The 72,089-nt window shown below is 36.3% G+C and overlaps 2 protein-coding genes across 3 annotated transcripts; one reads left to right on the forward strand and one right to left on the reverse strand.

Annotated features, from left to right (window-relative positions):
* Positions 1 to 12,191: 12,191 nt before the first annotated feature.
* On the forward strand, positions 12,192 to 21,550 carry LOC136218494 (uncharacterized). 2 transcript variants are annotated; one of them, XM_066005390.1, is made up of 6 exons: positions 12,192 to 12,318; positions 12,520 to 13,179; positions 14,348 to 16,008; positions 20,027 to 20,212; positions 20,333 to 20,510; positions 20,614 to 21,550. In XM_066005390.1, the coding sequence occupies exons 2-6, from the start codon at positions 12,534 to 12,536 to the stop codon at positions 21,375 to 21,377; spliced, it is 3,435 nt and encodes a 1,144-aa protein (XP_065861462.1). In that variant the 5' UTR covers positions 12,192 to 12,318; positions 12,520 to 12,533; the 3' UTR covers positions 21,378 to 21,550. The 2 variants fall into 2 exon arrangements, with proteins under 2 accessions (XP_065861462.1, XP_065861461.1); XM_066005389.1 differs by lacking the exon at positions 12,192 to 12,318 and adding an exon at positions 12,345 to 12,405.
* A 30,690-nt stretch (positions 21,551 to 52,240) lies between these two features.
* On the reverse strand, positions 52,241 to 55,871 carry LOC136218495 (nascent polypeptide-associated complex subunit alpha-like protein 2). The gene is made up of 4 exons (XM_066005391.1): positions 55,663 to 55,871; positions 55,497 to 55,587; positions 53,005 to 53,123; positions 52,241 to 52,918 (listed from the first exon to the last, which is right to left on the reverse strand). Exons 1-4 carry the CDS (start codon positions 55,756 to 55,758, stop codon positions 52,568 to 52,570), a joined length of 657 nt encoding a protein of 218 aa, XP_065861463.1. The 5' UTR covers positions 55,759 to 55,871; the 3' UTR covers positions 52,241 to 52,567.
* Positions 55,872 to 72,089: the final 16,218 nt, after the last annotated feature.

The raw sequence follows: 72,089 nt of genomic DNA on the forward strand, positions 1-72,089 counted from the left end.
TCCCCATCGCGGATCATATCCGCGACGTTGGGCGGTATTGCTGCCAAAGGGCAGCAATTGCCGCCCAACAATTAAGTTAGAGTTTGAGTCCAACTCTCTTAAAGAGTTGGACCCAACTCTGATGATTGTAATTCGCACAGCATTGTGCTGTGCGAATTACATATAATTTTTTTTAATTAAAATTAGAGGAAATTAGAAGGAAAAGCATATATAGTAAAGAATTTACAATTAAGACAAATTTTATTTCTAAGTTTGTTAAGAAGTTATTGAAAACCGATTGATTTGGAGGTAGTTGAAAAGGAGGAGAAATTCAGAAAAAGCCCTTTTCTTCATGATATTTCTAGAATAAAAATGGTGAATATGATATAGTAAAAGTAAAAGTTACCAATTTGATTAAATTAGAAATATTATTAGGATTATGATGGTTATGTAAAAAGCCCTTAAAATTAAAACCTGTTTCCGAAAACCTTTTCAATTTAAAACAAAACTATCGTTTTTCTTTTAATTATATATATATATATATATATATATATATTATAAAACCATTTTATATTTATATATATAACATTTTCTAAATATATATCAATAATTAATCGATTCTAACCGTTTCTTTTAAATCGTTTATCAAAATCAAAATTTTCAAAGATTAATCAAATTAATTCTTTTAACGATGCAAACGGTTAAATCCTTAATCCACAAAACACATATATCACATATACAAACCTTGTTTTAATCAACCGTTTAATTTTACAAACACCTTTGTTAATTAACCGAATCATAAAACATCTTAATCTCATCTTAACCGTTTATCTTTAGATTAATTAACTAAATCAAATTTATTAATTAACCTAATAATAAATCTATTCAATCTGATTGAAAAACCCTTTTATTTATATATATGAAATAACAGATTAACATAGGCTCTAATACCAATGAAGGAAAATAGACAAGCCTAGGCGCAACGGAATAATAAAATTTTATCTATTTTATCTATTTCCCTTTTCCAAGATCTGTTAATTATTATTTCATATAAAGAGGGATAGAATGAAATACCTTTTCTGAAGAACTATCTACAGTTGCAAACGAAGTGCCCACAACTCTTAATCCGTGTATCACGAACAACAAAAGAAACAACACAGAAAAGAAAGACGATTAGTAATCAACCTTAATAAATAGCAATCGCAATGATTGCCTCTAACAGAATCGATACGAGATCAAAGAGAGAGTAAGAAAGATTGTAATTAGCCGAGACGGAGACGGAACAGTTCCTCTTCCTCTAGTAATGTGTGTTTTGAAATTTAGGGGTTACAGTGTCTATTTATAGACATCTCAAAACCCTAACCCCAGTTGTGTTAGGTAATTAAATAATTAGAATCTTATTCGGAATAGGATTACTAATTAGATAATTAAATAAACACGTTATTATTATCTAAATAATAACTAATTATATCTAGATAATATTACTAATCAAATTAATAATTTAATTATTGTTAGGGATAATTAATTAGAGTTTCAATCACATTAAAATCTCTAATTAATATTATCAGATAATCCTTTAATTTAATTTATAATCATAATCTAATTATAATTATTAAATCAAATTAATTATCCCTAATTAACTAATAAATTTCGGCCCATGCAGTGTGTCCCGCTAATTACAATTTCGTCCTCTGGTTCCAAGTCCCATATGCGATCCATTAGGTTCCTCACTGCCACTAGCCGTATATATCCTTTGAAATTAATTCATCCTGATTAATCCCAACATATATATAACGGAATACCGTCGCGAGCTGTTACTAGCAGAACCTATGATATTCCCCCAGAGCAATTAAGGAGTCAGGTTGATAACTGACGTTAACCTTTCAACATTAGGTGCAGTATAATACGATCCTTCATCAACTATATCCTGTTGGTCAATTCCTTATAACCATGGAACGTGTCAAGGTTACATATAGCGAAGAGTCTGTTTTACTTGTACAGGTTGAATTCACTCTGAAAGATAAGTTAAGTGAAATTTCTATTTCTACTCTTAACTCTATCACCTTGCAAGGATTTCAGTTAATTCACCACAAGCGGCCATTTGGATATATCTCCCATTTATCAGGAGTGACGAATGCTCAATCTGACATTATCTAACAACAGGTGTTTTGCCTGAGGAAAAGAACGAGAAGATTCGAGTTTTGCGCAAAGCGGGAAGATACTCGGTGATAGAAGGAGTTTTGTACCGAATGTCTTTCGACAGGCCATGGTTGAAATGCATAGGCTTTGAGGAGGGAGGCTATATTCTACAAGAAATTCATGCGGGTCTATGTGGTGCTCATGAGGGGAGAGACGCTTTGGCCAAAAAGGCTCAATTACAAGGTTTTTTCTGGCCAAAGATGGTAAAAGATGCAGAGGAGTTTGTGAAGAAGTGTTCAATATATCAATCTTTCGCCCCCATTATTCAATCCCTTACGACTATGTTAAGGGTTATCCAGCCAGCTTGGCCATTTGCAACATGGGGAATCGATATCGTGGGTGCTTTTCCAACTACACGAGGTCAAAAGAAGGTTTTGATTGTGGCGGTTGATCATTTTTCTAAGTGGGTGGAGGCTGAAGCCGTCGCTATAATTTCTTCGGCTCATACCATTACTTTTATGGAGAAAATGGTTATATACCGTTTTGGGATTCCACATACAATCATCACAAATAACGGCAAACAGTCTGATTGTAGAGCTTTCTGTATGTTCTGTGCAAATTTGGGCATCAAACTTTGGTTTTCTTCGGTTGCCCATCCTCAAACAAATGGGATGATCGAAGTAACAAACATAAAAATTGTTCAAGGGTTGAAGAAAAGACTGGCAAAGGAAAAGGGGTCCTGGGTGGATCAATTGCAACATGTCCTATGAGCATATAGAACCACCCATAAGGCCGCTACTGGTGAAACTCTGTTTTCTCTTACATATGGAGTTGAGGCCTTCGTCCCAGTGGAAATAGGTTCTTCTAACCCAAAAGCAATGTACTTTTCCATTGATGGAAATGAGGAAGCAACTACATACAAGAATCGTGTCAAAACTAGCTATGATAAACGAGTGAGGCTAAGGCAGTTTTATACCGGAGATTTGGTCATGCGGAATGCTGATGCTTCACAATCTAAAGTTGATAGGGGCAAGCTGGGAAGGAACTGGGAAGGACCTTTCCAAATTCACGAATGCATAAGCACTCATGCACACTATTTCCCCCACAATTACGCGGGAACTAATTGAAAGGGATCAACGTAGAAAAAGTACCAAATAGCGGAAGAGCTGGAGAACACTTCTCAATCAGAGCCATCCGCAAGAAACAGAGCAGGCTGACCAAAAACGACAGAGAAAGTAGAGTTTAGTTGAGCAGCAAGATGCCCCACGAACCAAAGCTGATAGAACTCGAAAGCATAAAGAATGTGGGGCAAGAACATGGGCAAGTGGAGTACGTGGATAGGTGAAGTTCATGGACAGTTCACAAGGAGATAGAGCTTGTCGCACAAAGGGAACTAGCTGCAAGAACGTGGGTTAGTGGAACAGAAACGTGGGCACGATAGTTACCAGCACTAACAAGCCATCATATTTAAAGAAGAGAAAAAGCAAGAAAAGGGATCCAACTCAAACGAATTCAACAAAATGAAATCAAATCAAACCAAATCCTAATGGAATTCAAACAATTCTCACATTACGAACTCTAGCTATTTTGTAGCCTTAGTTTGTTCATTCGAATTTAACTTTCAACTTGTAAGCTCTAGCTCTAGTCTCTCAGTTTTTATCAACAAAGCCACTCAATACAATACAAGCAATCACTACTAGAAAATGTCTGATTGCTGACGAAATTTCGTCAGTATTCCTTCCGTCAACAGGATTGACGGATTTTTTGACGGAATAAAATTTCCATCAAAATATTCAGGCGGGAACATTCCCTCCAGTGATTCTGACGTTATATTTTGACGGAAAATATTCCGTCAGATTTATTGACAGAATTGTTGATGGAATGCAATTCCGTCAAGACTTTTTGACGCAATATCTTAGTGTAGTCATAATCAGTTTTCTAGATTCTATTACGAACTTTAAGCACTTTTGTGTCCTTTAAGCTTTTTACACTTTCGTTTAATTAGAAGTTAGATCTTAGCTCTTAGGTCATTTTGTAGTTTTTTGACAAAGCTATTGGTACGAGCGTAATCCGATCCAATCCACATAAGAAAGGCACCAAACAATTTTGGCATGCTCGGTGGGACACTGCTGAGATGGCACCTAGAAAGTTGGTTCTAAAAAAAGATTTTACATATATTATGATTTAATATTTTTAAATTCGACGAAATATTTAGATTCTTTTATCAAACTCATACAAAATAACTTTTGAAAGCTTTTTTTTTTACATTTATTCATATGTTTGTGATCTGTTACTAATGAGTGATAAAATAACGTACATACGAAATGTAGATGATTTAATGAATATTTATCAAATTAACCCATATACCAATATTACATATAAATTTGCTCTTATTGTCTATATTAAAGATAAAATTATACACTGTAGATGTTAAAGTAAATTTTTTTTTTGAAGCAAGTAGAATTTCTATAAAGTATGAATATTGATGGTATTTTTAGCAATGTTTGATAGACTGGTTTAATCAACATGTAGAAAACGGGTATAAACTGCGATAAACCGGTTCACACCGAGTTGATATTAAAAAAATTTAATTATTATGTACAAAAAAATTAAACTCTCTTTTACGTATAAAAAATTAAAAATTAAATTTTTGCAAAAGAAGGCTGGACCAAGAGAGCCCATTTCAATGTGGCATTCGCGTAAAGGCTTGTAAAGGTTATTTACTTATAAACTAGTTAAGATTCTAATTTCTTTCCTATATAGGATGAGAATGCTTAGTTTCTTTTTATTTTCTTCCAAACTATTTCAAGTGCTTCACTTTAAGTGACAATTTCTCATTCATCACTTGTCCGTTTTGAGTTTATAATATATCGTTAAAAAGATCGCATGGCGTAGAATATGTTGATATATTTCAAGTTATTCTAAACTCTATTTATATGTTGACATATTTCAAGTTTTTTTGACAACCAATGAAGCATATATTAAGAATCAAGAAGAAGCATATTACAAATAAAATCAGGGGGTACAGAAAACCACTCACCCCGATGTAAAGGTAAAATACTACTTCTAGCTAACAAATGAGCAACAGAGTTTGAAGAACGACAGACAAATCGAATAGAGCAATTAAAAAGCTCGTTCAATGAAAAATGACAATCATTGGCTAAGACGTTAAAAGGAGATGAAACCTCTAACGGGCGGGCCATAGACTGTACCACGATCAAAGAATCTGATTCAATGATTACATCCTTCCATCCGCGGTCTTTGATCCAACTGAGAGCTTCACGGACCGATAGCGCTTCAATGAATGATGCATCTTGATAATTCTGCAAGATACCATTTTTAGCTGCAGCAAATCGGCCCAACTCATCCCGAACGATACACCCAAACCCAGCCACATTCTCGTTCACAAATGACGCACCATCCACATTTAGTTTTTGAAAGCCTGTTGGAGGACGCTGCCACACCGTCGGGCTTGGCACAGCCAAACAGCCTGAAGGAGAAACCGATGCTTGCGCTTTCCTCCATGCCTGTAGAAAGAAACCGGCCGAATGGTACATGATCGAGGCGTGTGAATCCTTTCGATTCCACACAATGTCGTTTCTATAGCACCAAATAATCCACCATAAAACCACTACAAGCTCAACAAGCTCCACCGGTTTAGAGAAGATCCAGTCCCAATAATAAAAAATGTTATGAAATTGGGTTCCCACATCCCCAATAGGCGAGAGAGTCCAAATAGCTCGAGCCATAGAACATTTGAGAAAAATATGATAAGAATCTTCCACCGCCCCATGACAGAGCTCATATAAATCTGAGATAGGAACCCTCCGGGCTTTCACCGTGACTTTAGAAGGGAAACAGCTAGCAAGAACCCGCCAAAGAAGGTTCTTAACTTTAGGGGGCACTTTAAGATTCCAAACTTTATTCCAAACTGGAGAATCAATGAACCAATTTGTTCCAAATCCAGCCATAAGCTTTCGGTACCCACTTTTAACAGTATAGTTGCCCCGACGGTCATCCTTCCAGTACCACCCATCATGATCAATCCGATTAGATAAGGGGATACGAAGAATAAGTTCTACATCCCAAGGGACAAAAATGCCCGAAACTAACCCAACATCCCATGACCGCCGACCCTCCTCCATAAGATCAACCGCCACTTCCACCCCTAAACCATCCAATTTTTCACTTTCAATATATGGAAAATGATCGTCAGGGAGCCACGGGTCATCCCAAATCCGAACCTCACCACCCGCCCCTACAAACCTGCGAATACCTGACTTTAACAACTCTTGAGCACCCATAATACTACGCCAGATAAAACTAGGCCCAACAGATAACGATGCATCAAGAAAAGAGCTATTCGGATAATAAAGAGCTTTAAAAACTCGTGCCACAAGAGACTCAGGATTTGAGCTAAGTCGCCAACCTTGTTTAGCCAGTAAAGCTAAGTTGAAATTATGCAACTTTCTGAACCCCATTCCACCAAATTTTTTAGGGCAGCACAGCTTATCCCACGATTTCCAGTGTAAACTACCTTTACCTGAATTATCCGATCCCCACCAAAAAGAATTCATCAACTTCTCTAGATCATCACAGATATTCATCGGAAATAGGAAGAGACTCATAGCATAGGTAGGAAGCACCTGCACAACAGATTTGATCATAATCTCCTTTCTTGCTCTTGATAGAAACCTGGCTTTCCAACTCTTTAATCTAGACCGCACCATGTCCTCAGCAAAGCCAAAAACCTGTGACCTATTCCTTCCTATCACCGAAGGTAGACCCAAATACTTATCCGGGAGGGCTACAGTGGAAACCCCCAAGATATTACTAGTTTCTGCACACCCACCATCTGGGCAGTTTCGACTGAAAGATATAGAAGATTTTGATAAATTTATTTTCTGTCCAGAAGCACACTCATAGTCATTTAGAGCTTGTTTAATTGCTGAAGCTTCTGATCGATTGGCTCCAAAGAAGAAGTAACTATCATCAGAGAAGAACAGATGAGAGATTGCTGGCGCTTGGTCCGCAACAACACAACCTTGGATCCGACCCTCTGACTCCAGCCGAGATAAGTAGAGAGAGAGACCCTCCGCACAGATAATAAAAAGATATGGTGACAGCGGATCCCCTTGACGGAGTCCCATTTGTGGAACAATAGGGCCCACTACATGCTTCCCATGGACAACCCTATATTTAACCTTTGTAACGCACTGCATTAATAGGTTAACAAAGCTTGATGGGAAACCAAGTTTCAATAACATCTCCTGAAGAAATTTCCATTCCACCCTGTCATATGCTTTAGACATATCAAGCTTAAGAGCAGCCATACCACTTGAAACCCTTCTAGTCCTCTGATGGAGATAATGATTCACCTCAAATGCCAGCATAACATTATCAGTGATTAGTCTGCCAGGGATAAAGGCACTCTGGGATGGAGATATAAGAACATGAAGGACTTTCTTTAACCGATTAGCTAAGACTTTAGAAACAATTTTGTAGATCACATTACAAAGAGCTATCGGTCTTAAGTCAGAAACCATCTCAGGTTTTGATTTCTTAGGGATTAATACAATATTAGTTTCATGAATCTCATCAGGAACACTCCAGAATTTAACCATAACAAACAAGCTTCAGTAACATGACCTCCTACTACATCCCAAAATTTCTGATAAAAACCGGGGTTAAAACCATCAGGACCAGGGCTTTTGTCAGGGTGCATTGAAAACAAGGCTTCTTTAATTTCCACAGCATTAAAATCACCACAGAGCATATCACAATTTTCCACAGACACCTTCGGCTCCACATTTTCAATAATAGGACCCAAAACACAACTATTTGAGGTAAAAAGCTGTGAAAAGTAAGAGAGAATAACAGAATCCAAACCTGCACCCCAGCTGCGCCATTCTCCATCTGCATCACGAAGCCTCTCAAAGCTATTCTTTTTCCTCCTATTATTAGCAGCTGCATGAAAAAAATTTTGAATTCATATCACCGCCAGCCAACCACAATTTTTTTGCTCTTTGCTTCCAATACAATTCCTGTTGGTACATGATATTTTCCAGCTTTTCCCGAGCTTCAATGAGTAACACCTGATCTGCCCCGTCGACGCGATTCTGCAGCCTTTTAATCTCAGCTCGACAGTCTACAAGTTTGGAAGAAAACCGACTGCGCAGCTCGGTTCCCCACTGATATAGCGCCTGCCCACACTGCTCCAGCCGAACCAAAATGTCAGCCGAGCCATTCACATTCCAGGAGCTTACAATCCGATCACGGCAATCAGGTTCTTGAGTCCAAGAAGCTTCGAATCGGAACCGGCGAACAAACACCCCTTCACTAGAGGTCGGACATAGCACAAGAGCTGAATGGTCAGAGGCCGAAGCTTCCTTATTAATAACTTTGGCCGAAGGAAACAATTGAAACCAATTGGACGATGCTAATCCCCGATCTAACTTCTCTTCAACAAAATTATGATAGCCTCTGCTCTTTTCCCAAGTAAACGCATGCCCAACCATAAGGACCTCGAACAGATTACATTGCTCAATCACATCAGAAAAACAATTAATTAAATTAGGTGGATGTTTGCGACCACCACTCTTCTCACTCTGTAAAGCCATGCCATTAAAGTCTCCAATAATTACCCAAGGCAAAGAGTGATTACTACACAGATCCCGGATCATCTCCCAAGAAGCTGATCTTCTAGAGCGCTCAGGAAAACCATAAAAACCGGTTAATCGATACTCCGGCAAACCCAGTAAAGAGACTTTGACATCAATAAAATTTCTAGAAGCACGTAGCAAACTGACTGAACCATTAATTTTCCAAAGTAAAGCCAACCCCCCACCTTGGTTAATAGGATCAATGAAAAAGAGACTAGAATAAGAAAGACTACGCTTTATTACCTCTACTTTCTCGTGGTTGCATTTCACCTCCATCAGAAAAATAAAGTCGGGCTTGAACCTAGCAACTAAGTTTTTTAACATACGAACTGTTCGAGGGTTGCCCATACCTCGACAGTTCCAACTTAACGTACTCATTCTCCTTGGCGGGTCTGGTCTCCAGAGCCCGCCTGCTGTAAGTTTTTTGAACCAGTCACCATTGGTGTTGTATCCACCACCATACCAGAGGTTTTATTCTCAAGAACCTCCTCTTTTCTTCTCCTTTTTGTCTCTATTACAACAAGGCTATCATTCTTATCTCCTTGCTTTGAGACAATCCCTTTATTATTTTCAAACAAGGAAACAGTATTCATCACTGTCTTTGTTCCAACTCCTTGTTTCATAATCCCTCCAATAGGACTTTTCCGGGCCGCAATAATTTCCATCGGACGAGCAGTTTCAGGCGGCTTTGTCAAGAGCCACTTCGACTGCGGTGGGGGGCTGCAGTCTGCGGGGCAGAGCATGTAATTCGACCGAGAATGGCCGTATGACAGTAGCCGGATCAGGCACATCAAGCAATTTCAGACAAAATCTCTCAGCATGCCCTAAACAACCACAGAAGAAACAGAATATAGGCAGGCGTTCATATTTGAACGTAATGGTTTGCAGAGTCTCACCCGCTCTGCCGATAGGCATGGAAGCACACAAGCTTTTCCGAACATCAAGAGAAACCCTAACCCTCATATATGATCTGCCGACGCCATTGAAGTTGTTCAGATCCGATTCAACGAAACTCCCTAAAGTATTGCCAATCAATATAGCCACCCTCTCTGACATATTTCAAGTTATTCTAAACTCTATTTATCAGTTATATATTTAAGTCTCAAGTTGAAAAAAAATAACAAACCAAAAGTCATTTATAATTTGTTTTAGATATATATATATATAATTTATAAAAATAATTTTAAGATAATTATATATATTTAATATATATAATTATTATTTATTTATTACATCATCTGGTCCGACCAATCTAAACCATCAAGTCCGATCAAATGACCAGTGACCCAATTATAATCGGGTTTGATAAGCTTCAAGAGAGGAGAGTTTAGCAGTTCAACAGTGTCTACGGCAGTATGAAGCTGCCTCGGGGCAAAAAGTGAACTTTTCCAAATCATCGATATCATTAAGTAGAAACTGCAGTGCTGACTTACGCTCCACATTGAGCTCTCTCTTTGGGATTCCATTAGGACTGGGCACGACTAAATACTTAGGACTCCCGGTTTTGATAGGAAGGAATAAATCACAGATCTTTCAGTACATAGCAGACAGAGTTAGAGCCAGAGTTACTAGCTGGAAATCGAAGTTACTATCTTGGGCCGGTAAAGAGGTACTTTTGAAATCTATTATTCAAGCTTTGCCATCATATGCAATGAGTCTATTCCTCCTTCCCCAGTTATTATGTTCAGAGCTAGAGAGGATGATGAACTCCTTCTGGTGGGGTTCGTCTAATTCAGATGGAAGAGGCCTGCACTGGAAATCATGGGATAAGCTGTGTGTTCCGAAGTGTGATGGAGGAATGGGGTTCCGAAAGCTTCATCTTGTCAATTTAGCTCTACTGGCTAAACAAGCGTGGAGGCTTCTAACCAATCCTGAATCACTAGTTGCTCGAGTGTACAAAGCTAAATATTATCCGTCCTCTTCTTTCCTGGAAGCGGAATTGGGTAATAAGCCTAGCTTTATTTGGAGGAGTATTCATGCGGCACAATCTCTGATAGCCTCAGGTGCAAGGCGGGTTGTAGGTACAGGCGAATCTATTAATATCTGGGAAGACCCATGGCTTCCAGATCCGGACAATCCTTTTGTTGTCAGTACTCATCTCTCGGATCTTGACAGTGCAACGGTAGAAAGCCTCCGGCAGGATACAGGTGAATGGGATGAAGAGTTAATAAGTGGTATTTTTGTAGACAGAGATGCAAACCTCATCCGGAATATCCCATTATGTATGCGTTCAGTCTCGGACTCGTGGGAATGGTCATTAGGCAAGCGAGGTAGATTTTGTGTCAAAAGCTCATACCGACGCCTTTAGAATGATCAATTTGGCTCTAGCCTGACAGCGGAAGCAAATGAAGTAAACTGGGGATCAGTCTGGGCTCTTAAAGTACCACAAAAAGTGAAGAACATGTTGTGGCGGACTCTGGCTGGTTGCCTCCCATCACTAAAAGCGCTGACGGCCCGTATGGTTCCAATTAACAATTGCTGCCTGATGTGTGAAGAAGCGGAGGAGGATGAGTTTCACGCCCTAATTTCATGTAGACATGCTCGACATCTGTGGGGACTGACGCGTCTCTCTGCACTCGGTAATAGGTGTACAACGTTTAAGAATTTTTGGGCAGAATTGCTAGAGCATCATTCGGATGAAGCAGATAGTACAACGATCTGTTGTTGGTTTCTGTGGATTAATCGGAACAATAAAGTGTGGAACCACCGGGTAATGATGCCGACTGCCCTCTTTGCGTCTGCTATGCAATTCTTTACAAGCTGGAAGGCTGCATAAATTCAGCGGCAAGGAGCTGGAAGTCCGACGCCGGTCTGTGGTCAGAAATGGTGTAAACCGCCCCCTGGTATGTCTAAATTAAATATTGATGGGTTTGTCTTTTCTAGCTTGGGGATCGCAAGATATAGGTTTGTGTTGCGGGATAGCGCAGGCGATTTTCAGGCGGCGGGTAATGGAGTGATTCACTGTAATCTGGACCCCTTGCTGGTTGAGGCGATCTCATGTCGTGAGGCATTGAGTTGGCTTAAAGATTCCGATAAGCAAAATGTGTTAATTGAATCGGATTCCCAACTACTAGTGTATGCTATCCAGCGAAAAATTAGTGGCAATTCGACTATCGACCTCATAATTGAAGACTGCAAACACCTAATCAACGAAATTGCTAATGTGTCTATTTCATTTATTCGTAAAACAGCTAATTGTGCTGCTTATTCTTTAGCTCGTGCAATTACAAGTGTCACTGTTAGGAAGGTCTGGCTTTCAGAGCCTCCCCCATGTGTATGTTCTGCTCTTGCTTCTGATTCTTAATAAGACTTCTTTCATTTGTCAAAAAAAAAAAAAAAAAAAAAAAAAAAATCAAATCGGGTTTGATAATTGATTTTTAGAGTTAAAAAAAAAAAAAAAATCTTTGGTGCCATTCAACGTAAAAATGACGAAATATAGAGAGAGATACGACTTCCCCTTGGGCCCTTCATCTGAAGTTGAAGAGAGATACGACTCTGCTTTGTCTTTCCTCAATTCCTTCGCATTACACTCCTTAAGGTAACTTCCCCTTCTTTATTTTTTGTTTTTCTCTCTTTTCGTTTTCCTGTTCCATGCTTTGGATTATTTTCTGTATTTGGTTCTCATGTATGCACTGAATTCCGCTTGGTCATTTTCATTTTTCTAATATTGTTTTTAATTTTCTTTTTATTTTAATTATGTTGAATTTGATATGATTGTCTCTGGGCTATGTGCTGTTAGTTCCAATTGATGAGATGATGATGATGGGTCACGGTTCTAATGGTTATGGTGGGTCTTCACCTTCTTCCTCTTCTAATTTATCGGCTTTAGCTCCTCCTTTTACAGTCGATCGGTCTATACCAAAATCGGGTTCTAACTCGCTTGTTGATTTGACTGAAACAACTTATGGTCTTACCTTCAATCACTTGTTGCATAATTGGCTTGGCCCTCAGCCTCCTAATTCCAGGCCTGATTGCTTTTCCAGCACAAAGATGGAATTTGATTCAGTGCCTTCTTCAAACGCATATAGATATTCTTCCTCCATTGAACATGTGTCTCCTTTGAACCCTCTTGTTTCAGCCTCAACTGACACTGATTTATATGGGCAGAATTCATACAACCTTCTCGAAGCTAAACCCTATTACCCTTCCTATGTTTCAAATGCAATTGGCAATTGTAGCCCCTTGGACATCCCACGTAATTCTGGTTATGATCTATTGTCTACATCTAAAGTTCCTACAACCAATAATTCTGTGCATGAGGATTATACTCAAAGTTTTTCGGGACTGGAGCATTCGGCCCACTGGTCTGGCTTGTGGGAGGGGCTCACAGATTGGCAGCAAGCTCGACCTTCACAACTTGATGAGAGTTTCTACTCCAAGGAGAATTATTTTAATCAAGGTATTTTTCCTTGTTGATATTTTTATTATTGAGAGTCCGAATTAGAAGTTTCAGTTTGCTATATTTTAACACTCACGCTTTAGAAACTAAATCCTTCCTTGTGTTCCTTTTTCTTGCTAAATCGTGAAGCTTTTAATGATGTTAATCTTTTAATAGATGATTATGTTTCTTTCTTATAGGCAATATATAAGGTTCTTTTTTATTTATTTATTCTATGTGATTGCTTCTAGTGATCCATTTAGGTCTTGCACACTCATCGCCTGTTGTTTGCATAATTGCATTTATGTATTGTAATGAATGCATGTTCGGGAGTTTTTCTGTATTTGACACTAATTGACTGTAAGTTTTTTATTTGTGGGGTTATTCTAGATTTTTTCTTTTGATTAGGAACTACTTTAGCTTCCTATTGTTTTACTTACGGCATCCTAATTTAATATTTTCCAACATTGGAAACGGCCAACAAAGGCACAACACAAGAGTTTAGGTACTTAGTTAGACAGGCATAAAAAGGAACCACGAGAGAACTATGAAAGAAGAATTGAAATTTTAGCTATAGGGCTATTACTTTATAGTTATGCAAGTTCCTTGCTACTCATATGATATGTAGATTCAAGTTCTAGTTAATTCTTGTCAGCATATATATTCAGGGATCTGAAATGGAGTGAAGTTTTCATTTTGGAGATGTATATTATTTCTATATTTAACATTTAATTGTGATTGAAGGTAATGTTACAAAGTCCTAGAGTTTTCTTGGTTAGTCAACAGAATTGTAATCACATGGTTATAAATATGAAGTCAAAAGTTCAAAGGGGGATATGTGATTTTGTTTTACTTTTTGTGTTGAATTTCTAATGTTGTTCAATCATTCTTCCAGTCATCCTCTTTGATTAATTCACTCTAAGCTAAGTATGTTCTTGCTGAGCAGGAGCTGTATCTTATGGCAAGACATGTATAAATTCTCTTTAGTCTATATATTCTTGAGAATCATTTTTAATAGTGACAAGATGCAAAATTTAATCAACTGCTACCTGATAAACTCTTTTTCCTTCTCAATCTGTAACTTTGGGGAGTTGGGATTGCCTAATGTTCTGAGATGTTGCTTGACTTTTTCCCTTATTCAGGAGAATTACTTTTTTGTTGGTATTTTCTTTGTCAATACTATTTGCAGGGTTGTATGCATCTGAGGGAATGGCTGACTTTGAAGAAGCTTCTCATAGCATTGATGCTTCTGTTATGGAAAAGGATACTGAGTCTGGGTTCAGGGGACAGAGAGATTACAAAAGTCTTCTAGGTGAAATTCCCAAGTTTGTATCATCTGTTTGTCCAACATCTACAAGCCCAGTATCTACTCTACTAGTTCCAGAAACTTGCCCTCCAGTAGAGTCCCTTAAACCTGTCAATTCTTGGAGCCATCAGATGCAATATGGTGCTTCATATGAACAATGCTTGAGAAAGCATGATGCTACTCCAAGTGATATATCATCAGTCATAAATTCTTCCCCTGCAATTTTCATTGGACCACTAGCACAAGATACGAGTTTGTTTAGAAACATAAATGGTACCAGTGACGGAGATAATAAAGCTTTTACTAGCAATAGTACCTGTTTTGTCATGGAGCCACATCCATGTATAAGCTCCAATCTCAACATTTCCAGTAATGGAGATCATAGAGTGTCTGCTAGCAATGGTCTTTCAGTTTTTCTGGAGCCAGATCCATCTATGAGCTCCAAGGGCAGTGTTTGCTGTGATGCTAGCCAGGCCAGCTTCCGGCATGAGCAAAATGAGCAGGCCATTCCAGGATTCTGCTTAGCAAAAAATAAAGAACTTTCAAGAAATGAGACTCTTCCCATGGATTCTTTGGATCAAGTTTATGGGAAAAAATCTAGAATCCAAGTTCCCCATGGAAGTCCAGATAACTCCAGTATAGCTGGTGATAAAAATGAAGGGATCAATTCTGTAAAAAACTACTCAGAAAACGTTGATCATTACAATCCTGCTGTGGACTCACCATGCTGGAGAGGTGCTCCTGTTTCTCATTTTTCTAAGTGTGAAATTTCTGAGTCTTTCAATCCACAAAGTATTAAGAAAGTAGGAGCTTGCAGTGGTCCAAACCTTCAAGCTCATCCAATTTCCAATCTTAGCGGAAGTGGTGCTGAAAATATATCTCCTGAGAAAACAAGTAAAAAGTTGATGCGGCAGGAAAGTTGGAGCGGGGGAAGTTGTTTATCTCCTTCTTTAAAGACACTTAAAGATGATAATATGCTACTTAGAGAAGGAATTGGCGATGCTGCCAAAGCTGGACCCTGTTATACAAAACCTATCTGTTTTACTGGTGTTAAAATTGCTGATAATTCCCTTTCTAAGAAATTGTTTTATGATCCTGATAGTAAACTCCCTCACAATGAGCGACAGAGCTGTGAAGGTGATAAATGGACTCCTGAGGAAAGATGTGCAGAGAGGATTAGGGTTACTAATCTTGGAATGAATGTCAATGATCCTGATGACTTTTCATCTCAAGTGCCATTCCATGCTATAGAACATGTATTATGTTCACCACCCTCTACGGATTATGCTCCATCCAAGTTCATTGAATCACATGGGGGAGAATCAACACAAAAGATGTATGTCAGCACCCTGATTGATACCATGCAGAACTTGTCAGAATTGCTTGTATTTCATTTATCAAATGATGCATGTGAACTGAAAAAAGATGATTATGAGGCTCTCAAAGATGTGATCCATAATCTTGATTTGTGTATTTATAAAACTGTGGAGAGATCTGAAAGAGTTACTTCTCAAGTCCTTGGACATTCATCTAAGCATCAGGAGGTAAATTTTCATTTATTCAAAGCCATCTCGTTATGCTGTTTCCCTGCCGAGGCTTTCTTCTTTGGTGAACAGGGATGTGTTATGTGTTGTGAAACAAAACCATTAATGCTAACAATATCTGAATTTTTTTTTTCCAGTTCCTAGACCTTTTTGTTTTCAACTTAACACATCATAGGGAGAAAGGTGCAATTATTTATTTTTATACTTTCTGATGACCTTAAGTGTTTTCATATAAAAGTAGTTTTATTTGTCTCCACATTTTCATGGTTAGTTATTTAGATGAGCCTGTATATTAAGTGAGTACAAGTTAAAATTTTCTTCCATCCTTTGCTTGTTTCGGAGCTGTTTTGGCAAGGCTTACTAAATCCACCATGTCGCAACATGTGTGGCTTGCCTGGTTTACTCTCAGATTAAACTGAAAACTAAGGCTCCTTATGCACTTAGTTACAGAGAGTCCATTGCCACCCTGCTCAGCCATCTATGTCTTAATCTGATTCTTCTCTGAACAGTCCAGAAACAGGGTGTGGACAGACAGTTCAGCAGAAATAGGGCTGCTGGAGCTGCAATATACCAATGGACTTTATTGATAGTAGTAGTAAATAGAGTTATAGGTTATTAAGAAAAGTTGATGAAGCTTATGAGTCTTTGTTGTAAATCATTATCTATTTTTCAAATCTACCAAAGAAAGTTCACTTCTATAAAAGTACATGACAATAAAAGAAGAGATTGGGTAAAGGGCAGGAGAAGGAGTGTGGGTGTGTCAATTGAAGAATACATAATCCTTTTAAAGAATATTAACATAGATTCCAAGTATTTTTTTCTTTATTTGTTTTCAATTGAAACACATTCCTTTTTGAAGAAAAAGAATGCTCTTGATTGTAAGTTTAGTTTATTGTTTAGACGCTCAACTAGAGAAACAGAAAACTTTCAAAAGGTTTAGACAGTCAAAATGTTACTTTCCCTTTCATAGAGGAAAAGTTACAGGCTCCTTGATTTACAATGTGATACTTTTCTATTCTTTAGCATATTGTATCATAACACATGATGGAAATATAGTAACAAAAGCAAGCATAGGATTAATGAGTACAAACGAAGCTAACAGAAAAATAGTTTGACCCTTTGAAATGAGAGGGAGCCTTAGAAATGTAAAATTCGAAATCCACTGTTCAAGATGAGTTTATCCTTGATGTGTGGGGTAAAGACTTAAAGTTGTATTAGAACTATCATAGTTAATGGCGACGCCATGGCACAAGGCTCAAGGTTGTGCGCCTTAGCACCCCCTAAGGCGAACGATGTTGCTTTGGCAACACAAGGCGCGCCTTTTGTGTCACAGGTTATCTTTTTAGGGTTTTATATTGATTACCCACATGTTCAATCTCCATTGTTGGATTAGACACATACATCTAGTGTCCCAAAATAAACAAAAACAAAAGGAAAGGAAACAGACTTTCAAACGGAACAATAAAGGGCGGCCCGGTTGCACTACGCGTCCCCGCTAGGCGAGGGTCCGGGGAGGGGTCCCACCACAAGGGTGTACTAGGGGCAAGCGTTCCCCTGCCAATTTATTTGGCAAGAGGCCGCTCCTAAGACTCGAACCCGTGACCTCTTGGTCACACGACAACAACGTTTACCGTTGCACCAAGGCTCGCCCTCTTCAAACGGAACAATACAACAACAACAACAACAAAGCCTTAGTCCCGAAATGATTCGGGGTCGGCTAACATGAACCATCATATAAAACCGTGAAATCAAGTCGTGTCAGCAACACAAATTCGCTCCCTCCACTCCGTCCTATCCACTACCATATTTTCCTCAATTCCCATTAAACTCATATCACTCTCGATCACCCTCCTCCAAGTTTGCTTAGGTCTTCCCCTACCCCTCACCACTACATCCCTTTGCCACTCTTCGGTTCTCCTAACCGGCGCATCAAGCGCTCTACGTCTCACATGGCCAAACCACCTTAGTCGGTTTTCTCTCATTTTATTCTCAATAGATGTGACCCCTACTTTTGTCCTAATTATTTCATTACTCACCCGATTCTTTCTCGTATGACCACACATCCATCTCAACATACGCATCTCCGCCACCGACATCTTATGGATGTGGCAGTGTTTCACTGCCCAATACTCCGTACCATATAACAATGCTGGTCTAATTGTCGTCCGGTAGAATTTCCCCTTCAATCTATTAGGCATGCCGGGGTCACAAAGGAAACCCGTAGCACTCTTCCACTTCGACCAACCAACTTTAATCCTATGAGCAACATCTCCATCTACTTCTCCATCCGTTTGGATAATAGATCCTAAATACCGGAAGCAATCCGAGGCCTGAACAACTCTCTCATCTAGGGTGATTGTCCCTGCCTCCCTACTCCTATGGCCGCTAAACTTACACTCCAAATATTCCGTCTTACTTCGGCTCAACTTAAAGCCTCTAGATTCTAGAGTTTGTCTCCATAGTTCCAACTTCCTCTCCACTCCTTCTTTCGTCTCATCAACCAACACAATATCATTTGCAAACAGCATGCACCATGGTATACCATCTTGAAGTGAACTTGTTAGTTCATCCATAACGATGGCAAAAAGAAATGGGCTTAGTGCGGAACCTTGATGCACTCCAATCGTAATAGGAAACTCTTCAGTCTTCCCAACACTAGTACGTACACTCGTGCATGCTCCCTCATACATGTCCTTTATGATGTCAATATATTTCCGCGAAATGCCTTTCCTTATCAAGGCCCGCCAAAGTACTTCCCTTGGTACCTTATCATATGCTTTCTCCAAGTCAATGAAAACCATATGCAAGTCTTTCTTCTTATTTCGATAGTGCTCCATTAATTGTCTCATTAGATGGATGGCTTCCATAGTTGATCTTCCCGGCATAAAGCCAAACTGGTTTTCCGAGATCTTCACCGTCCTCCTTAGCCTTTGTTCGATCACTCGCTCCCAAAGTTTCATAGTGTGACTCATTAATTTGATTCCCCGATAGTTGGCACAATCTTGGACATCGCCTTTGTTCTTATACAAAGGGATTAAGATACTTTTCCTCCATTCTGATGGCGTCTTATTGTTTCTCCAAATTTTGTTGAAGAACGTCGTCAACCATTCGATTCCTCTTTCTCCCAAACATCTCCAAATCTCAATAGGGATGCCATCAGGTCCTACTGCTTTCTTCAACTTCATCTTACTTAATGCCATTTTGACTTCACCTTTTTGAATTCTCCGCAGGCATTCATGATTTATCATATCGTGATGGATACTTACATCTCCCACATCTTGTCTGCGATCTCCATTAAATAAGTCATCAAAATAGGACCTCCATCGTTCCTTGATATTCTTATCTCCAACTAGGACTTGCTGGTCCACATCCTTCACACATTTAACTTTTCCGAGATCTCGCGTCTTCCTATCTCTCATCCGAGCAATTCTATATATGTCTCTTTCCCCTTCTTTCGTATCCAATCTGGTATACAGATCCCGATTCACCTTTGCTGTAGCATCTCGTATGAATATGCGAAACAAAGGGAAAGAAGTACACAACACAACAGCAATATAGGGTTTATTAGTCAACTTAAATTTACTATTTAGTTGAATACATAAACTTTAGAATATAGGGTTTATTGCATGTTAGAGTTTATTATTAAGAATATTGACATGATTTCTTATTTTTTACATTTTGATTTTAATTACAATTCTTCATATTTTAAATATTATCATTTATGGTGATTCTATATAATTTTATTCTTTTAATGCGCCTTGTGTCGCTCATGCGGCGCCAAGGCTCCAGGACCCCCTTGTAACCTAGTGCGCCTTACACCTTTAATAACTATGAGAACTATAGTAACAAAATGATTTTTTTATGGTCTGATTACATAATTTTCATTTTCCTTTTCATGTGGTAGAGAATATGTGACATTTATTTACAGTAAGCATAGTACACACATTGTGCAGGCGTTATACATGCTTTTTTGAATCCTTTGGTGTTTTATCTCTAAGTTGATTACGGAATTATTCAGGATCCAAATGGGAAAGGATCTCAGGCATCTGGAATCCATCTACCTAATGTTCAAGCCCCAGTTAAGTATCATATTGTCCAGGAGGAAGACCATAGCAGTGTTTCTGGTAAGAATGATGAGAAGTTGCCAAATTTTGTTTCTTCAATATCTGCGACAGACATATTGAAGGATGATAGCATGATCCAGGTATTCTTTCTACCTTTTTTCCTTAAAATCTATTTATAGATAAATTAATCTTGAAGTAATTTATCTACAGTGAAGGCGACAAGAAATATGAATTTCTTTGTTATGAGTTTTGGTTTGCAGGCTCTGAAAAAGGCTCTTGTTGAGAATTTTGATGCTGAAGAAGAACCAGATCCACAAGTTCTTTTGTATAAGAATCTGTGGCTTGAGGCAGAAGCGTCATTATGTTCAGCTAGTTGCATTGCTCGCTTTAACCGAATGAAGAATGAGATGGAGAATCACAACAGCCAGCCTACTACTGGTTAACCAATTGCTACTGGCTTTTGTTTGTGCAATGAAATTTGTCTGTTTCATTTTCATGATTGTTCTGTTTAATTAATAGATCTGCTCCTCTGTTTCACCAGGAAATACTGTGGTTATGGAGAAACTATCAAGGTCGGAGGTCCCTTTCAGTCAAGATGCAGCTAACACGTTGGAATCAGATGCTAAGGGTTGCCCTCTCCCAGATTCTTCCATCCCACAGTCATCAACCTTAAGTGCTAGCAGCCATGAAGATGATGTTGCTGCAAGGTTTAACATCTTAAAATTCCGGATTGACAACTCTAACAACGATAATACTTCATATGCTGACATGTTAGGCTGTTCCGAGAACTGGTTTACTTCTGAAGGTTCTCCCACTGAGTGTGTTGAAAAATTGGCATTTGAAGAGAAAGCTGTTCTCCAAAAGTCAGAAATGTCCATTCAGGATGTTCTTTCTATGCCAAGTATACCCAGTAATGCCGATGATTTTGAAGATTCCATAATGTCAAGATTCAGTATACTCAAACGCCGTGATGACAATTTGACTTCCATGGATAGGGACGAGCATCAGGCAGCAAGAGTTGAAACCGCGTATACAAGTTTACAAACACAATCTCCAAGCTGCCAGGATAGATCAGAGGACAGAGTCTCGGATGTAAATGTGGAAGCACACCCGAAGAGTCATCCTTTTGAGTCTAGTGAAGACAAATTAGAAGTGAAGGAGTTCCATCAAATTGTTGAGGATGATCGAATGACGAAATCTCGTATTGTCAGTAAAGCTGGGGATCAATCTCGTGCTGCTTTAGGTGATGGCTCTTCAGACTGGGAGCATGTGCTGTTGGAGGAGCTTGCAGGTCTGAGCAGTTGAACCTTGAGTTTGACAGTAAAATCCCTTAATATTTGATCTGCTGTTAAATAGAATGAATGTACATCTATATTTTATCTTTTCTTGGAGAAGGATTGGACTATGTACAAATCTTTTAAGAGCTGCTGAAACATGTAAATCTATTTACCGTTCTATTTCATAGTCAATGTTGATTTTATGCTTGTCATAATTTTTCCATATTTTCTTTCTTCTTCTTATTATTATTATTTATAATATCTATACAACAACTTGAAGGGAGTGTTGATGTATGAGCGGTTAGTTGTTAAAATTTTTATTTAGTTCCTTCTACTATTTAGTTTCTTGTACAGTTGTCCTACCATATAGAGGAGTCTGTTCTGTATAGCTGTTTTACCACATATATGAGTCTCCTCTGTAAGATTGTTCTACGATATATATGATTCTATAATCAGTATAAATATCCTTCAAAGGTTAATAGAAAAGTATTCCGTCTAATTATTTTCTACTTGGTATTGGAGTAAGGTTTAATCTAGCTGCATAGCGTTTTCCTCTTTACTTTCAAAACCCTAGCCGCATAACCTATTCTGACATAACCTATCCGCATATCAGAGCAAGGTTTAACCTAATTATTTTTCCTCTTTCCTTTTAAAATCCTAGCTACACCATCCAGTATGCCTCCTAAAACTGACGATGACAATTCTACCAGTAAGAAAATGGGATATGTTAATAGGAAAATCGATGTACCAGCCACCGATAGTATTGAACATGACATCCCGAGAAAGTAAATAAATAGAAGAGAAGTAACAAAATGACTACCTACGGCATGCTGAGTTTTCGTTTTCTTCCCTGATTTGCTTGTCTGGAAGAACTTGAATGGGAGGCTGAAAACGCATTAGTCAAGTCATGACTTATTAATTCAATGAGCGACAATCTGATGTCACACTTTGTCCAGTTTGGGACAACCAAGGAAGTGTGGGATGCAATTAAAAGGAGTTATTTGGATGCTTCTAATTCTTCTCAAACCTATGAATTAGTGAAGAAATCCTTTCAATTGAACCAAAATGGCAAATCTCTTACTGAATACTACAACGAATTGGACTAGATCTTCATGGAACTCGATTACTGAAGGCCAATTGAGATGACCTGTAATGTTGATATTGAAAAGTAGAGGAAACGTATTGCCGAAGATAGAGTCTACATCTACAGGATTCGATTATAACCTAGACCAGGTCAGTAGTAGAATATGGTTACTTCTCCTTTGCCAAGTGTTAAAGAAGCTTATTCTATGGTTCGTCGTGAAGTATAATGACGACTTGCAATGGGGTTAGAAATCCATTCTGAAGGTTCTGCTTTAGTTGTTCATAAATATACACCTAACCAGAATCCTCAAATGCTCAAGAACGGTTTTGCACTTACTATCACAATAGCAACCACATTGAAGACATTTGCTAGAAGAAGCATGCTTATCCAGAATGGTACCAATCCAAACAATATGAGAGAAAGGATATAGGAAGATTGCTCGTAATGCCGTCACAAGCAACTCATTGCTTTCCATTTCGCCACCTTCCGCCTTTCATGTTTCTAGGATGTCACCTCAAGAAGGTAATTCTTGTCTATATTGTGTTTTATGTTGAAACACAATTTCCACATTGATTTTGATTATGATAAAAATATTAAATTAAATTACAATCTCAATAATTAATAACACATTAAAATACACCTCAAGAAGCTAATTCTTGTCTATATTGTGTTTTATGTTGAAACACAATTTCCACATTGATTTTGATTATGATAAAAATATTAAATTAAATTAAAATCTCCATAATTAATAACACATTAAAATAAAATATTGATTTATTTATACTAATGTGTTTGTTGAAGTGTTTGATAATAAGTTCAAGCCCATTTCACAAAGGCTTGTGAATCAAAGCTTCAGCCCAGCAATTAGAAGGATCCAGAAACTAGTGATCTGTCTAAAAGATAAGATCAATTCTGAAGACAAAGATCAAGCCACATTGGACCAAGCAGTCTGCCTTTGACCAACTCTGAAGCACAGCGCAACAGACAAAACCAATGGTAAAGGATAGAAGATCATTGGTTGTTGGCACTAGCCTCTGAGTACTGAAAACGACAATCTGAAGGCGAACGTTTTCCCTCTCAACGGTTATTATGAATTTCGAATTCATCCCAGCCTCAAGTGTCAACTATAAAAGGCCTCTCATTTGCAATATTGGAACTTGATCTTCAACGCACAAAAACTCTGAGTGAATCATTCCTTGAAGTTCCAAGTAAATCAAAGCAAAGCAAAGCAAGAACTGTTACACACACCTTCATACTCTCTTGTGTAATCTTTTCTTTAAGTTCTGTCAAAGTGTTCTTAGTTTAGAACAAAAATTATCGATTCTATAGATTAGTTCAGAAGCTCTGTTTGTTCGGTATTTAGAAAACAAAGTTAGATAGTTCGGAGTGTAGGATTATAGAGGAAGGTACTCTGTAATTGCTCAACAACTATTGTAAGAGTTTGTGCTCTACCAGAAAGAGCTCAGTAGTGGATTAAAGCTCGGAAGAGGAATTTCGGGAACTGGATGTAGGCAGGAGGCTGAACCAGGATAAATCTAATGAGTATCATTTTCTAACTCTTACTCCTTATAACAGCTTGCTTTTAATTCAGAACCATTAACTAGTCAGATTTGTATCTTAAAAGTGCTAAGTTCGGAAGTCTCCTTTAGCATCATCTTTCGAACTAAGGACAGAAGCAATCTTAGTTGCTAATTAACTAAAGTTGCGTCTGAACCTTAATATTTGCACTCTGAATCGTGCTGTTCTGCTGTGAGAAATGTTTCACACTTGGCTAAATTTTTAAAACTTAAATAGTTCCATTAACCCCCCCCCCCCCCCCCCCCTTCTGGAACTAATTCTCACATAACTAAGGGACCAACAAGTGGTATCAGAGCCTTAAAGCTCAATACACAAGATAGCACTATCTTGAGCTGATCCCACAATGGCTGCCAATCACACTTGTTTCCTGCCTGGAAATGAAACAACTCAGATCTTGCCTGAGGGCTTGTCTATCACCAGACCATCTCTATTCTTTGGATCAAATTATACCTTCTAGAAGAACAGAATGAAAATTTTCATCCAAGCCACGAATATGAGTGCCTGGCTAGCAATAGTCAAAGGCTCGTTCATTCCATATGAAACAGTGGATGGTAAACAAGTTGTCAAGGAAGAGGCTAAGTGGTCAGAAGATGACCTTAAGAAATTGCAAAATAATGCTTCTGCCATAAATATGCTTCACTATGCGCTAGATGCTGCAGAATATAATAAGATTTCAGGACGTGAGTCGACACAAAAAATCTGGAAGAAGCTGGAAGTGACCCATGAAGGCACGAGTAAGGTGAAAGAGTCAAAGGTGAACTAGCACATGAGGCTGTATGAGCTGTTTGAGATGAATGATGGCGAAGGCATCTCTGAGATGAATGCCAGATTCACCAATATTATCAACGAGCTCAAAAGACTCGAAAAGGCCTTCACAGAAGAAGAGCAAGTCAAGAAGATACTCAGAAGCCTGCCCAAGAGTTGGCAAGCAAAGAAGACTACTGTGGAAGAAGCTCAGGATCTAACAACTTATAGATATGATGAGCTTATTGGTTCTCTTTTGACGCATGAGATCTCCATGAAAAGCTTTGAGAGCAAGGAGAAGTCAGAAGACAAGAAGTAAAAGTCTTTGGTCATGAAGGCAGACTCTACTGATGAGAGCTCCATTGATGATGAGAAGATGGCTATGTTTACCCGGAAGATGAAGAGGATGTTCCAGAAGAACGAAAAGTATGGAAAGAAGCCCTTTCGAAAATATGACAAGACTAAGAATGAGTATAACAACAATAAATTCAAAAAGGATACTTCAAAGCCCATTACGTGCTTTGAATGTTATCAACCTGGTCACATTAAGTCCAGTTGTCCCACTCTGAAGAATGACAAGAGAAATGGAAAGAAAGCTATGGTTGCAACTTGGAGTGATAGTGATGAATCATCATTCGAAGCTGAAGATGCTGAGACAAAATATATGTTTCATGGCTGCTGAGGTAGAAAGAACAACGTGCTTCTGAAATGCCAGTACCCTCATATGCCTTTGAAGATGATAATCAAACTACTGAGGTAATTTCTCTTTCCATTATAAGAAATGAAATGGTAAATGCTATGTGTGATGTGTACTCTCTTGTTAAAAAATGTAACAAGAAAATAAGAGTACTCACCAGAATATGTGATGAGGTTGAAGAGGTCAAACTCAGTGACATCTGACACCTTCTCCAAGACAATACTAGGCAAAACGAAAATATGAAAATCATGCACAAGTTTGTCTCGGAAGTCCAAGTGGAGTCTAAGAGTCTCCGGAAGGACGTCACATCAATTCAGCACCAACTAAGAGTTCCGAATAAAAAGAGCTATATTCATCAATACACTCAGAAATCACAATTCCAGTGGAAATGGATGGATCCCACAACTCAAAGTCCAGTGTGACTTCTGTGGGAAATCTGGCCACACAACCAAAGTGTGTCGGCACAGAATTAACTATAATGACTGCCATAATGTTTTTCCTGCTAAATCTAACAAGAAAGGACCCAAAAAGATTTAGGTACCTAAAAACAAGTAATCATATCGTAGGTAGGCCTGAGATGTGCTCTGAAGTCAAAGTTGTGGTATATTGACAGCGCATGCTAAATGCATATGACTGGCGATGAAACTCAATTCATCACATTTATGCATAAACGAGGAGGAAACGTAAGTTTCGGAGACAACAAGAAAGGTAAAATAGTGGGTTCTGGATCCATTGGAGGTTTATGTAAATTAGCCTCCGAGGTTTGAAGATCCAAAATTTTCAAACCACATTTATAAACTTAAAAAGGCTCTGTATGGTTTGAAACAAGCACTACTTGCTTGGTATGAACACTTAACAAGCTTCTTTTTGGCAAGAAATTATGTCTAAGGCAAATCCGATACAACCTTATTCATTAAGAGGAAGGGTAAAGATACCCTATTGGCACATGTGTATGTAGATGACATAATATTTGTTTCTACTGATGAATCATTTTGTAGAGAATTTAGTCAGCAAATGCAAACTGTTTGAAATGTCCATGATGGGAGAACTTAGCTTCTTTCTAGGACTTCAAATCAAATAAGGCAAAATGGAATCTTCATTATCCAAACCAAGTATGCCAAGGAGATATTGAAGAAGTATGAAATGGAGAACTGTAAACCCATCTCAACACCTATGATAACTCGTAGGTATAAGAGTGTGGCCAGGCTCAATGAACATTCATGCACATACTCAATCAGTTCTAGCTTCCTAAAGAGAACATCAAACATAAACATGCTTCATACATAATGGAAGATATATCGTAAACCTATCTCAGCATCACCCACAATAACATCATACATGCAACCAATCAGTTCAAACCAACATAACAATAATATATACTAAATAAGTTAAAGAAATCTTCTCATATGCTAAAGGCATGAACTGATTGACAATCTCTTCAGTCAGCCTTCCCATGTACTTGAGCATTCTTACTATATATCCCTGCAAATATTATGTTAAAATAAAAAAGAATCAGATGAGTTCATAACATTTTCAGCACCACGCACTATATTGCCCTAGGTTAAAAAAGATAAAGACCCAATCTTTTCATTAGTGAATCTACCAATGAATACAATAAAATCAGTGTATCTAAGCGAGAGATCTAACCTTTTCAACAAAAGGTCTAAAAATTAATAGATCATTATTCCAGCTGCTGAAATCCACACACATAAGAGTAAATCAGATGAGGAAAAGATAGATTAAGGAACAATGAAACTCTAATACATCCAGGAACGAAAACATATGGCTTACCAATACCGTGTTTCGATCTCACTCCCAGTGATTGCATGTAGAAAGCAACCATGAAGATAGAGAGGGATGAGAGGGATGAAAATGGCGAAACCTAAAATGGTGTATGGGATGAGAGGGAGGGGTTTATATATGAGCTGTGAAATTTCAGTCAAACAATTGAGCGCCTAAATTTGGTATATGTTTTAGTTGGCCACGTAAGTGAAATTTCATTTGCCATTTTTTGTTGTTTTCCGCATACAATGACAGTCATTTATTACAAGTGTCATCTGATGAGCAAGTAAATTTTAACAAAAACGCACGTTTTCTTTGGATGACAAAATTGTGTCATCGGAAGGCCACAAGTGAATGAGCGCGTTTTCAATTAAGCTTTTAGATGACATAAAATTAATATAATGTCACGAAAAATAATCAGACGACACAAAAACAAATGTCTGGCATGTATCTTGTGTCATGTGAAAGGGAAAATGGCATAGTGTGAATCAATTTCCAAAATTACATTCAACCTTTTGTATATCAGAATGAGTGCGCGGATTGTGAATAGCAGAACCGTAAACATTCCCCCAGAGCCATAAGAAGACAAGTTGATTCCGTCGTTGACCTTTCCGTATTAGGTCCAGTATAATTCGATCCTTCACCAGTTATATCCTTGAACGAATCTTGTGACTATGGATAGTGTCAAGGCACATATAACGAGACGTTCATTTTACTTATTCAAGTAGAGTTAACTCTAAAAAAGTTGGTTCCGAGATTCTGGATGATGAACATTCTCCCAAAAAGAAGACTATCACAGTTAAGGGACTCTCTGCCTCTCCCTTAATGGTTGCCATTCCAGAAGATTCACACTTTCTGCAACATCAAAAGAAAGGTGAGATATTCAGCAGAGGAACCCCCTTCGTTCCTACTGAAGCCACACCTCCTGAACAAAATCTCACTCTTCCACCATCACCTATCATTCCTCCCTCTGAGCCAGCCACTTCTCCCAAATCCAAATCACCTTCAGCTGAGCCCAAAAAGAGGTATAAAAAGAAGTGCACAAAGCTTCAAGTCAGCTTTGCTGAACCTAACGCTTTTGACTCCGACTCTGAAGTGGACCCAGACTCACTCAACCTCTCCTTCCCTGACTTCACTCCATCAGATCCTCTAGCACCTAATTCAAACATGGAAAACAAGCCTCTATTCCTAATTCTGGTGAACAAGCCACAACTGAAGCCAATAAGGGCCAAACTTTCAAAATTGAAGCCTCTGCTCAAGATCCCCAAATCACATCTGAGCAAGCTTCTGAGCACACTGATACTCAAGATTCTAGACTGGATACATCTTCCATCATTCCTCCACCTTCCTCATCAAATCCACCAGAACAAAATAAGGCACCCACCTCTGAGCCTATAAGTGACCCATCCAACCTCAGCCATCTATAGATGAAAACCAGCAGCATGCTTCATCCTCCATATTTACACATGCTACAGATGAAGGTCAATAGCTTTTGAAAGCTGCCTATGACCTTGTAGCTGATATGGCTAAGTCTAAAGCCTCCACTTCCACCTCTGCACTCTCTGTCAAGTCAAATACATTGACTGAGACAATGCAGCTGTTGACTGAGCTAAACAACATCAAAACACTCCTCAACACTATAGCTGCTCTGGTCTCCCAGCAAGACAATCATGTCTTTGCTAAAAGAATGGCGGCACTCCAACTCCTGATGATCCAGCATATGGATCTTCTAGAAGCCAAAATTCAGGCTCTGCCTCAAAAAGTGCCATCTGCTGAAGAACTCTCCTCTTGTCTTGCCATCGAATTCAAGTAGATGAATACTGAGCTCAATAAGATCCAGTAGTCTATTGAGACAACTTCATCTTCTACTATTGATCAAACTGCTGAATCCATCTGTCTTCTGAACATCAACAGAACAGTAATAGAAACACTGGACCTAAAGGCCTTAACAATCTTCCAACAGAACAATGACACTTTTTGTCAAGTTCATACTCTGGCCAATCAAAATCGTATACTGTATCATGCTCTGTTGAATATCCATCAAAAGTATACATCTGCTCTTGCTGAGTGTGTTGTCTGGCATACCAAAGCTTTTCAATTCGTCATCACTTGCATGAGCAATTCTGGTGGTGTCCCTCTAATTCAACACCAAAATGGCCAACTCTTGTTTGCTGGATTGAACACCAGCTCTAAGAAGCTAACAGAGTACACTGATAGGGGTCGACCCATATCTTTAGGTATGGTTTTTAGGATAGTTTTGTCTAGTTTTCATTCAATAGGCAAGAAATTCTCGCATTTTTATACATGTGTGTGTGTTAGTTAGTTAGTTTTAGTGTATGTTTTATTTACTTTTGTAGTTTGTAGCCGTCTTCTGGTTGTTTTTAGGCAAATATTGCCAAAACAACACATACGTGAACTACCATTTATTTACTGTGGCTAAATAATCCACCAAAGGTCGCACCAAATGGAGTTTCTACTCAAATCTAGTGATTGGTGGGTCAATTTAGCCTTTGGACTGACGTTATTTGGAGTTTATGTACGTGTGCATGTCAAATAAGATCAATTTCGGGCGAAAATTGCGTCTCGGGGATCCCCGACAGTCGCTCGGTGCGTTAGGCATTTGCTGCCCATCGAACTTGCCTTTATAGGCCAGCTCGGTGAGCTGGCACTGCCAGTGCGGTGAGCTGGCTCTCAAGGGCCAGCTCACGCCGAGCTGGAGCTCGGGAATTAGTCTTTTGACTAATTCCCGGCCCCATGATGCCACGTTTTGCCCCCAACTTCTCCACCTGCAATAGAAAACAAATCCGATTAGGTTTAGGCCTCGAACTACAACTATAAATAGGACTTTGTAACATTTGTAAATTATCTTTTATTTCGTGTAAAAATCCTAGCCTCCATCCTTGAAGAATGCTCTCCTTCCTTCCATCCACCATTGAAGAACCTTCAAGCTCCGTATCCACTGAGGATTGTTCAAGGCTCCATCCTTTAAGTCCTAGGAAGATGTCCGCATTGGTCGACAGGTTCCTTGAAAGAGATTTCTTTCTCTTTTACATTCTGTTTGCCTCTGATACATGCTATGAATCCTAGGCTAATTGTATGTTCGTGACAATCAGGGCTGACTTGCCTTTAAGGCAGCCAAGGCCACTGCCTAGGGCCCCCAAAAAATTGGAGCCTCATATATATATTTTATATATTTTTTAGTTTAGAATAATAGGTTATAAAGTTTTCAAATAATTAGACCCATCCTGGATTTTTTTTTTTAAGGAAGTCCGTCCTGGAACTTCAATTTATACATAGAGGGGCCAACTTGATAATGGGAAGGCAATGTATATATAGAATATAGATTACAGGAAGAATATATATATATATATATATATATATATATATATATATATATATATATATATATATAATTAGTATGAATAAGTCAAATAAAACAAATTAATGGATAGACTTATTCTTCTATACAAATCCTCCAAATCCACTATTATCTTTTCATCAAATCCATTTTAATAGTCTTTTTTATTTGAATTTTAAACGGTATAAAAAAAGGTACCTATATATACTATTATTTCTTGTACCTTTTAAATTACAAACTTTGTTGTTCACAAACTTTTCATTCACAATTAGTCTCAGTTAAGTATTACATTATTTATCTTCATCCTAACGAAACGTCTACAAGCAACAGGTACAAAATTACTTTTCATCGTGATAATTTATTTTATACATTATTTATCTTCATCCGAACTCTTTTATTATTGGGTTAAGGTACAAAAATACCCCTAACTTTTTGGGTCAGGAGCAATTTTACCCCTAACGTTAGTAATTTGGGTCAATTTCAGACACTATTATAAAACACAGATATTTTTGTTCATTATTTTGCACCAATTGCATATCAATTCATTCTAAAAAAAAGGATTTCATGTTTTTTATAATTTAATAATAGAATTGGAGATTAATATTTATAAATTCGGTGAATTTTTTGAATTTTTTTTTATCAAATTCGTATAAAAGACAGTATATTTTTTTTTCACATCCTAACATATGTTTATAATTTGTTATTGATAAAATGACGCATATGTGAAGTGTAGATAATAAGATTTATGACCGAGAAGACAGTTTGATGAATTATTTTTGAAATTGACCCAATTTATCAACGTTGGGGGGTAAAATTGCTATTGGCTATAAACGTAAGGGGTAAAATTGCACCATTTTAGACGTTAGAGGTAAAATTGCTCCTAACCCAAAACGTTAGGGATATTTTTACACCTTAACCCTTTATTATTTATAGAATTTTGCTAACAATTCCTGTAACAGTTGCAACTGCAGAAAGAAGTTTTTCAAAATTAAAATTGATTAAAAATTATTTGCGTTCTATTATGTCTCAAGAAAGATTACATGGATTAGCTTTATTATCTATTGAAAATGAGACATTAAAAGAAATTGAATATAAAAGTTTAATTAGTGATTTTGCAACTCAAAAGGCTAGAGCGATTTTTAGATAAATATTAAACTTTTAGTTTTACATGAATATATATATATATATATATATATATATATTTTTTACTTATCTATAAAAGGCCTACATTTCGTATCTCGCCTAGGCCTCAAATAGTCCCGAGTCGGCCCTGGTGACAATTGATTGTATGATTTAATCTTTGTCTTACGCTTTGCTTAATTGGTTTAACTCATTCATAAGTCCAAACAATCACTTGGCACACATTGCGAGCTGAATCTGACCTAGTTAGAGCCTATAGGATTGACAACCCTATAGAAGATTAAGCCCAAATTTCTGAGCCTTAGAGCTAGTTTCGGCCTTACAAGAGAATCACGCGCTAGGATTCATAGAAAGATAAGTAGGGTTAATCGCCTTAGGCAAAAGCAACTCAGATTAGGTTGATAATTGATTAATGAAATAGGTTGAATTCGATATTATCATATCACCATGTTTCCCCTCAGGTTAATTACATGATTTAGAGGATCACTTAGGAGTAGAATAACTTAATTAGGAGTAGATTAAGCTAAACAAACTCAATCTCAACCCCCCCCCCCCCCCATAGCCTAGATAACATTAGATGCTTAGTAGCTCGATACTTGCAGGTGTAAATCCTGTGGATTCGATATCTGGACTTATCCAGATTATTACTTAATAACGATAGGGTACACTTATCCCTTAGTGAGTCCATTGGAGCGTTAGTCCATGGGCGCATCATACACCCAGCAACTTAATTCCAGACATGTTGGAAGTCACTCAACCCCTTCGGGCACCTTCCTCATCATTGATGATGGCAAAAAGGGAGAGAAAGCCAAAACCTCTGAGGGTGAACACAATTCCAAAAAAGACAAGGCCGCAACTTCTAGACAAGCAACTGTGACTTCTTCACAGCAACAACAAACCCAACAACAATGTACCAAGTCTAAGCCAAAGTCTAACCCAATCCAAGCCAATATCAAACATTAGATAGTGACTAGTTCTATTTAGGATTGTTGTGCTTATAGACTATTTAGTCTTATTTATTGCTTGTTGTGTGCTGAACTGTTAATATCCTTCTATCTTTCATATATTGCTTCCGTGTTTATTTATTAATCGTCGTATCCTCTGATCTTAATTTTTGAACTCTGAACTCATTATACTAAATCATAAGCTATTGACTTAAATCAAACAACACATGAACTAAAAAAAAATCAAAGATAAATATGTCAAGTATGATCCTCTGAGCTAAATAACTAAACTCCGAACATTTAATGATATTAAGTCTCCGAGAATCATTCATACATAAAGCTCTAACACTGACTCTGATACATAAACAATTTAAAGACGTTAACAACAAGACTCCGAACAATGTTTAGACCAAAGTTTTGTTTAACGTTGATTATATCCAAGTATTAGCCTTTGACATATTTCAGCTCTAATTAAAAATGCTTCTCACTCTGAACTTAAGTTTTACTATTAAACTCTAACGATTGTTTTCTGTCTAAGTAAGATTATTTTTCAGAAGATCAACCCTTATGGGGGAGAACTCAGAAGCTAAGTAAGTTCAACAATTATCGGGGAGTTATTATTGTGTTCCAATATTATATATTTTTGCCAACATCAAAATGGGGGAGTTTGTTGAAACACAATTTCCACATTGATTTTGATTATGACAAAAATATTAAATTAAATTAATAATACATTAAAATAAAATGTTGATTTATTTATACTAATGTGTTTGTTGAAGTGTTTGATAATATAAGCTTTAGTTCAAAGAAATTAAATTGGGTCTTAAGCCTTAAGTTCAAGCCCATTTCACAAAGGCTTATGAAGTAAAGGTTCAGCCCAGCAATTAGAAGGATCCAGAAGCTAGTGATCTGTCTCAAAGATAAGATCAATCCGGAAGACAAAGATCAAGCCACGTTGGATAGAATCAACCACGCTGGTCAAGATAAAGAGTTGACTTCTGCGCAACTGACAATGCCCTACCAGATAAGGAAAGTTTCAAAACCAACAGATGGCTTGTCTCCTGGTCAACCTGAGAACTTTGCCTGATTTGGTTAGACCCAATAGTCTGTCTCTGAACAACTCTGAAGCACACCGCAACAAAAAAAACCAACGGTAAAGGATAAAAGATCATTGGTTGTTGGCACTGGCCTCTGAGTACTGAAAACGACAGTCGAACATTTTCCTTCTCAACGGTTATTTTGAATTGCGAATTTATCCCAGCGTCAAGTGTCAACTATAAAAGGCCTCTCATTTGCAACATTGGAACTTGATCTTCAATGCTCAAAAACTCTGAGTGAATCATTCCTTGAAGTTCCAAGCAAATCAAAGCAAAGCAAAGCAAGAACTGTTACACACACCTTCATACTCTCTTGTGTAATCTTTTCTTTAAGTTCTGTCAAAGTGTTCTTAGTTTAGAGCAAAAATTATCGATTCTATAGATTAGTTCAGAAGCTCTGTTTGTTCGGTATTTAGAAAACAAAGTTAGATAGTTCGGAGTGTAGGATTATAGAGGAAGGTACTCTGTAATTTCTCAACAACTATTGTAAGGGTTTGTGCTCTACCAGAAAGAGCTCAGTAGTGGATTAAAGCTCGGAAGAGGAATTTCGGGAACTGGATGTAGGCAGGAGGCTGAACCAGAATAAATCTAATGAGTATCATTTTCTAACTCTTACTCCTTATAACAGCTTGCTTTTAATTCAGAACCATTAACTAGTCAGATTTGTATCTTAAAAGTGCTAAGTTCGGAAGTCTCCTTTAGCGTCATCTTTCGAACTAAGGACAGAAGCAATCTTAGTTGCTGATCAACTAAAGTTTCCTCTGAACCTTAATATTTGCACTCTGAATCGTGCTGTTGTGCTGTGAGAAACATTTCACACTTGGCTAAATTTTTAAAACTTAAATAGTTCCATTAACCTCCCCCCCCCCTTGGAACTAATTCCCACATAACTAAGGGACCGACATTTTAGCCACATCAAATGACTAGGTTATTGATTTAGGGGCCTTTGATCACATGACTAATAACTCTTATATCCTTAGCTCTCTAACATCTCCACCTATTAAGCCTGTCCAGGTTCCTAATGGAAGTGCTAAGCCCATTACGAAGACTAGGACAATTTATCTTTCTCTAAAATTTTCTATGTCTACCCAACTATTTGCTCCAAATCTCTCAAATAACCTTCTTTCTATTCGTAAGATTGCAAGAGCTTTAAATTGTTCTGTAATTTTTACCTCTACACGTTGTATATTTCTGGACAATCTTACGAAGATGAATATTTTCATTGGTAAGGAGAGAGGAGGAATTTACTACCTGAAGGGTAATAAAATGGAGATGTCTCTTGGTACCTATAGCCTTCATGTGGAAAGTGGGAATTCTGATAGAGACAAAATTGCACTATGATATTATCGTTTAGGCCATTCATCTTTTTCATATTTAGAACACATGTTTCCTCATTTGTTTAAAAATGTTCCAATTGCAAGTTTGCGATGTGAACAATGCATTTATGCCAAAAGTCATCGTGTTTCTTTCAAAGTCAGCTTTAATAGTCTGTTCCTTTTTCATATGTCCATACAGATGTTTGGGGGCCTTTTTCTACTACCTCTGCTTTGGGTTACACATATTTTGTCTCTTTTATTGATGTTTGCACTAGAGTAACGTGGGTATATTTGATGAAATCTAAGAATGATGTTATATAACTTATTCCTCAATTTTATAGAATGATTGTTACTCAATTTGGTGTGCCAATTAAAGTGTTTCATTCAGATAATGGTCATGAGTTTGTGAATCAATCTCTTCTTGTTTTCATGGCACAACATGATATACTTCACCAAACTACATGTGCTTACAAAATGGTATAGCAAAACGTAAAAATAGACACATTCTTGTGATGGAAAATAGGCTAACGTATGGCAACGGAAATACCTTTTGAAGTTCTATTTACTGGGCCTTGGTGGACTCAGTTGGGCTTCCATCAATTAATTAACATTTGTTTCTCTTTTGGGCTCCAAGTCTTATGTGTGACCCATTAGGTTCTTATTGCTTCTAGCCGTATGCAACTGTTAAATTAATTTTCTCAGAATTATATTTAATCGTTGCATAACGGAATGAGTACGCGAAATGTGATTAGCAAATCCGAAACATTCCCCCAGAGCTATAAGAAGACAGGTTGATTCTGTTGTTGACCTTTCCGTATTAGTTACAGTATAATTCGATCCTTTATCAACTACATCCTTGAACTGAATCTTATGACTATGGATAATGTCAAGTCACATATAGCGAGACGTTCGTTTTACTTGTACAGGCCGAGTTAACTCCAATTAGATAGGTTAAGTGAAATCTGCATTTCAAGTCTTAAGCTATCACCTTGCAAGGATTTAGAGTCAAGTCTTCCACAAGCGATCCTTGGACGTATCTCCCATTTATCGGGAGTGACAAATGCTCAATCCAATATATAATTATCCTGCAATTACTTCCCGTGATACCCAACGTCTGCCGTTCACACCCCAGAGTCATCTCTGTTATGGATCGTGTTACAACAGGATCAAAGCATCACATTCCATAATTCAGAATCACTAATTAACATTCCTTTGAGTCTGAGGATTACTTATACCTATTAATACCAATGAGATGAACAGGTGACAAGGATGAATCTATCCATCCTGTTATCTCAAGTCGGGTCCCCAATCCTAATGAACTCCCTTTCATTGGATCCACGTAACTGTCCAGATATCTGCATATCTGAAGCTTGTGAGATCAGCTTTCTGTCTCGACAGAAGACATTGTAACATGCAAGTCTTAGCAGTGATATGTCAATCCTAAACATATTACTTGACTTGGGGTGGTTTTAAGTTTGTTAGTTTATTATAAAGTTTCGTCTCACTTCATGCTTGTATGAACACTTTATAATCACTTTAAAGAAACTTAGGGATTTCCTTTTATTAGACTTTATTTAGTTCTTAAAAGAGGTTGCCTTTATATAGTTATGAAACCATATCTCATTAAAACAAATGATATAAAGAACACTTCATTTACATTAAGTTTATATCCTAGAACAATTGTTTATAGGACACTAAACCCCAACATCTTGAAATAGCGAGAGCCTTATGTTTCACCATACATGTTCCAAAAACCTTTTGGGTTAATGCTTTCATGCTTGTTGTTTTTCTTCATAATCACATGCCTTCTCATCGTCTTGACTTCCAAAATCCTTTGAGGATGCTTTCTAGATTTGAATCTATTCATGCTTTCATAAATATTTGTCCCAAAATCTTTGGCTGTGTCTGTTATGTTCATGTTCACTCCATACATCGTGATAAACTTGATCCACGGGCACTCAAATGTGTTTTCCTGGGTTATTCTAACACTCAAAAGGGATATAAATGCTTTCATCCACCTATAAAAAAATACTATGTTTCCATGGATGTGGAGTTTTATGAAAAAAAGTCATATTTTTCTGGGGATGTGTGACTTATTCCTCTTTAGGGGGGGCATTTAATAGTAAAGAAAAGGAACGGTTATGGTTAGTAGAAAAAAGGTTTTGGCAGTATGATAAACAAAATGGTGATGACAATGTGACTAAATTTGAGGGAGAGAGATCAACTAGACTATTTCAACAGAAGTATTCTGATAGAAATGGGACAGGTCCTCCTCTCAATGATAATACAATGCAATCAGATGACTCTTTAAAGATTGACTCTGAGTAAATCTCCAGTTCCCTGAAAACCAAAACTCTTGTTTGGATCAATCTATTGTTCCGATTTCTTTTAATAATAATGATCAGGTTAAAATATATCCTACTAGTGAGCGAAAAGAACCAGATAGGTTTGGGTTCTCTAACTCTTCTAAAATTGCCTATCCAAAATCCAACTTTGTATCATATCATCACTGATCTCAAGCAAATCTAACCTTTTCTCTCCAATTATCTTCGGATTCAATTCCTAATAATTTTTAGGAAGCCTTAGCAGACCCAAAATGGAAGGGAGCGATGGAAGAAGAATGACAACTCTTCATAAAAATGCTACTTGGGAGATGTTGAATCTACCTAAAAAAACAGATTGTGGGATTGAAGTGGGTATTTACAGTGAAATACATGTCAGATGGAACCGTAGAAAGGTACAAAGCCAGGCTAGTTGCAAAATGTTATACACAAACCCATAGAATCGATTACCAAGAGACTTTTGCTCTAATGGCAAAAATGAATATCGTTTGAGTTGTACTCACACTTGCATCCAATTTAGATTGGTCATTGAGGCAATTTGACGTAAAAAATGCATTTCCCCATAGTGACTTAACTGAGAAAGTTTATATGGATCCTCCTCTAAAATTTGATTTAGAAGAAGGCAATGTATGTAAGTTGACGAAGGCGTTGTATGGGCTAAACAATGACCTAGCGTATGGTTTGGGAGATTGAGTTACGCCATGAAGAAGTATGGACCAAAAAAACATATGGTCTTGTTTTGTGACAATATGACAACCATTGAGATTGCAAACAATCCAATTCAACATGACAAAACTAAGTATGTAGAACTTGAGTGGAACTACATTAAAGGAAATTTGAATTATAGTGAAATTGAAATTCCATACAGGAAAAGTTCAGACCAGCTAGCAGATATATGACTCACGCAGTCTCAAGTAGTCACTTCTATGAAACATTATCCAAGTTGGGCATGTGTAATAGCACCAACTTGAGGGGGATTGTTGACGTATGAGTTTTTAGTTGGTGTTAAAATTATTGTTTAGTTTATTTTCCTATTTAGTCTCTTACTTAGCTGTTCTGCCACATAGAGGAGTCTGTTCTGTATAACTGTTCTGCCACATAGAGGAGTATGTTCTGTATAACTGTTCTACCACATATAGGAGTCTGCTCTACCATATATAGGATTCTGTAATCTGTATAAATATCCTTCAAATGTTAATAGAAAAGTATGCCGCCTAATTATTTTCTACTTTTAGTTTTTTGACAAGTTGTCATGATTTAATTTCACATAAACATCTCAAAAATTATGCTAGACTAGACTGGCTTTATTTATTTTTAGAAAATTCTTTTATTATATTCAAAAGGATAGGTGAAAACAGTAAGTAAACGAAAATGGCATAGTCTATCCGACTTCATTCGGCTGTGGTCGGTTGCTATGTTAAAGTTAGAGGGAAATATGTCCTTCCACGGACCCATCATAATTCCATCTTTGCCTTTTATTTCACTTTAACATAGCAACTGATTCTACGTTTTTTTTTCTTTTTAAAATTTAAAACCACTATCTAAAAAAATTATAGCAACTAACCACAACCGACTTCTATGTTAAAGTGGATGACAAAAATGAAATTATTCCGCGAAAAAACATATTTACATGGTTATCAAAACCAAATTGGTCAAAGAACCGGAACAGATAAATGACCAAAGGTTAGAAATTCAATTGGAATTCAACCAGTTTCAACTGGTATTCAAAAAATCATTTGAAAAATAATATTTTATTCACATTTTAACTTATAACCATTTCAAAAAAAACTTATAACAATATTAATATAAATTGTACAAATAAAATTAAAACTATCAAATTTATAAATTCAAATGAATTAAAATATAAAAAATTCAATGTATATAAAGACTAAAAAATATACATACATATTTTTTAAATTAAATGGTTCCTATTATTATTAACATAACATATAAATATTTTACAAAATAAAATTTACAAATCTAATAAATTGTATAATAGTTATTTTATTATATTTATATGTTATGTTTTAGGTTCGATTCCTTTGTAAGCCTTTTTATTAAGTATAAGAGGCGACCCGATCAGATCCCTTAACTACGACCTGTTCAAGTGGATTGCAGTTCAATTGATAGAATTGAGCGGTTCTGACTAGTTTTAAGTGGTGTGGTTATTTAACTACTTCTGGACCAGAAATGTGACTGGTTCTAGTTGAACCTAGTTGAACCAACCAGTCTGGTCCGGTTATCGCAACTATGCATATTTACATGTTCTTTCGTGAACCCAATATGATAATTCTATTTTTGTCACTAGGACATTTTTATCTACCTACTGTTTTCACCTGCCCTTTGAGCGTCCTGCTATATTAATGACCTTTTTTGTTCTTCAATTTTTAGTAGGACGTTTTCATCTTTTTACATGTAAACAAATAAAAAAACCAGTCGCAATGCGACTCTATTGGTTTCTCCTTTCCTTTCGTGTTTATTTATCATCGCCATCAAATGTCCCCAACCAATTTGTTTTCTTCGCCCTATTTGAATCGTAGAAATTGTGCGTCTTTGGGTTTATGCTTCTCTTTTAATTAAGGTTGTAAAAACTTTAGGTAGTAGTCAAGCGGACAATGCCCTCAAAGATTAATCGGGATTAATCCGATTTATATTTATTATTTTTTATTTGTTAATAAACAAATTGTTATATAAATTCAATAATAATATGTATTATACTATCTATACGTAATAATATAAAATGATTTAATATAGAAAGACACATATATTTATAACATATATCTTTAAAAATGTGCAAACATGAACAACAACATCATTGAAACTGTTGTAGTCTGAATTAAATAGTGAACTTTGTTAAGGAAAATTTGATTATTGAAAGTCTGACGAGTTTACAGACGGAGGTTTTTTCTAAGATTAAAAACTTACGGAAAAAGTTGACAATTCTTGGAGGGTGACCTCTGACATTCATTAAGGTAAACGGTTTAAGTTCTTTGAGGTTGACATTTGAAGTTCCTGATCTTCCTCGATGTACATGTTACAGTGTGGGAAGAGTGTTATTCCCACAAACACTACGATACTAAAGCCAAATAAAGGTAATAATTGTTATGCCTCTGTATCTGAAAAAGCTAACCGTTGTAACATTGAATGAACAATTATTTGTAGCATTATATATGGAAGTTACCTTAAAGACCATAATTCACATTTTTAAACATAATTTTAGTAATAAAATCTTGGCTTAATAGGCACCTAGCCTCCTAAATTTGTAACTTTTTTTCACCTGGCGTCCTCAACTTAGAGGACAACCTCTTAACCCCCTCAACTCTCCAAAAACATCACATACAGTCCCTTACACCCCTATGTTTGGTCAAAATATTGACCCGTGTAGAAAACGTGCTTGACCGTTGACCACACCAATATCACGTGTCACTTTTTTATTAAAATTTTCCATTTTGGCATAAGAATTCTGATCGAAATCCATCTCTGGTAGTTGCTCGTCGAGCACAAATGGGCTTGCTCGCCGAGCAGAGACCTCAATGGAAAAATTTAATAAAAAATGACACGTGGCATTGGTGTGGTCAACAGTCAAGCGCGTTTTTCACACGGGTCAATATTTTGACCGAACATATGGGTGTAAGCGGCTTTATGTGATGTTTTTGGAGAGTTGGGGGGTTGAGAGGTTGTCCCCTAAGTTGAGGGGGCCAGGTGACAAAAGGTTACAAGTTTAGGGGGTTGGGTGCCTATTAAACCTAAAATCTTTACTAACTGCCAAAGGTGAAGTAAAGAGTGTAACTGTTAAAGATGAGGTAAATAGTTAATTACGTGTATGAGAGTTACACTAGTTGCTCCCACTTTTTTTTTTATTATCCCAAAGATAGGTGTAATAAAAATTGATTGTGACCTAGTACAAAATAAAAAAAAAATATTTAAGAATCATACGTAGGAGAGAGAGTGTAATATGAAATGAATTTTGGTAAATAAATGGATAAAAATAAAATACTTAATAATCCAATCGAATGTATTTTAGTTCAAAATAAAACAAAAATGTGATTTCACATTAGATTAATACAAAATTATTAACGGGTGACATGGAATATATATAGGAAAAGGATCACTGATTTTTATGTGAGAACGTTTTGGTGGTGTACGGACACGGTGGTATTTTGATAAATAACTTGTACCACCTTTAATCAAAGGTTAAATGAGAAAATGGAAGAGGAGGAGGGATTCAAATCTGAGATGTACAGGAGTGGAGCATGCATGCGCATGTATTACCGCTGGTACACTTGCTTTTGTTTGTTCATTATACAATTCTTTTATTTATATATTATTAAGTGCCTCTGATGCTAAAAAAAATCTAATATTATATTTTTTAAATAAAAATATATTATATATTTTAATAAAATTTCATATTAATATTTTATTTATATAAGAAAATATATTTTTTAAAACATACGTTAGAACATATATTTTAACTTTTAGACCACGAACTATAAAGTTTAGAATATACGTTATGTTTTTTAGAACATGCGTTATGTTTTTTCAAACATGAGTTATAAATTACATTATAGAACAAATGCAAAAATGATCCAGATATCTACTGATTTTTTTAGAACATTATACTTAATTTTTGGAACACAAACTATAAACTTTAGAACATGCGTTATGTTTTTTAGAACATACGTTATGTTATTTAGAATATGAGTTATAAATTATATTATAGAACAAATGTAAAAATGGTCCATATATTTACTGATTTTTTTAAAACATTATACTTAATTTTTAAAACACAAATTATAAAGTTTAGAATATATGTAACAATATTTAGAACATCGTCCTTAACATTTTAAAACATAAATTACAAAAATATAGAGGAGTTAAATAAATAAGAAATTGGAGCATGTTTTTGGATTTTTTTCTATTAATAATTCATTATTATGCACATTTTTTTTTCTATTAATAGTTCATTATTATGCACATTTAATCGATATTAATAAGTGCATGCGTCAAATATTAAACAATAGAAGCTACTAGCACAATGGTATATTAAACAGCGCGTGTGATAATGTACAAGAGAAGCAATTGTCTTAGTGGTAAGTAACGTGAAATATAGAGGTTTGACTCTCACAAGCAGCAATTTTTACCAACGTTATTTATCTCATATTTAGACTTAAAAGGCAAAAGGCAGCATTGAGTGTTTTTTTTTTAAAAAACAGTTGTTTCCAAAAATGAAAACAAAGGAACGCATAATACCTCTAATGTCAAGGTATAATCCTTCTTGTTTCTTTTCTATTTGATTCCATACCCTCCTCTATTTTGCTTTAAGATGTCATTGTTAAATGTATAGTTTGATATAGGGAAGATTATGGAGATAGAGAGATAAGTAATAACATAATTAATGGTTTGAATCACCTTAGTGATTATGGCTCAGAGGCCTTGTATTTATAGTGAGCCAATAGTAGTTTGTATAGGAATACAATACACAAGTATAATCGTATTAGAACTCTACCTAGCTAGGGTTATAGACAAATTGAAACTCTAACTAGATAAGAATCTATTTACAAAGATAATAGGAACATTATCTCTAACACCCCCCTCAAGCCGATGGCGGGCACGAACAAAGAGGCGAGAGCGTAGCATCGTGAAGCGAGCCGGAGCTAGCGGCTTGGTGAGTATGTCTGCAACCTGATCATCGGTGGGAATAAATCTGACACTGAGAAAACCTCTGTGAACTTGTTCACGAACAAAATGATAATCTAGCTCAATGTGCTTCGTATGGGCATGGAACACTGGATTTGAGGTGAGATAAATTGCTCCAACATTATCACACCATAGCTGAACCGGGGTGGGTAAGGGAAATCCGAGATCCGAGAGAAGAGATTTGAACCATAGGAGTTCTGCTGTGGCATTTGCCACTGCCTTGTATTCACTTTCTGTTGAGGATCTAGCTATTGTGGGTTGCTTGCGGGTCTGCCACGATACAATGCTGGATCCAAGGTAAACACAGAAGGCACCCGTGGATCGTCGATCATCAAGACACCCTCCCCAATCACTATATGAGTAACAATGGATGTGCTGTATTGGTTTGATGGACATGACTATGCCAAAGTCTGATGTGCCCTGAATATAGCGTAAGACCCTCTTAACTCCTTTCCAGTGCTCATCAGTCGGACAGTGCAGAAACTGACATAATTTGTTAACTGCAAATGCAATGTCAGGACGAGTGAATGTTAAGTATTGAAGTGCTCCCACAATGCTTCGATATTCATCTCCAGAGGTTAAGCTGGTGTCTAGCTCCTTTGAAAGTGTTGGCGTGGTGGCCATGGGCGTTAGTGTGGGCTTGGAGTCAATCATCTTCACTTTGTCTAGGATGTCAGCCACATACTTGGCCTGACACATGTGAATGCCATCCTTCTCATATCTGATCTTAATTCCGAGAAAGTATTCTGCCTTGCCAAGATTGCGAATGGGAAACTCATGTTCGATGGTTGCAATAGTGTTGGTGATGTGTGCAGGGTGGTTACCTGTTATGAGTATATCATCAACATAGCACAGAATGTAAGTCTTTTCCGTGTCGGTGTGTCTGATGAACAGAGAGTTGTCAGCCTGTGACATTTTGTACCCAAGGGAGAGGAGGAATGTTCGAAGGCGTGTGAACCATTCTCGCGGTGCTTGCTTTAATCCATAAAGACTCTTTTTGAGAAGACAGACATGATCTGGTCGGTCACTGTCCCGAAAACCCTGCGGTTGTTCCATATATATTGTCTCTGATAAGTTTCCATGAAGAAATGCATTAGAGACATCCAGCTGATTGATGAACCAGTTGTTTGCTGCTGCAATGGCAAAGACAGACCTAATGGTTGTAGCTTTGATTACTGGACTGAATGTTTCCTGGTAGTCAATCCCAGCTTTTTGAGTGAATCCTCGTGCTACCAAACGGGCTTTGTGACGATCAATGGTTCCATCAGACTTCTTCTTTGTACGAAAGAGCCACCTGGAGGTGATGACATGCTGATCATGTGGTCTCGGTACAAGTTGCCATGTGCCATTGTCCAGAAGAGCTTGAATCTCTTCAGACATTGCTATACGCCATTCGGGTTGTTTGTTGGCTTTACTGAAGCATGTGGGATCCACTGTGCCATTTGGATGTGTAGCTAAAAGTCCCTCAAACCTTCCTCTCGATTGAAGAGACGACTGTCGAAGTTGCATGTAATGTTATCGTGGACCAATCAGCGGTGCATTGCGAGGTCTGGGCCTTTCAGTTGGAATAGGAGCAGGTGGTGCAGTTTCAAGAGGAGGAGAATCTGTTTGTGGCATGATGTTCTCTTCATGAGGTACTGCATTCTGTATTTTCGGTGTGGTGATGTTCACAGCATCAACTGGTGTGCTAGGATCATTCTGAGGAACGGGTGTTGATGCAGCAGTGACCACTGGTGACAAACATTGACGTGGAGCTAAAGGAGCAGTGTTTGTGGCTTCAGAGTCAGGGGGGTAATTGGGGTACCAGGATGAGGTCCAGAGTGGACAGGTGTGATGGGTTGGGAGCATGAAACTAAGTTAGAAGTAGATAATATAGGATTGGGATTAGAGAAATTACCTGGATACGGGCCGAGTAAAGATGGTAGTTGACACGATGTGCTTACCCCCGAGTTGCTAGATGAAGGTGATGATGCAGTGACTGCTGATGCAGGAAATACTTCTTCATTGTGCTGCACAAATTTGCAGATGTATATGCGTCCGGTGGCATACTCAAGACAAATATCCCCAGAATGATTTTCTGATGGACCAAGGTAGACACATAGCTTGGAGCGAAAATCAAATTTGTGCTGGTTGTATGGACGAAGAAGAGGATAGATACCACTGCCAAAAATGCGTAAGGCCTTATAGGCAGGCTGTTTCTTGTAGAACAAGAAATAGGGTGAATTGTTGTTCAAGATTTTGGTGGGTAAGTAGTTGATTAGCCTAATGTTGTGTATCATGGCATAGTTCCAGAATTTTAGAGGTAAAGATGCATTGGCTAGCAAAGTAAGGCAGGTGTCAACGACATGTCTAATTTTTCTCTCAGCTATACCGTTTTGTGCATGAGTGTGAGGGCACGCAATTTTGTGTATAATGCCATGTCGTTTGAAAAAAGGTTGTAGTTTTTGAAACTCTCCCCCAAGATCAGAATAAATATTCTTAACCCTTGCACTATACTGATTAGAGATCATGGCATAAAAATCACAAAAGGTTGAGAAAACATCACTTTTGTTCTTTAAACAGAAAGCCCACCCAAATCTACTGAATTCATCAATGATAATTAAAAAATAACGGTGACCAAGACAAGAAACAACTGGAGCTGGTCCTCAAACATCAAGGTGTAAGTTTTCAAAAATAAATGTGCTAGAGCGACTAATAGAGGGTAAAGAGCTTCTAGCAAGTTTGCCTAATGGACAAAAAGAACAATTGCTAACTGATTTTGAAGAGGATAGATTGTTTCCTTTGATAACTGTGCTGACTGTCTGATTCTGACAACGTCCAAGCCGTGCATGCCACCTTTCAAAAGACACCTTCTCTCCTACTAGCGCCTCCTTCAGGGTGGGTGTAAGCACATATAGCCCATCTTTACTCGGGCCTCGTAACAGGATTTCCCTAGTTGTTTGGTCCTTTACAAGAAAATGGTTAGGCCAAAATTCAAAGAAACATGAATTATCACGGGAAATTTTTTGAACAGATAGTAAGGATTTAGTGAGCTTAGGAACAAGTAAGGCATCATTAATTTTCAGATTATTTATCTTTGAGTTTCCAAAATGAGAAATTTGCAGACCTTGACCATTGCCAAATTGAACTGTGTCATATCCTGGATATGGTTGCATCTGTTGAAGTTGAGCGGGATTTGCCGTCATGTGATTTGTTGCTCCAGTGTCAGGATACCACGGCTGATTAGGACCCATGAATGGATTTGGTGGTTGTTGCCACGCCATGTGTGCTTGTGGTCCAGAATTATAGTTTGAATGTGAAGTGTTCTTCGGTCTTTTGCACTTATCAGCCCAGTGACTTGGATCACCACAGTTGTAGCACTTGCCACTTCTTCTCTTCTTTGGATTCTGCTTCTTTGATTATGTTGGTTCCATGGTGGAGACGTTGGCTTCTCGGTGCGCATGTATACCATCAAATTGAAGAAGAGTTGTCTTTCTTGTTGATTGGATCATGCCTTCAACAGTCTTCAAACTATTCAAAATCTCCTGATAATTGATGTTTGTGTCGTGCTGAGTGACAAGATTCTGAACGGTAGAGCGATACTCTTCTCCCAAACCCTTGTAAAGAACTGATGGTAGTAAGTGTCGAGGGTAAGGGTTCCCTGAGGCAGCTAGATCATCAAGAATAGACTTCACTTTTTGCATGTAAGTAGTTACTGACATCTCCCCTTGCTCAAGCTCATGCAGTTCAACACCTAACTGAAACTGTTTGATTCCTGTAATAAGCCCATAGGCATCTTCCAAAGCTAGCCAAATGTCATGTGAATATTTGAGATATGCAATATCGGGGAAAAACTTCCTCAGTGATGGAATTTAGGAGCAAAGTCCTAACCATATTTTCTAAATCATCCCATTGGGAAAAAGATGGATTTATGATTAAATCCGCAGCAGATGTCATAAAACCTGTTCTAAAAATAAATTGAGGTGGAGGAGGTGTTGAACTGATAATATGGGAAAAAAGATGATAGGTTTTGAGGGTAGATTCCATGGACATTCTCCATGCTTTGTAGTTGTGAGGGGTTAATTTGATGTTAATGGTGATATTTGTGGGAGGTTGTCTTGGTTGGATGACAGAGGTAGAAACAGGTTCTATATAGACAGGATTGGTTGAAGGAAGAGGATTTGAGGAAGGAATAAAATTAGGTCGAAAATTATTTGAAGGTGCATCAACAGTATTGTGAAAAGAATTTGAGAAAAAAGATGGAGAGGGATCACGGGCTGATTGAGAATTGTAAACAAACGGTGAACTATTAGATTCAGAAATAACCTGATGTTTATTATTAGCTTCAGGTGGCTAGGGCAGCAAGAACTGATGGAGAAAATAGGGTTTGAGTAGCCGTGGTGACCGATGGTTGTTGAGATTGAATTAATGGCTGCTGAACCGGGATCGGTTCATGATTCAGTTGCAGCGGCACTGCTGCCCGATACGCTGCAATCGCAGCTAACACCGCGGCATCGGCGGTTGAATTGGTCGGAGTCGGGAGAGGCGCGGGTTGCGCAAGGCGCTGGGCAGCGGCGGCTGTCGCGGATGGCATCGCAGTAGGTGAAATTAAATTTGTGCGATCATCCATGTCTGCTTGAATAAAGCAAAAAAGAAGCGAAAACGAAATTAATGGAGAGGTGATGCGCAGGCCTAGTGTTAGGAATTGGAAAAGGACCTGTATTAGGATTATAGTACAAATATAATAGGAACAGGGAAGAAGCTTTGGAATAGGAAAAGAAAAACACAAGGAAAAAAAAAGAAAGTAATATAGGATGGAGGTAGACGGAAGCAGTAATTAGGAATGGGATTAATATGGGAAAGCTTTGGGAATAGTTAGGCGGAAACACTAATCAGGAATGGAAAAAAAAAAATCTGGCGATCCAGAATTAGAGAAATAAATTTGATGGAGGCTCTGATATCATGTTAAATGTATAGTTTGATATAGGGAAGATTATGGAGATAGCGAGAGATAAGTAATAACACAATTAATGGTTTGAATCACCTTAGTGATTATGGCTCAGAGGCCTTGTATTTATAGTGAGCCAATAGTAGTTTGTATAGGAATACAATACACAAATATAATCGTATTAGAACTCTACCTAGCTAGGGTTATAGACAAATTGAAACTCTAACTAGATAAAAATCTATTTACAGAGATAATAGAAACATTATCTCTAACAGTCATGTTGGCCTTGATCTATAACATTTGTCTGGGTCTGGTTTTCTTTTAATTAATAAGGGTTAAGGTGTAAAAATACCCCCAACGTTTTGAGCCAGGAGCAATTTTACCCTTAACGTCTAAAATGGTACAATTTTACCCCTAACGTTGGAAGCTAAGAGCAATTTTACCCCTAACGTTAATAAATTGGGTCAATTTCAGACACTATTATAAAACACAGATAGTTTTGTTCATTATTCTGCACCAATTGCATAATAATTCGTTCTAAAAAAAGGATTTCATGTTTTTTATAATTTACTAATAGAATTTGAGATTAATATTTATAAATTCGGTGGATTTTTTGAAATTTTTTTTGTCTAATCCGTACAAAAAGACAATATATTTTTTTATTTTTTTTCACATCTCAACGAATGTTTGTGATTTGTTACTGATAAAATGGCACACGTATGAAGTGTAGATAACAAGATTCATGACCAAGAATACAGTTTGATGAATTACTTCTCAAATTGACCCAATTTATTAACGTTATGGGTAAAATTGCTCTTGGCTTTCAACCCGGTAACTTTTATTACCAAACTCTATTTAGTAATAACCTCTCAATTGTTATACAAATAGCCCGGTCCCAAATGTATTCCTGTATAGAGGTTTTACTATATAACTATTTTTTTCTTGAAAATGCACCTACTCAAACAAACAAAATATATATATATATATATATATATATAATCAGGAAATGAATTATTTGAACAGATTAAAACCAAAATAATAAACAAAATCCAATAAAATCACGAGATATACATTAGTCCTTAAGATGTATAGACTTATAAATCAACATGGATGCGTTTTCTTATGAAAGTATGTATAGGAACTCATTGTCTTGTTATACAGCCTAAAAGACATTGTGTAGAAGAATTTTTTTTGAAAAGGTTAGGAAGTGAAGAAAAGGAAAGGAACATCAGACCCTAAAAAATAGCTAGGTTTAGGTGAAGAAACCACAACTATGATATGAGAGAAACTGAAGCAAAGATGCAATTATAAGCACAACGAAAAATAAATCAATGGTAAAAATACAAGAGGAAGAAAGAGAAAGGAAACAATTTTCAATCAGATCTAAGAGGAAAGAATCAATTAACAAAAGATAACAGATATACATGCACATAGAGTAGGAATTAAAGGGGGATTAATCAAATACTATTTAGATAGTTATTTGTCTTTAATAGTTGTTATTTACAACATCTCGTGTGATTTGTAATCTTACTTTCTATTTAGTCTCTTCCTTAGTAGTATATGAATATTAATGAAATCTTACTTTCTCTTTCCTTCTTTCTCTCTTCTCCAAACTCTGCGATTCTCTCCCTATCTCTCTATTTCTTCTTCTACTCTATTCTTATCTTCCGTAAACTCTATTCTACCCTAATTACTTCTGTCAAAAATCCTCAATCGTGATATTGGTATCAGAGGCGTCTTTCCTCTGGCCATGGGACAATTTGAACGTGAAATGGAACAGTACAACAGGGAGTCTCGTGAGCGACAATCAAGGTTTAATGAATGATGGGAACTACTTCGCAAGAAGCAACAAGAAAATTATGAACAAATCTGTAAATCCTTATCAAAATTGGCTCAATCCATTCGAGAATTTCAAGGAGTTTCATACCCTTTTTCAACTACACTCCAAGTGTTTGATGAAATTCCTGAGAGGAAATTAGAGCCACCTGATTTTAGTTTGCAAGGAAAAACTAAATATGTGTTGGAGCTTCCTTCTCTAATGAAGGAGGTCACTGTTGAAAATGAGGCTCAGTTTGAAGCTCTACAACTTCAAATGGAAAAGGTAAGCCCCTCCATTACTGAGTCTTACTCTCTACCATGTCCCCATCATTCCTTTAGAGATCTTATTACCTTAGAGCATTGCAAGCAATCTTAGGCAAGCCAAATATGATAGGGAATTTCAACCTAAACCACCATTCAAATCCCTAATAATAACTACAGTTTGGACCCTAAACACCTGAAACAATCTGAAACCTAATCAGACTTTCACATCTCCGATCACCCCTTTACCTTATGCCCAAAACACCCCAATCAAACAGAAACAGCAGATCTCAGTGTTCAACCAGAAACTCTAGAGAAATTACGTTTTGGTACCACTGTGAGCCTAGCCGTTGGTCAAACTATTGGGCCATCTTCCTCTTATAGTTTTGCTGCTCTTATTAGTTTATCATTGTCAAGGAGTGCGAGTCCTGATCCTCCAATTGATGATAAGGCTCTGAGCCTTTGCACTACTCCTATTGGACATGAGAGACCTTCTGCCCCTCATCATTTATTGTATCCATTTGAAAGAGGGAAAAATAAAAGGATGGAAGAAAACTTTTGCGAGAAGAATGTCCTTGGAAATGGAGGTTTTCGAATGGATGCAACTTTCTAACATGAAGTTGAAGAACGTCTTTTAGTGTTCCTTTATGCCAAAATTAAATGTTACAAATAGTCTAAGCTAGAACAAGTCTGAGGAACTTGTTTTAGTTTGGAAAACAAGGAAAAAAATGGTTTTAGGTGTGTCATGGGAGCAGGAATACCTTTATGAGTATAAGTATGAGCATTGTAATCACATGAATATTCATTGGAATGTGAAAGCCGCAAATGTTTTGCTGGGATATGGATTTGTCAGTCTCAAATTTTCCATTGCAGTTAGCACAGGGATCCTAAATTCTAGTCTTCCATTCATATGTTTAATAGATTAATTACTTTGCTAGTTTAATTGCTTTATTAGTATAGAAACTCAATACACTTAACAGATACCTTAGATAATATAGAAATCGAGTACGAATAGCGCATTAGGTACTAGTCTCTGTGTGATCGATACTGTTCGCAAGAACATTTACTACTTGATACGACTTGCACTTAAGAGGGTTATACAATCTTAGCTATCATATGACAAACCCTAAAGATACATTAGCATCACTACTTCACAAGTAATTCACCACCTTAAATCCTTCCAACGGTTGCTTACTTAGGTATAGGAGCGGATTGGCCGGACTTCGACCCCTCTTTAATTGTTTGTTCTGTCTTATAGGTATCTCAAGGAAGGACTCAAAAGAAGCTTCGGAAACGAAGTTAACAGAATCCAAACAAGTGTATCTCATTAATTCCTTTTTTTGCATGTTTTATTTTATATTATGATCTTGGGCTCTAGAATTATAATTCATTCTACTGCTTGAATTTGCAATGTTATAATTCTGTTCTGTATTTTTGCATAATGATCTTTGGGCTCTGGAATTATGATTACTGCTTGAATTTTCCATGCTGCTGTAGATGTTTAATTTTACATTGTGATCTTGGGCTCTAAAAGTATGTTTGAATTTACCATGCTGCTGTTTTGTTCTGTATAACAATTGAAGGAGAAGAACTGTTTCCATCTTTCTCTAGGAAAGTGTGATTACCAGATCAATTAATGGTTAAAAAACAACTAAGTAGTTAAATTCTAGAACCAAAGAAGAAGAGAAGAAAACAAGTTTAAGCCTTTCCTTTTTAAGAAGTAAGGAGAACTGTTTCCCTCTTTCTCTAGAAAAGTATGATTATGGTTAAAAAAAAACAATAGAGGAGGTAAATTCTAGGACCAAAGAAGAAGAAAACAAGTTTAAGCCTTCCCTCTTTCTCTAGAAAAGTATGACAAACAGATCAATTAATGGTTAAAAACAATAAAGGAGGCAAATTCTAGGACCAAATGCACAAATAATGGCTGCTTGTACTTCACATTTCTAATTCCTTTCTGCAAAAACTGAATCATCATCCTTTCAAAATCAAAGAAAAAAGAAGGATTTCTATTCTATGAAAACTAATTGATTTTAAGTTTAAATACTTCTGTTTAACTAGAACATGGAAAATAAATCTTCATACTTTAATACATAATATCCAAAGCCATGAAAAATTAAATTCCCTTCTTAAAACAACTGTCTTTGCCTTTATTTTACAAAACTAAATCACATAATTATTATGGAGCAACTTCCCTAAAATCTTACAATTGCAACATACGATTAGTGAAAACTTCAATTTGACCCTTTAAAAACATTAGTTCACTGAGGATTGTAAAAGGCGAATAGAGGACTCAAAAACTGCACTGCCACAGAAAAATCTAAAAGTTTGACAGAAATAACAGATAGGAGGCGAATTGACTACAATGTCCCTGACAATTCATCAACAAGAAACAATAATTTAAATTAAATGATAAACTCGCCCACCTCACAATCCCTAAGTAGTAAGCTCCATAATTGCACTAACAATGTCTCCGCTGTGTGTCTTGAGGGCCTTCACAGCCTTGCCCCTTGACACTCCTGCTTGTGTCATAACTAAGTCAATGTCTCGAGGCTCCACACCCATCTCATCCACTTCTTCCTCTTCCTCATCTGCCTGAATTGCAGCACCAGCTCCGGAAATATCAGATTTTGGAAGGACTGATGCCATATCTGGCATCCTAAATTGTTGTGCTGCCTGTGTCTGCAGCTGAGAGCTCAAGTCCTCTATCTTAGCCTCTCCGAATATAACATATGTCTCAGAGTTCGGGCTCTTAAAGACATCTGGTTTTGAGATGAAAAATAGTATCTGAAATGTCAAGAGATGTTCTTGTAAGTTGAAGCCAAGTTTGCAGGTAGATTATCTAAATTATTAGAAATTACACAGATGTTCACATTTTTAGTTCTCTTTATTGTCACCCGGGAAACACCAGTAACAGGTTTCATCCCGAGTTTCAACATTGCCTTACGACTCTTCTTTTCACTTCTGCTCTGCTTCGAACTCCCATTTACACCTGCATCTCGCTCCAGAGAATAACTTGATCAGAACATAAAACCCAAGGCCTTCAAATAAAATAGGCATGCAAGTCCGAAAGGGAAATTTAAATTTGAAAGATTTCAAATGCATGCAAATCTTATTTTAATTTTTTCCCAATTTCCAATACTTGTAAACTATAAAAAGCAAGCCTAACTAAATACTACATAGGATAAGATATATTAAGTTCAATACGTCTTTACTGGCCAGTATTTATATATTCACACTCAATAACTTCTAATCAACACTTATATGAGCCTACTCCCCAAGATATAATGAATATGTTATATATATGACAACTCTGATGCAATTCAAATTTTTAATTTATCCAACCAACTGCAACCTCATAAAATTGAAATCCGGATATAAGCAGATATAACAGTGTTTCATGTGCTATGAGAAAAATAGAGATAAGTGAGGAAACCAAAAATTTTAAAATGCTGAGAGCAAATCAGATCAGGCAGGAATGTAAAATGGAATGTTCAAGGTTAAGAATACCCAAAATATGGAGCATCAAGAAAAATTGTACACTAATTAATGAGTAAAACTCTTCTCTACTTTTTTTTTTCTTTGTATAATTTATTTATATTTATAGAAACCTTTTATTGCAAAACCAGCACAAGACTTGCAAGACAACCATTTTCTACCCACCATAACCTACAAGCTATGAAGCACCAATACGGGTATGCATGGGGTACACCAAACGGCATTTTAAAAAAAAAATATGAAATACGGGTATGACGGGGATACGCCAAATTTTATATATACACACCCACATAAATGTATAAAACCATAAATAACATTCATAAGTTATTATAAAACCACAAATAACATTCATAATAACTAATAAGTCATTAATTCATCAAAAAGAAACATTAAATACTTCAAAACTATTTAAACTACCAAGTCTAAAGAATATTCTAAGACATTTTCATGATCTTCATCTACAAACATTTTAATACTTTTTTTTTTTTTGGTAGAAAAGGAAAAGAAAAACGAACAACAATAAACTACCCAGGAATTAGCCTAGGGAAGCTAACCCCAATCTTATCTTCTAAGAGAAGAGGAGAGATGAAATTAGGGGAAACACAAAGGGTAGTAACGCCTAACGTCCCTTCATGGCCCGCCGTCGCCAAGCGATCAGCAACACGATTCTGCTCTCTAAAAATGTGTCTGAACTCTACGAACTCAAAGGAGGAGCAAAGCCTTTTAATAGCTTTGATGAGGTTGCGACTGTTAAGACCCATCAGTATTCAGCTTCACAACCCCCTCTCTTGGCCTGCTCCATCCCACGAGATGGACATCACAACACTGAGAGGCTCTGGCAAGGGACTCTCCTTTGAAACTATCGATAATAGACAAACATTTTAATACTGATTAGCTTTTAGTTTTTTATTTATTTTTTGCAAACCAAAAGGTAGGTGCGGGCTGGTTTAGTTAATTATTTATATTCAGGATTTACGTTTAATTTTTTTTATATGGTAACCCCTATTTCTGTAAAGCTATTTAAGACCCTAAACTTCACCTAATTAACTCTGAAATGTATCCCTGTGTATCCCCACATAATTAATAATTTTAGAAAAAAAAGGGATACTTGTTTTGCCGTATCCCATGCGTATATATCCCTGGCGTATCCGTATCCTTGGAGTATCCAATACAGGTACATCAACCTCGGTGCTTCATAGGCTACGTAATCAAATATTTCATGATTTTTTTAAATAAAATTACAAAATACTGATTTATATGTTTATCATTAGAGAAGAGTTTCCTTGCTTCAATTCAAGACATGAAAAACCATCAAGTTTAAATAACAGGAACGAATTCCAAACTGGATTTGGAGAAAATGAGCAGGCAGAATACTTAAGCATTTTTTAGGATGCCATTCAAACAAAAACTATTCAATAACGAAAGGGCAGTGAAAAGTGTAGAGCATCGTACACACACAGACGAGACCCATACTGGCAATGGTTTTTATCCTTTCTTTACATAAGCATATCAGAGAAGAAGTAAAATACCAAAATCCCACCAAATTGGAGGACTAAAAATGGAGGTCTTTGGAGGTTTTTTAACCTCCAATTAACCTTTGAAATCCTTTCCCTCGTAATAATTTTTATTCCCAAACATGGTTAGATTATTAACATTCCAATAACCTTCCTTCAACATGGTTAGATTATTAGCCCTCTATTATTTAACTTTCATCAAGCAGAAGCAACATCAAATTGAACGAAGATAAAGGACAACATAGATTCACCATTGAACTAAATTTGCCAAATAAAGTGAAAAGCAATATCATGACCATCAATAAAGTTAAAACTGAGAACCGGCGAAAAGGATAAAGAAGCAAGATGATAACCTGGGGTTTCATCATCCTTATCGTCATCATCGTCCTCGTCGTCCTCGTCGTCCTCATCCTTGACATCTTCGACAATAGGCTCATCATCGTGCTAAGGATAGAAGAAAAGGATATCAGAGAAGATAGAAATTGAGGACATGGAAAGAGGAGAAAAAAAAATGAAGACCTTAGGGTCTTGATGAGTCTCCTCGCCGGCGGAGGGGATCTGCTCGTTGAGTTCAGGGTTGGCGACCTCAGCTTCGACAACTGGTCCAGGAGACATGGCTGCCTTGGTTTTGGGATAACGGAATAGGGAATTGAAAATGGAGGAGAGGAGAGTGGTTTAGGGATAGAGTTTGCTTTGCTGCTTTCGATTCTTTGGCTGCTTTGTATTTTGGGGTTTCTATGCGAGGGTTTCTCCTATATGGGCCTGCCCATTTCGTTTTTGCTACATAATTATAATTAGAAACTAGGGTAAATTACATGAATATCATTATTAATTACAACTAAAATCATATTACCAAATTTAATTTTTAATATTTCATGATTTTCTATATATTATAATTTTATACCATAATTTAAAAAATTTAGACTCCAATTTATAAATCATAAACTCTAAAAAATATATCATAGACTTTTAATTTATAAATTCTAATTCTTAAAATATATTAAAATACTGATTTTACTAATTTGATATAATCCAAAATTATTACTTGACATGGTTGTAAATAATTTCTAAAAGATGAATTTCTCTATAATTTTCCCTAGAAACTAGGGACATTTACTAAAAGAAAAAAACTAAAAAAAAATATTCAATTTTTACAAGTGTTTTATCTTTATAAAAAAATTCCCAATGTCAAATAAACATTTTTTAAATTAAAAGGAATGAATTAACTATTTTGACAAAATAATAATTATAAACATAAATTTTTTTGATATTTTATCATGTAATGGATAAAAGATAAAAATAAAGGATAGTTAAATGAATTTTTTTTTTTGAAAGATGTTAAATGAAATTAATATAGGGTGTTGTTAAATATAGCCTCAATTTCTCACCCTTAGCACTGTGAAATGACGAAAATACCCTTTAAAGTTTTGGGGTGAGAAATTGAGATTTTTTTCCTCTTCCGCCACGCAGGCGTGAAATACTCACGCCCGCGTGGCAGGAGAGGAAAAAAAATATAAATATAGTATATGTTTTATACAGTTTATTGCAGAATAGACGGTTTATTACGGATTAACCTTTTAGAAATAAAAATTAACAACATTAACACTAAAATTAAATAATATATATTACATATATTTTCAAAAGTGTTAAAATGTGTTAAAAAAAATAAGTTCTAGTAAATAACAACATATATCAGTTCGCCCGGTGCCATTCGTCCATAAACTCATCCATATCTCTCCTAATAAGTGGACCCTCCTCATCATCAAGGGCGAATCCAAGATTTCTCTCCCATGGGGCAAACAATACAACTAAAATTATTTTTATCCAAAAAATAATAATTAATAAAAACCAGAGATCAAAACTCAAGTTCAAGTAAAATAGTAGTAGAAATATAAAATCAAAATTCAAGTAGGAGCAAGAAAAATACCAAAGAAGAGAGGCAAAGATCGAAGATGGAGTGCTGGACCAACGATCAACGATCCAACTACGGAGGGATTGACTGCCGATTTTGATTTAATCTTAGTTAGGATTAAGGATTTCAAATTAGGCTTAAGAAGAAAGAAGAATTTGGGAAGAAGTAAAGAGATTAAAGAGAGTAAGAGAAACCGATGGTTTGTTTTAGGACCTATTTAGTTTTACATTTAAATATTTACTTTTTACTTTTGTTGTAAACAAAACGATGTAGTTCTAATTAAATAAAACGACACCGTTTTGCTTTAAAACAGAATTAAAAAAATAAAAAATATATATTAAATTTAAAACAATTCTTCATCCTCAATTATAGAACCATTAAACTTTAAACCTCCATTGATGAACGAGGGCAAATCTCTAAAACTTCAAAATTAATACACGGGTTTTTTTAAAAATACAAATGTCAGTGGGGCAACTGCCCCCAGTCCCTCATACTAGATTCGCCCCTGCTCATCATGTCGCCCGATGACCGACCGCTCAGCGATACGCCACAAACGGCTAACCCAAGGTAGAAAAATAAATATTAGAAAACAAACATATGTAAACCAATAATAAATAACAAAATAATAATAAACTTATATATTCGTTGTTAGAGCGAGCATGTTAGACCAGAACTTCCCGAGGGGCATGAAGGAGATGAGGATTTGAATATCGTTTGTACCACTCCATGTACCCAGCATCACAAGTAGTGGGATCAACTGCAACTGGCTGGCATCTCCTCCGATCAAAGCCATGAGTCGATGGAAATCTCCGCCAGGTATCATCAACTGTGACAGATGAATGCGCGAGTCTGTACAATATAGACTTCCATGGCTGGAATGCAGTATCAGGTCTAATACGCTCAATCGGGATAGGCTGAACATAACCAACCTGACGTAGGACTCGATCAGGCATATACGGCTCAACAATGTCTCTACACCGTATCCAACCGGCGTAGGACACTCGTAGCTGATCGTCATCGGCGACTGGACCATAAGGCAACCACGTCACCTGCAAAAAAATAATACTCAATTATAAATAATACTAAACTATATAATACTAAAATCATAAATAATACTATACTAAATAATACTAAAATTATAAATAATACTAAAATTATAAATAATACTAAAATACTAAAATTATAACTAATATTATACTATAAATAATACTAAAATTTTAAATAATACCTCGGCTACCGTCATGCGGTCCAACTATGCACGTACGGTCTCGAGTCGGGCGGCCTTCCTGCCTGGAATCCCGACCTCCCATCTGCACGTCCGGGGAGAATCATCTGGGATCTGGAGTGGTAGTCGATGGGACCGAAACACCGGAAAATACTCATATATCCATACCTGGAGGAGGGTCAAACATCCGCAAATACCCGAGCACTCTCCTCTACTCGCTATCCCTAGTTGCTGATATAATGTGGCAAGTGTAACAGACCCCCAAGAAAGTCCAGATGTCCATCTAACACCGTCGTGAACCTCCTGAAGATAGGACGGCCTGATCCTATCGCCACTCTTATCGACAAACAAAGTGGATCCTAACATAAACCAAATCCACGTTGTGGCTCGAGTCTCGTCCTGCCGACCCTCCCCTCGTGGGTAAGTATCTCCACAGCATCAACAAAAACACCTCCACCACTCTAGTAATGTCGGGCTGACGATAGCAACTCCTCCTGACTGACCCCGAATATTATCATACACATGGCCTGCAGTCGCTCAGCACTGCATGCATCGGAGACCATCTGACCGTGCACCAGGTTACGCAGAATCTGCCATACATCGTGTAGTAGAATAGTCATCTCCCCGAACGATATGTGGAAGGATTTCGTATCGGGCTGCCACCGCTCCACGAACGCAGATATCAGAGGCGCGTCTAGGTTCTTGAACATGGTGGATGGGAGGTGAGACAACCCAGTCCAGGTTCCTGACCATATCCCGCAGCTGTAAACATGACACATATACAATTACTGAATGTTTTTGAGGGTTAGGGTTAAAAATAATAAATAAAATAATTTATTGACCAAATTATTCTTACCTCGGGTGTCACATCGCGTAACCATCCCACCAATGTCTGACATGTTAATGATCTATTGTAGCATGTCAGATACGATCGAAGATCCCCTCCTAATATCCGTGAGGCAACATGTCCCAGAAAACTAGGAATCATGGAACCATCACTATGGCCTCCATCCACCGGCCTAAAAACAATCCAGCTACGGTCCCCCATTAGCTTTGGACCGTTTACTGGTGCCTGAAATAAATAATACTCAATTTATAATAATACTAAAATTATAAATAATATTAAAATTTTAAATAATACTATACTAAATAATACTAAAATGTTAAATAATACTAAAATTATTATAATACTATACTATAATACTATACTATAAATAATACTAAAATTATTTATAATACTGTACTAAAATTATAAATAATACTAAAACTATAAATAATACATGTACTAGGAAAGAAACCACCCCTGCGCTGTCTGCTCGAGCTCTGGGTCGGCTGCACATCATCATCATCACCACCATCACCATCATCATCACCATCAGATCCCGGCCGTCGATGTGCCTCGGCTCTCTCCTGAAAATACTCATCCATAATATCAAGACCAGGATCTCGGTCTCTAGAATCATCCGCCTCCTCTCCCCCAAACTCGGGCTGATCCAACACAGCCTGCTCTATCGAAGCCCCTCGCACCTGCTGCGTCCCAACCCCTCTCCGTCTATCACGCTGTCTCGTATAACGTGGTGTATCCTCCTCCTCCTTCATATCTAGACGCCTAGCTGCTGACGGTAGGGGTGAGCAGAATCAAACCGAAAACCCAAAGACCGAAAAAATCGAACCAAACCGGACCGAATTATATTTTGATTTGGTTCGATTCTAATGTTTAAACTAGTTTGGTTTTCAGTTCGGTTTGGTCCGATCCAAAACCGAACAAAACCAAACCGAAATACAATATGTACTACTCTTAATTTTAAGGTTTTAAATTAATTAACTAATTATATATAGAAAAGAAAAAACAATTAAATATGTTTTTTCTCTCTCAACTAATTATATATACAAAAGAAAAACTAATTATATGATTATTTTCTTTATATAATTGTTTAGTTAGTGAAGGTACAAGTAGTTGTAGGTCTCTAGTGCTTTGTTTGGTCCAAATATGAACCAAACCGAATCGAAATAATTTGGTTCGGTCCAGACCAAACTGAATTATAATTTCGTTTGGTTTGGTCCTTAAAAATAGAGGTAATTTGGTTCGGTCCAATTCGGTTTTGTCACGTCCGTGTCAAAAATTCTAATTTTTGATATAGATTATAATATAATTTTTATAGTGTTAATTAATTACGAATTTAAATATACTATCGGGTTTAATTTATCGGGTTCAATTTCATGTTTTTATGTGTAAATTAAAAGTTTGGATTAAGTCTTATAAAAATAAATAAATTAAAGGACCTAAGTAATATTTTGTAACTAATATCCGATGTAGTTAATCTTCCACTAAGTATTAATATATTAATACTAGTTGATATTTATGATTATGATAAAAGGAAAAAAAAAAAGAAATTAACATTTGATAATAATAAGAAAGATGTGATGACACCTTGATGTTACATGTTAATATTTTAAGTCTTCAAAATACATGTGTCTATAAATAACTATATAAAGCATAAGTGGCAATAATTTTTTTTTAATTTTTAATTCATGTATAGATATATGATGGAATATATAGGGAGTCGATTTCGTAATTCCAAAAACAAGAAAGAAAAGGAAAGAAATTAAGGATATATGGAGATATTGAAAGTAATATATAAAGAGAAGGAAGAGGGTTGGTTTTGTACATAAAGATGGAAAGAAAACGAGGGAGGTTTTGGGAAAAACATTTTTGGTTGTCGATGATTAATTTTCAGTAATTGATGACGAGTTATGGGTTAGCTAATGATGACGTTTTTGGATTAGCTGTTAGCGGATCACACCGACACATTTTCGGTGACCGACGACGACATTTCGGTAACAGTATTTTAGATCAAATTATTTTTAAAATGTTATAGGTATGATTTTGATTAAGTTTGGTTCCACTAGTTTCGTCAAATTTTAATAAATAGTATAACTTTTAGATTAGATTGTCTTTTAGATTTATTAAAGTGAAATTCAGTATTGATAGACTTTAGAAGCATAACGAATGTAAAAGTATAATCGGTCCAAATTAACTATATTGATTCAGTGTTATACGTTAATATTCCGTGACAAACAATAGTAGTCTAATAAAAGTGTTCGGTTTAAAGTTTAGTTTTATATAATAATTAAGTGATTTTAAATTGTCGAGTTAAAGTTATAAATTAGAAGGATTAATATCGATATTTGTTTGAATATAAAAGTTAGATACAATAATTTGAATATGAAGTTAGGACAAATATACTCTTAATAGTTTAACGTGGTTTAACGAGTCTAATAGTAATTCGGTTTAGAATTTTTGTTTCGGTGATCAAAAGTAGTCCGAAAAGCTATTTACTTTTAACGATATTAAATTTTATCAATATAATATTTTGAGCTATTTAATTTTTGGAGTTCGATTAAATTATGAATCGATGATTTTATACGAATTTTTAACAATTTTAGTTATATTAAAAGATTATTTGATTTTAACGATTGTGATTATTTTTTGCGAAACTAGTTATTTGAAGTCAAATGGTTTTATGATTATGGAATAAATTGAACGTTTGATTGTGAAAAGAGACTTGAGCATATTGTGATTTTATTATTTTTATATATCCATCTAGAGTAATCCGGACGGTTGGTTTTGATATTTGAAGACCATGTTCAGTGAGGGACATAGCCTGTGTACACAGTGTAAAGACCTAGTCGGGTATTGGCAGCGAAGTATGGGGTAAGACCAATACGAGATTAGGCAAGGTTAAAGAGACGTCTCGATTATGTGATATATGTGGTTATGGATTGATACATAAGGGGAGAAACTCTAGAATGGATATAAGGTTTCATGTTTTCGGTTATGAGTTGATTTTGATATAAGGTTTTATGTTTGATTAGTTACGAGTTTGATTAATTACGAGTTTGGTTTGATAAAGTGTTTATTTGATTACAGATTTAGTTTTGATAAAACGTTTATTTGGATACGAATTGGTTTGATAAAACGGTTATTTAATTTGATTCGTGCTAGTTTTGATAAAATGTTGTTTGATAACGTTGTTCGATTTGATTCGTTTTGATAAAATTATTTATATATATAAATAATTATATACTAATAAATGAAGTATTAAATTAAGTCATTAGCGAGTCAATCAACGTATCAACTAATTAAGAGAACTACCTAAAATAGGTAGAACTACGTGGCTTTGATTCCCGGTTTAAATACTAGAAGAAGTTCGGGATACGTAGGAAGCTCGATAGAATTATCGAGTCCAAACCAAATAATTAATAAAACTTTAGGTAGTCCAAATAAATTTTTATCTATTAGAAAATAGATTCATGTTTCAGACCAATAGACATTCGTTATCCTATTTTCCATTCATACCCAATGTCGATTTGGGTCGGATGTGACAGGTTTGGTTTGGTTTTTGGACCGAACCGGACCATGCTCACCCCTAGCTGACGGGATAGATTTTCCCACCACAGTCTCTCGCTCTGTCTACACATAAAAATTTAAACTAAATTAAATTAAACAAAATATAATTTACAACAACTAAATTTACCTATAATTAACATTATAAAATTTACAAAATAAAAATTTAAACTAAATTAAATTAAACAAAATAAAATTTACAACAACTAAATTTACCTATAATTAACATTATAAAATTTACAATATAAAAATTTAAACTAAATTAACTTTTTTTATTAAAGGCTGGTTATCGAGGAGGAGCCGAAGACGGACATCCCAGCTATGCTGGCACCCCCGACCTCAACCCCATGACCCCGAACCAATATTATTAAAAGAAAAAATAAAAATAAAAAATATGAATACAAAAGGATGGAAGAATAAAAAATACAGAACATGATCAAGAGAAACGGTAAGAGCACCGTCCTCCCCAATTGTGAAGAAAAGTCGATTCACAGAAGTCCGGAATATCATCCCACCACGTAAAACTAGAAGCCGTCCGTCCAAAGTTTGCAAGCGAGTCAGCAACCTGATTGCCTTCGCGAAAAATATGAGAAATAACACAGTTCATAGCTTTAACCTGTGTCAAACAATTTAACCAATTTTGTCTAATTACCCAAGGAACCGATGTGGATTTGGATTTCAGCATCTGCACTACATACATAGAGTCGCTTTCAATCCAAATCATCCGCCAACCTTTGTTGTAAGCCAAATCAATAGCATGAATAGCCGCAGACAGCTCAGCAAGGAAGGCAAACGAACTGGTGATTGGAAAAGCAAATGCTCCCAGACACAAACCAATACTTGAGCGAAAAATTCCTCCACACCCGCCGGTCCAGGGGAACCCGATACAGAGGCATCAGTGTTAATCTTCGTCCAATCCCTCGGAGAAAGCTGCCAAACAACCGGGATGATTCGCGGCCCTTTAGCAAGCCTTTTAGGAATCCCGAGCTCTCCCAAAGTTTGTGTTTCTACTAACGAATTCCATGTAGTACCCCAACCCGTGTGAGAAGATTCTCTCAAGGCTCTCCAAATGTGTCTTAAAACCATTACTGTTTCCGGTTTTTCATCCTCAAAAATGCATCTATTCCGAGTAATCCACAACGCCCAAATAGAATTTCCAATTGCAGCTGCCCATAATTCAGAAATTTGAGAGCTAAAGCGCTGAACAATGGCATCACTTACGAGAGATTTAAGTGTCGAGCTTGTGTTGATCCGGTGTCCAAACAACGAGCTAATACCTTGCCAGATAATTCTAGCAAACGGACAAGAGACGAAAAGATGATCAATTGATTCCACATCAGACAAACATAAGCTGCAGCGCGAGATAATAAAACATCCACGTAATCTCAGCTTGTCATGAGTAGGCAAATAGCCGAGATAGGCACGCCATGCGACCAACGAATGTGTAGGAGGAACGCACAGATGTCGAAGGAAATGACACCATTGTTGTTGTTCAACTGGATCCCTAAGCCAAGCATACAACAATTTAACAGTAAGAACCCCACTCATAGCAGGCTTCCACACGCATTTATCATCCGCGTCCTTTCCACGCTTAATGCGTCGAACCCTACCCTCAACGTCTGAAGGAAGCACATGCAGGTTATTCCAACTATCTCCATCCAGATAATTTTCAACCGAATCATAACAAGAACGTTGCTGTCGAGCTGTTAACCCAACCTGAGCAGCCAGTGAGGGACACATCCATCCTCCATTCCAAAAGTTTAAGACCGAGTTCTGACCAATCCACCAGAGACAATGTTGCGAAATTTCCAAATAAATGCCCTTAACCAAAGCCCAAACAGACGAGTTCAAAACCAAATGATGCGGCTGTCCCGCTTTATTTAAGAATCAGGTTCTCAGCAAGTTAAAACATAGCGAGCTATCCTGAATTAAGCCCCAAGCCATCTTCCCAGTCAGAGCTTTGTTTAAAAGAAACAAATCCTTGATGCCAAACCCTCCATCTTTGAGATTTTGACAACATACTTTCCAAGGAACCGTTACCAGCTTCCTATAGTGAATTGAACCGGACCATACAAAATTTCGCATACTTTTATATACAAAATTTCGCATATAAAATTTACAACAACTAAATTTAACTATAATTAACATTATAAAATCTACAACATACAAATGTAACAAAATAAAATTTACAACAACTAAATTTAACTATAATTAAACAAAATAAAATTTACAACATACAAATTTAACAAAAATAAAAATTATAATCAAATTAATAAAATAAAAATAACAATAATTAAAATTTAAACAAAATTAAATTTAATTAAAAAAATGAATTCTGAAAAAGGGATGGGCGTGAGCCTATCACGCCCTCACATGGGTGAGGGCATGAGGCTATCACGCCCGCACCTATGGTGCGCTGTGATATTCATATGCCGCAGCATAGGTGCGGGCGTGATAGCCTCACGTCCCACCCACTGATTCCGGTTTCTCCAATATCAACAAAACACTTCAAAAATTAAGCAAAAATCACCAAAATCAAATATTAATACATACCATTACTGTGTTTCCTTTGCCGTCCCTCCTCCGATCCATGTTTTCGTTGAAAAATTAGTCCGAATTTGATCGAAGAGACTTTAGGGTGTTTTAGATGTTTTGAGATTTTTCAAATTTGTGTAAAGGGTATTTCGGTCTATTCCCAAGGCTATGTGTGGGAATCAAGGGCCAGGTACAATAATTCACTTAATATACGCATGCTCAACATTATATTGGATTTTTGATACACTCCCATAAATTTTCTGGATATGGAAATTATATTGACTAGTCGAAGATTTGTGTGATAGTCGAAGATTTGTGTGATGCACGAAGTATGAAATTTTTATATATTTTAAATATAATTAATAATTTAATTTATTTAACACATTTAATTAGGGGCGAGCAGAACCGAACCAAAAATCCAAAGACCAGAAAAATCGGATCGAAATATATTTTGGTTTGGTTCGGTCCTAATTTTTTACAAATTATATATAGAAAAAAAACAATTAAACATATTTCTTCTCTCTTAACTAATTATATATACAAAATAAAAAAAAAACTAATTATATGATTATTGTCTTTATATAATTGTTTAGTTGGTGAAGGCACAAGTAATAGTAAGTCTCTAATGTTTTGTTTGGTCCAAACATGAACCAAACTGGACCGGACCAAAATAATTTGGTTCGATGCAGACCAAACTGAATTATAATTTGGTTTGGTTTGGTCCTAAAAAATACAGGTAATTTAGTTCAGTTTGGTTCGCTTTTTGGATCGAACCGAACCATGCTCACCCCTACATTTAATAAAATGGATTATTACTATTTAATATTTTTTATTATTTATGATATAGTTTTAAATTTTGTTTATTTGAATATTTTTTTAAATAATAATATTTTAAAGAGTTTAATTAAAATTAAATTAAAATGCGATTAAAGGCCAAAAAATTGTTTATATTTATTGTAATATTCAAATTTATTTGATGGCTAGATTAACTTGAAAATAAATAGAGTTTTTTTTTTATTTATTTCAAGCGAACATCAAAATTGATAAAGGGTATAAAATTAGCTAATTTCTAACTCAAAAATATATTATAGATACCATGATAAAATTTATTTTTGCTGAAGGCACAAACATTTTAAATAGACTTATACTGTTATACGATAACAATTAAAGATATAATAAGCAAAATAACAAAATCTTACAAAATTATGAATATTATATTTTTTTTAAGGGTAATTAATTTATTAGTCCCTATATTTTGACAAAACATACTGTTTAGTCCCTGTATTTTAAAAAACACATGATAAAGTCCCTAACCTTTTTCTCGATGAACTGTTTAGTCCCTAACGTTTTTCTCGGTGAACTGTTTAGTCCCTGCCGTTAGACTCTCATGAAGATTTTGTTAGTCAATTTGGATTTGCGTTCTTCTTTTCCTTTATTTTTCTTTCCTTTAAACTCTAATGCATCTGAAATCAACTTTGAGTGTTCTTCTTCTTGATTTTCTCTTAATCGTTCAAATTCGTAAGCATTGGGTCTGTTCTTTTTCTTGTTCTCCACACAAATAGCTTCTTCTTCTAAATTGGATTTCCTTTTCTAAAGTTTGAAAGTAAATAGTAAAGGGTAATTTAGTCATTTTTGAGGTCATAAACGGTAAAAAATCTAACAAACAGACAGAAGAACTAAACAGTTCACTGAGAAAAAGGTTAGGGATCTCACCATGTGTTTTTGAAAATACAGGGACTAAACAATGTGTTTTGTCAAAATATAGGGACTAATAAATTAATTAGCCTTTTTTTAATAAGGGTTAATACACATATTTGCCCCTGTGTTTTCGCGGAAAAACAAATTTACCCTTAAATCAAATAAACCCACAAAACTATCCCTGAATTTTCCATAAACCTGCAATTATACCCTAATCTGACGGAGCTGCTAAACGGCGATGACATCAAACATTCTTGTCTCCAAAAAATTGGATGACGACAATCAAAATTCATTTGGTTTCTTATTATTTTCTATTGCTATTGCTTTTAGATTAATTAGGAGGTTTAGACGCCATTTTATTAGGTTGATTGAGCTTTTATGAAAATGAATTTTGACCAATCTGTTCTTCTAACTTGCTTTTAATCGAAATTGAATGTGCATATTTTTTCCTATTTGTGATTGGTTGTTCTTTTCTGAAGTTTTTCTGGAGATAAGAAGGTTTGATGTCATCGTCGTTTAGCAGCTCCGTCAGATTAGGGTATAATTGCAGGTTTATGGAAAATTCAGGGATAGTTTTGTGGGTTTATTTGATTTAAGGGCAAATTTGTTTTTCCGAAAAAACATAAGGGCAAATATGTGTATTAACCCTTTTAATAATAAGTTGGTTGTATTTCCTTTATATGATCTTTTTTTTAGGTAGGAAAGGAAAGGAAAAGCAAAGCAAAAACCAAAAACAACTAGTTTGGGATTAGCCTAGGGAGACTAACCCCCACCCTATCTTCAAAAAGAAGAGAAGAAAGATAAACAAGAGGAGAAGCCCAACATCCCATCATGACCATCATTTCCTTTATATGATCTAAATTGTATTATATTAGTTTTATATACATTTAAACATTTTTATAAGTTTAAAAAAAAGTGGAGGTTGTTATAATATATTTTTAGATTATTAAAAAAATTTAAATGAACCGTCTATGTATTTCGAATGAGGAAAAAATTACTCTTATAGAAAAATATTGAATGCATTTCTTTCGATTAATTCAATCATTAATTCAATTAATGAAAAATTAATCTTACTGAATTAACGTTAGTGACAATTATAAGCATTGTAACCATTAACCTACGTTACAAAATTAATAATGAGCATTACTTCTATTTAATTCCATTAATAAAATTTAATTCTCTAGTAACTACTATTCAAAATTTAAAATGAATTATGACTGTTTTATTAAGATTACACCAGCAAAAGTTGTTATCATCCATGTAATATTCAAAGCTTGTAAAAAACGTTTTGCAAGATGATAGAGATATTTTATCCCTATCTTTATGTATGATTTTTAGAGTCTTTTAGCTTAATTAAATTCATTTCATTATATTTCTAGTTAAAGTCCTTGTTTGAACTTGTTTAGTGAATTTGAGAAAAGTTAGTTGGTTTTAGTTACTTCTTCACTTAATTTCGTTCACTTTCACCCACTTTCACTTTTTCTTAGTTTGTAGTTTCATCCACGTTCATTCACTTTCATCCAATTTTATTTTTTCTGAGTTAAAAAGATTAATTTTTGAGTTATTTTAATTTTATATTTCTAGATTTTAAACCTCTTTTATCTTTTCAATAATGTTAAAGTATCATCTTACGTAAAAAAACTTTAATTGGAAGTGGATCCATCTAAAAGCTATAAAAAAATTTAAAAACTATATTTGAATATATATATATATATATATATATATATATATATATATATATATATATATATTCTTTCTTATTACAACACACAATTAGTATAATAACTTTTTTTAAACTAAGAAGAATATATTAGTTGGAATGAGCTAAGTCCTTAGCAATTAAATCAACAAGCTAAAATGGTAAGACATCAGAAATAAAGTCACTCGCATTGGAACGAGAATGCCTATCAACTAAGTTAGCAACTATGTTCGCTAAATGAGGAATAAACGAGACTAAAAAGCTTGGACTATTAAGAAGGATACTTCTACAATCCTGAACTAAGGCACCGAACTCCGTGAGGTCTGTCTTCGAGGAATTGACTCCACTATGACTAATTTGGCATTGGTCTCAAAAACAGCAAACTGGACCTGCCTAGAAATCATCCACAAGAGGTCAAATCTGGGGGTGAGAACTTCGACGAACTTAGGATCATGACTGACATAGACCACATTGTTGCTGTAGATTTGGAAATGGTCGAACTCATCTCGAACTACTGTACCAATACCGCATATATCCTCAGTTTGAAAAACAACAGCATCAACATTACATTTCACAAAAACAGCTCCTAGTTTCTTCCACTTAACCTCATAATGGATTGGTTGCACATTAGTACTAGTATGTCTTGATTTGATGGACTATCAATCTAAGAGATAGGAACGAGAATTGGGCACCACATAGGCAACACTAATAGCCTCTTCGTTCTAGAGACAAGTATTTCTTTGTTTCCTAACCAAAAATAACACTAATACTGATTTAACTATCTCTTCCTCATTGGCCCTTTGGTAGTAAGAGAGAAATCAGCACACTAAATCAATGGAATTCCCATTTGGAGGGAGAATGCTCGCTCGCTGCCAGCAGCTTGAGGCAAAATCACACTCCACGAACATATGTCAGCTAATTTCCTCCCCACTCTCACAAAGAACACAGTATAGAGGTATAATGGCATGTCTTGCTGCTAGTTGGGATCGAGATGGAAGGCACTACATATAATTCTTCCACAGAAACGACTTCCACTTGGGTCATATATTAAGATTCTAGACATTAGATCATCCCCAAATAGGCTTTGATCATGAATAGCCTTATCAATCGCACGATAACCCGATTTAGCTGAATAAATATCTTATTTAGTAAAGTTCCAAATTAACTCATCCTTCACATTATGATATAGGACAATCATATTACAACTTTTAACAGCTTCATCATAACGAAGACAACCAAACACCATATCATTGTCCCAAGATTTCGACCAGGGGAAAATAGCTTCGCAACAGTCAAATCTTCCATCCCCAACATACCCACTGAGTTAACCAAATACCCATTCAATTTAGGCACACACGAATCCTTCCACAATTTAATACTATTCTCATCTCCAACTCTCCATCGCAACCCCAAGTTCAGGACATCAATAGAGCTGCACACACTCCTCCAAACAAAACTAGGATTATTGCTTAATTTAGAAGAAAGGAAAGACACACTTGGAAAATATTTATATCTGAGTATCTTATTAAGAAAAATGTGAGGAGAACGAATTAATTTCCACCCTTGCTTTCCTAAGAGATATAAGTTAAACAAATGCAAAGGGCCCCTTGATCTTTGCCACAATATAGCTTAGACCAATCAAACCAATGAATATTCATGTTCTCATTCGACTTTGTACCCCACCAAACAAGTTCATTTTCTGTAAGTCATTATAGATAGACTTAGGTAGGAGAAAATGTGCTCATACAAAATGTGGGAAGAACTTAAGCCACAGATTTGATAAGAACCTCTTTCCTCGCGCTAAATAAGAAATGAAACCCAACTCCCAAAGAGTTTCCGAAGTTTATCAATAAAAAAAGTGAAGATACTATGTTTAGATCTGCTAATAAGTGTGGGAAGCCTATGTTGGTGTGCCCTAGTTTTTAGGCATTGGTGCATGCATATTGTATTATACTTTTGATTATTCTTGCATAAATACACTATTTGTGTTACATTAATAAAGGCAATAATCTAGTTCATTTATATCTTGTGCTATAATATGAATAGAGAATCCATTGATTGATAATCATAAAACCATATCCCAAGTCTATTCTATCATGGGAATGATTAGGACCATAAATTTGTATATTCGACGACTGTATGGTAGTAATTGATACTAACTGTAGCACTTGATAAGTCAGTTGTGAATATGGGTACATGTTGTATACATGTGACTAGATCGATCCGCCCAATGAAACTGCATTATGATTGTGTCATAAGTTTTCCTAAGTAGGTCTCTAACAGTCTTCAGACCAGATTTCATTATAATATCAATATGGAATCCGGTTCACTTTGACATACGCCTAACAGGTCTGTAACAGGATTTCAAATACGGGTATGATTGGGTGAACATGTGATCACATTGGTATGGATAGTGAAGTGATGGAATTACCACTCACATAACAGTGAGATGATATCACTGTTGAAACACCTTTTCACAAGATTTTGATTTGACAAAATCATTTAAAATTAATCCATGATTAAGAGACAATTAAATTTAAGTGCTTTGATTTAATTGTACTAATCCGTTTGTTCAATATTGAGTATAAATGCAAAAAGGAATAAAAATTAAGACAGGACAAAGTCAGCATGAGAACACAACACGAGCTGAGTCAAGAGTAACTCAGCATAAGAGAAGATAAGTCGTCTTCAGAATAACAGCTTTAGAATAAAGCTAAACAAAGAAGCTGAGTGAAACGAAGCTCAGCACAGAAGAAGTCTGCTCCAGGAAATAGATACTACAGAACGAAGCTGACCACAGAAGCTGAGTGAAAGAGAACTCAGTATGAAACTTGGTGAAAATCAAAGACAGTGATTATCGAAGTAAAGCTGAGTAATCTTCAGGACAACATGAATGATCCGTTAGCTAAAAGACAAATTCGACAACTGTCTGCACCAATAATAGTAGCTTTGAATTACGCAAAAGCCAAATTCCAAGATGCATGGGTCAACTGTTCTATGCTACAGACAAACTGCCGCAAGAAGACAAAGTCTGTAGGAAGAAGATAAATCTGACGTCTGAAGAATTCAGAAGACAGGATTGGCCTGCACATCTGAAGCTGACTAGAAGTTTGTCCCCCCCAAAAGAGCCGTTTTGGACTCAACGGACAAATCAAATTCAAATGATTTGTTCCTCACATTTCAACTATAAAAGGGACAAGGATATCATTTGGAAGATTGCCGATTTATAGAAAATTACAAGTGAGAAAGATACAAATTCAAAGCACTCAAAACAAAAGAGAAAGCTTACACCAATCTTCTATTCTTTGTGTAAATGCTAGATTGATTGTTTGTAATCATCTAAAGTGTTCTTTATCTTAAAAGGAACAAGTGTGTGATCAATTGTAATATTGAGAGTGTGCGTGCTGAGTACTTGGTATTTAGTACTTAGTGGTAGAGAAATCTAAGTGCTGGGTTGTAGCATTTAGTA

Source organism: Euphorbia lathyris, chromosome 2, assembly GCF_963576675.1.
Source record: "Euphorbia lathyris chromosome 2, ddEupLath1.1, whole genome shotgun sequence".
NCBI lineage: Eukaryota > Viridiplantae > Streptophyta > Magnoliopsida > Malpighiales > Euphorbiaceae > Euphorbia > Euphorbia lathyris.

Excerpts from the sequence above, each read along its gene's own strand:
- LOC136218494 (XM_066005389.1), top strand. The coding sequence starts at position 12,372 with ATGCTTTGGATTATTTTCTGTATTTGGTTCTCAT. Across the intron at positions 12,406-12,519 it reads TTTCTGTATTTGGTTCTCAT|TTCCAATTGATGAGATGATG; the intron begins GTATGCACTGAA and ends ATGTGCTGTTAG. Across the intron at positions 20,511-20,613 it reads CAACAGCCAGCCTACTACTG|GAAATACTGTGGTTATGGAG; the intron begins GTTAACCAATTG and ends CTGTTTCACCAG.
- LOC136218495 (XM_066005391.1), bottom strand. The coding sequence starts at position 55,758 with ATGTCTCCTGGACCAGTTGTCGAAGCTGAGGTCGCCAACCCTGAACTC. Across the intron at positions 53,124-55,496 it reads TAAGGATGATGAAACCCCAG|GTGTAAATGGGAGTTCGAAG; the intron begins GTTATCATCTTG and ends AGCGAGATGCAG. Across the intron at positions 52,919-53,004 it reads CAATAAAGAGAACTAAAAAT|ATACTATTTTTCATCTCAAA; the intron begins GTGAACATCTGT and ends TTGACATTTCAG.